Source organism: Thamnophis elegans, chromosome 3, assembly GCF_009769535.1.
Source record: "Thamnophis elegans isolate rThaEle1 chromosome 3, rThaEle1.pri, whole genome shotgun sequence".
Lineage (NCBI taxonomy): Eukaryota > Metazoa > Chordata > Lepidosauria > Squamata > Colubridae > Thamnophis > Thamnophis elegans.
This window is the reverse complement of record NC_045543.1, coordinates 46,457,903-46,529,991: the sequence shown is the minus strand read 5'-3', so window position 1 is coordinate 46,529,991 and position 72,089 is coordinate 46,457,903. Positions and strand designations below refer to the sequence as shown.

The 72,089-nt window shown below is 41.1% G+C and overlaps 2 protein-coding genes across 2 annotated transcripts; one reads left to right on the top strand and one right to left on the bottom strand.

Moving 5' to 3' along the window:
- The first annotated feature begins 10,236 nt into the window (after positions 1–10,236).
- On the top strand, positions 10,237–12,406 carry TOMM5 (translocase of outer mitochondrial membrane 5). The gene is made up of 2 exons (XM_032214434.1): positions 10,237–10,531; positions 12,002–12,406. The coding sequence occupies exons 1-2, from the start codon at positions 10,411–10,413 to the stop codon at positions 12,034–12,036; spliced, it is 156 nt and encodes a 51-aa protein (XP_032070325.1). The 5' UTR covers positions 10,237–10,410; the 3' UTR covers positions 12,037–12,406.
- A 9,263-nt stretch (positions 12,407–21,669) lies between these two features.
- On the bottom strand, positions 21,670–63,056 carry IGFBPL1 (insulin like growth factor binding protein like 1). Its single transcript, XM_032213802.1, is given in 6 exon segments — positions 21,670–21,819; positions 23,323–23,439; positions 24,431–24,540; positions 62,615–62,714; positions 62,716–62,753; positions 62,756–63,056. Coding segments are annotated over 6 exon segments (816 nt in total).
- Between the last annotated feature and the right edge of the window lie 9,033 nt (positions 63,057–72,089).

The following is a 72,089-nucleotide window of genomic DNA, read 5'->3' as shown; positions in this document are numbered from 1 at the left end:
AAATGTATAATTATGTCCCTCGGGAGCTGTCGCTGTTCCGCTATCAATGAGTTCTGGCGATAGATTTTCCGAATCTGCCAATCAAAGTTAAGTCCCGGGCTTCCCACCGCATAGCTGAAGGCTTCAGCAAAGGTCTGTTTCAAATTCTCTTGCTCCTTTTCACGGAATCCTCTGACTCTTATTGCAAATGCCTTCCTATTAAAATTTATCATCATGAGCTGTTCTTCATTGTCTCTAATTTTTTGTTGTAAAATTTGAATATTGGTAGTCAAATTAAAATTAGCCTTCTCCAAACTTTCCAATCTGTTCTCTATTTCAGCAGAGTAATCTGACAGGGCAGACACGGCTGCAAACGTATTCGCCTTCATTTGATTAACTTTAGACTTTAAATCATCATATAGTTCCAATACAAATTCCTTAATTTCTTGTTTAAAGGCATTAAACATTTTAAAGAAATATTCCTGTGTTAGAAATTCTCCAGTAGAGGGCATAGGAGACAAAGGCTGTGGTTCCAGTAAAAATTCTTTAAATTCTTTAGACACATTTGTAGCAAGACGCTTCTTTGACCTGGGTGCCATAATAAATAAACAAGTAAGCAGCGCTTTGCTCCCCTCTATTTCCAAAGAAGAAGAGTTTATTTTGTTAAGGAGCGGTCTGCAGGAAGGTAAAACCGGCTAAGTACATCCACTATCAATCATCCACGGAGAGAAATCGCCATTTTGAAGTCCATTTAGACAAAGAAGTCTCTAAGACAAATGGTGCTGGTATTTAAGATAGTAATAAAAGCATAAATCTCACAGGGGTGGGACCCGCCCGTATCAATTCTAGCTTGAAAAAACTTTGTTTTGTCCTGGGGGGGGCTAGCCTGTCTGGGGCTGCCAAAAAAAAAAGGCAGCTGAGAAGAACTGGCTGGAGATAAAAGCTCTGCTCCGGCTGGATCTAATCTCTGTCCACAGCCAAAAAAAGAAAAAGGCTGTGGCTTACGAATAGACCCTCGCCTACAGAGCTACTCCCTGCCCCTTTTTTTGCCAAAAAGGGGTGCTATCTATGATCTTATTTAGATATACAGACCAGATCTCTGAGGAGCTCGGTGGAGCCCTCCTCGGCAACAGGCCACGCCCCCAGGAAGTCTTGACGGGGATGAATCTTGTGGAGACTATCTGGGATGAGTTTGACCCTGTGACCCCCGAGGGCATGGACAGGATTATCCTACTGCAACGACTCAGGGGGTTGGGAGTGGGGGGCATCGTTTTGCGGTGGTTGTCCTCCTACCTGTCGGATCGGTCGCAGTTTGTGTTGACGGGAGGACAGGGATCGACCCCGAGGCGTGTTACTTGTGGGGTGCCCCCAGGGGTCGGTTCTCTCACCCCTCCTGTTCAACATATATATGAAACTGCTGGCTGAGATAATCCGTGGTTTTGGGGTATTGTATCATCAATATGCTGATGATACCCAACTTTTCATCTCTACCCCAAACCACCCAAATGATGCCCTCGAAGTGATGTCCTGATGCCTGGAGGCTGTGCGGATCTGGATGGGGAAGAACAGGCTCAAGCTCAATCCCTCCAAGACTGAGTGGCTGTCATCCCGATTTGTGCATCTTGTTCCATCTTTAATGATAGGAGGAGAAACTTTACCCCCCTCAGAGAGGGCCCGCAATCTGGGAGTCCTCCTGGATATGTGGCTTAGTTTAGAAGAACACCTGACGGCCGTGACCAGGGGGGCCTTTTACCAGGTTCGCCTGATACATCAGTTGTGCCCCTTTCTGGATCGGGATGCTCTGTGCACAGTCACTCATGCCCTCGTCCTTTCTCGCCTGAACTACTGGAATGTTCTCTACATGAGGCTGCCCTTGAAGAGCACCCAGAGGCTTCCAGAATGCGGCCGCACAGGTTATCATGGGGATATCTAGGTGCTCCCATGTTACACCCCTTTTAGGCTGCCTGCACTGGTTGCCGGTTGTCTTCCGGGTGCAATTCAAGGTACTAATTATGACCTTTAAAGCACTCCATGGCTTATGTCCAGGGTACCTGTGAGACCACCTACTGCCACCAGTAGCCTCCCACCATCCAGTGCGATCCCACAGAGTTGGCCTCCTCAGGGTGACATTGGCCAGACAGTGTTGGCTAGAGACCCCCAGGGGGAAAGCCTTCTCTGTGGGAGCGCCTTCCCTCTGGAATGAGCTGCCCCCGGAGCTTTGCTTAATCCCCGACCTCCGGTCCTTCCAACGCGCCCTAAATAGTTGGCTTTTCCAGCAAGCCGGCCTGGCCTGAATAGAATAAAATATAGGATTAATTTGATGGTTAATTTTAATTTAAGTTTTAAATTTTTATTGTAAATATCAATTGGGGTTTTTTTTGGATACTTTATTTAATGTCCCTTTTAATTTTTGTAATATGTGTTTTCCAGAGACGTGCAGTCAGGGAGGCAGGGGAGGCGGGGCCTCACCAGTGTCATGAGGAAAGAAAAGAATTTTTAAAATAATTAAAAAGGATAAGGTAGTTGCTGCCAGACTCCACAGTCACAGTGATTCTGAGTCTGCTTAGTGATAACTGTAGGGGGAGGCGAGAGAACTATGGGCCTCCTTTGCATAAGGAATTTTTCACCTTTTAACCCTTGCTCAGAGTTAAGCAAGGGTTAAAAGGCAAAAAGTTCCTTATGCAAAGGAGGCACATGATTCTCCCACCTCCTGATCTGGAAGCAGGAAATCATGCCTGTTGCTTTTTTATTTAATTTTTTACAATTTTATCATGGTGGGAGGACAAGAGGAGAGTTGAAAGAGTTTCCACAGCTGGAAAAGGTATGTGGATCGGACGGAGGGAGGGGGGAGGATTCAAAATTATTGTAATTTAATTTGTAATTTTTTATTGTGAGGAATTTGTGTGTGTGTGTGTGCGCGTGTTTCTTTCTTCACAGCAGTGGGGTCAGAGGAGGCAGGGGGGCGAGGCGGCAGAGCGCAGCAGCAGCAGGGACATTCTCGCCGCTGTGTCCCAACAGGCCAGGCATCTCGCGTTTATGTCTGCCATAAACGCAAGATGCCTGGCCTGTTGGACACAGCGGTGGCGGGGGGAGGAATGGGCTGGGTGGGCTGGCTGGCTGGGGAGGGGGGAGCCCTTTAGAGGCCTGCTGCCGCGTCCCGGCGCCGTCCACCATAGAGTGGGACTGGGTCCCGCTCTATGGCGAATGGCGCCGGGACTTTAAAGTCCGCTGCCCGGGCCCTGCCACCACTTTAGAGCCCTGCCGCCGCATCCTGGCGCCGTCTGCCATAGAGCGGATCCTGGTCCCGCTCTATGGCGGACGCAGCGCCGGGGCTTCGGCGGGGCTTTCGCGCTTGCCTCACCGGCCATGAAGCTCACCGCACGTCACTGGTGTTTTCTTTTATGTTGCATGCCGTCCTGAGTCCTTGGGAGAAGGGCAGCATATAAATCCAATAAACCTAAACCTAAACTTCACAACCTGAATGGTCAAACAATTTGCAGTTTCATAGAATGTTAAGAGGATGCATCGTGCCTGAAAAATAGCTTCATTTATGGAAATATAGGACTCCGAAAAGATAATCAAATATCACTTTGTCCAACCTCTTGTTGATACAAAAAAACCCCATTGTTAGTGCGCATTCTACCTCTTCAGTAAAAGAAACATATCATCTTTCAGGGCAGATTGTTCCATTCTCCGTTGATCCATACAGTTAGGAACATTTTTCCTAGTATTTTGTTTATTGCTGGAATCCATTAGTAGGTGGGCTGAGAAATACTTTCCCAGAACCTGCCTAGGAGCTACACCAAGCAAGATCCACCACAGATCAGGTTACCTCCAAGATTCCATATTTTCCAGATGCTCCAGGAAAATAAAAGCGTAATGGCATCCAGCAGTGTCCTTATAACACTTGCCAGATCCCAGCAAGCACTACCATTATTGTATAGTCTCAGAAACCAGACTGAGGAGGATCCAGATAATTAGCATCCTCAATGAAAGATTGAATTAAAACATAGTTCATTATCCCAGAAAGTCTGGATGAGGAACCTTATTTTAAACAAAGTGAAGAACATTTTGTATTCTCAGTGAAACAGGCTTCTACGATGTCCTATTTATTTACACAACTCTCTGGTAAAGAAGCATTTCTAATCTCCGGCACATGACTCAGTCATCTTCTCCTAACAATTCTTACCAGGTTTCAGCAAGTAATTTATTCACATCTAGGCTGGCATGATTAAATAAAGCTGGTAAGAAATAATAACACTAGCCATCCTTCAAAACAGGAGCAGTTGATCCAGAATCTGTCTTCAGGTGAGAACGGATATATGCCATTTTGCAAACTCATCCTCGTGGCTTGTAGAGGGCTTCTCCTCACAATTCTGATATCCAGTGAATATAACAGAGAATCTACCTTATGAAACAATTGTCTTGGAGGACATCTTGCTGGCAATGATGCTAAAATGAAGGAGAAATATTACATAAAATAAATAACCTGCTCCCTAAATATACTTTCTCAGGAAAACTGAATTACCATCAGTGGGCAATAATGAGCATACTTTGCTATGCCTATGTAACACCTCTACTTTGTGAGCTCCAGTGGCTTTTGGGTGTGATTCAAAGTATTGGTTATTACTTATATAAGCTGTACATGACCTAGGGTCTGATTACATAAGAGACTGCCTGGCTCCCAAAATATCTGCCTGGTTGATACAATCTGGAAAGGTTGGTGTACTCTGGATTCCTTCAATGAAACAAAATTTTCTTGAAGTTCCCTTGAAGTACAGCTTCTTTGTAACAATGCTTGTCATCTGGAATAAGATTCCCCCACAAGATTCCTCTTTCTACTTAAGCTTTTATTGCTCTAGACAGTTCAGTTTCTCTCAGAAATACAGTTCCTGAGAACAACCCACAACTCAATCATCTATCCAACGGCCATATCAATCAGAATGTCAGCAGGATCACTAGGTGTACAAGTTGAAAGACCTGAATGTTTATGATTCACCTGGGATCTATTAGTCTTCTTGGCAGCACCCTATTAATCAGTTCTTTGTCTTGCAGTGCTTCCAAAATGTAAAATATTTAAATGCTAACAAGTAATGATTTGACTACTTTTGCATTGCTAGCAGAAATCAAATGGAGCAAACAAAAAAACAAGTTTTTAAACGAACTGTTGTAAGTCAAGGACTACTTGTATAGAGTCACAGTATTTTAAAACACAATAATTCAAATAAAATCTCAGCTTTTAACAGTACTTCTACATCTGTAAGGCATACTTTTAAAAACACATTTCCCAAGCAATAACAAATAAAATGATAAGAACACCTTTGCATTATTTCATACCACTCTGTCTCGTTTCAGTTCTTCCAGTCTATAAGGATGTCAGTTTTGCAGGTGTTATAATAAATTCTGAGAGACAATTGGTTGCAGTGGTTAAAGGCATCTAGAAACTGGGATACCTGGGTTGTAATCCTGTCTTAAGCACAGCTGGGTGACTTGGGGCCAATCTTTCTCTCTCAGCACTAGAAATAAGGTAAGGACAAGCTATTTCTGAAAACCTTGCCAAAAACCCTGCATAATTTGTCCAAGCAACTGAGTTTGGACTGACCTAAAGGAAGTTCTGTCTGTCTGTCTATACCTATCTTTATCTAGCTATCTAGCAGTGGTGGGATTCAAATAATTTAACAACCAGTTCTCTGTCCTAATGACCAGGTGGGTAGGCGGGGCTTAGTGGTCATTTGACCATGTGGGCGTGGCCAATTCAACATTACTCAGGTCGATGGGCACTTTGCCTTAGCTGTTACAATGTAATAAGGGTTAACCGGAGAGGCAGTTTCTGTAAGCAGGGCAATAAAGATTAAGATAGAAACAACACCAGAATGTTTCCTTCCTGCCTTCCTTACAGGATTAGCCCTGTAAAGCGGAAAAAAACCAAAAGAAGATTTCTTCCAACAACCGGTTCTCTGAACCTCTTAGAAAGTTAACAACTGGTTCTCCCAAATAGGTGCGAACTGGCTGAATCCTACCACTGCTATCTAGATACCACTAGTTATCTAGCTATCTGCGCACCATAATTAACATGTAACCTATCTTAAGAGGACAAAGAATAAATTTTAAATTGTCCCAAAAATATCTATGAAAAAATGTACGTTTTTTTCTGAAAGGAAGATGACTTTTAATTTAAAAGTTGATTCTTGATTATAATAAATTGAAATAGAATTTAAGACAGCACAACCTCTATAGCAGGAGTGTCAAAGCCTGGCCCATGGGCCGGGTGCATCATGTGCTAGCCATGCCCTTGCCTGGATTGGCAAATGGGAAAAAAAGTCCTGATACATCACGTGATGAGGACATGATGATGTGAGTTTGACACCCCTGCTCTATAGGAAAGAGGAGCAACACACTGATAGAAATTCAGCACACTGATTGCTTTGTCAACCCAGACAGACCTGCTGGTTCTCCGAATCCAGTCCTGGGAACTTTTCTTTCCCTAAGTAATACATGCAGGTGGAAAATGTTGTGTTTTATCAATATGTATGCATATTCATCAGTAAAAAGTTATATTTCAGAAAATATCAGGACAAGGCACTCCAAAATAAAATAACGAAATAATCAAGGATTAATATTTCTTCACTGTAAAAGCATTATTTCTATTTATAAAAATAATTGATCCTGCATCTGCATGTACAGATTATTCCCTCCCTGCTTCCAGTAGAAACAACAAAAAGGAAGAGGGGAAAAAAAAGGAAGGTTAGGGTAACAGGTACCTGTCCTGGAAAGATACTGGTTAGAGATAAAATGATCAGAAAAGATATCTAGACAGGAAACACAACAAAAGATTGAAATGTTTCATATTTCCCAAATAATCCATGCTCTTCAGCAAGTATGTCTACAGCCACTTGCACCTCTCATTCTTTCTCTTCTCTTCAACATTTGCTTCTATTCTTCTCAGTTGATATAGGATAACATCTCCCTGCACGCAATTCACAAATAATTATTCTGGAGAAAATAACTTGAATTCTTTATGGAATTTGGCAATCATAATCATCATTCTATTTCTCTGTTGCTCTTCTTGTTGAAGCTCAGAAAAATTTAGAAAAGGATTTTGAAAACTGTGAAAGAAAAGCATTAATAGTAAAAGAAACTATTTGAAGGTCAATAAAAAATAGAATTAGGTTAATTTAAAATAAAACCACTTAGGAGGCATTTAGATTGACTGAACTGCAATTTTTACTTATACAGAACATTAGTAAAGATATCAAAAATAAAAATATAAAGTATAAAAATAGTATAGGTATGTCGAAGGAAAAAAATTAAAATCCATAATAGCAATAGCTTTATTACACCAATTGAACAAAATCACTGCAAAACTTGATAGAGAAAAACATGGTCATTTTTGCAATGTTTATATTTTTAGATGATATGGTGGACAGCTTTTAGACTTCCAAACTCGATCTTACAATGTTCAAAAAAAGTTGAGATACATTGCAAAACAGCTTGTCCAATCCTGTTAGAAACAAGTAGACAAATGTCTATAAAATCACGATTTCTGAAAATAGAAATTCAGCTCATGTTTCTCTTATCCCATTATAGTACATACAACTCTAAGATGGTAGAAAACAAGAGAAATTGATAGTCTTTGCAACTTCAATGCTAGATATAATTTATCATTCTAGATAACAAAGACAAATTATGGCTAATTAAGTCAAGTGTGGCTCCTTGTTTGAAAAATGTAATGTGCCCCAATTCTAGCCACAGAAAATGCCTAGAATAAGATAGACATTCTAGCTATTAATGAGGTTTTTCCAGTGATTATATTTGAAAGATTCTTCAGTTCACCTGGCCCATCAGACACTTTTATTTTTGGGTAAGTTTTTGGAAAGGAAAATAAAATTTCCAAAGATCCCACTTTTATTCTTATCCTAGTATCACCTCCTTTCATCTTAGTAGTAAATGTCATAGCTCTGTGAGCTGTCTGTAGAAGCTCTCTGCTCCTTCACTATCTTCTCCCAAAGGTCTAACTTTCTGGTTCTGCAGCACTTCTAATTTTTGCCAACTGAATGAGTGGGAATGAATTATACATAAACATTAATTGCCGATGTATGAACGTGCTTCCTAGATCTTCCTGCTTTCTCTATTTTAATGCCCACCTGATGTTCTCAGCAGTGACAAAGCACTTTTAGGACACTACACAAATTCTAGAGAGACCCTAAAGCAGGGAAAAGGCAAACCTTGAAGTTTGCACAGCCAGATGACCAACACGTTCACGTGTTGCATTCAACTCCCAAATCTCAACCTGGGAAAGCTAGAAAATAATTATATCTTCTCTATCAGCCATGTGCTTCTCCTTCCCATATTCCTGTAAAGCATAGAATCAAGGATAACCTGACTATTACATCAGAGCTAGGACCCAAATTCTGAGCTTTTCCTCATTAACTATTTATATAACCACTAGAATGGCCTAGCAACCCTTTTTATCTCTTGTCCTAATAGCTTTGTTTCTTCCCTGCTATTTTCTATGTCCCAAACCATGTAGCAGGGTAACAAGAGTTAGGAGAATCAAATCCTATGTTGATTGTTCTTTCAACTGCTCTAAGCAGGAGTTGGGTTTCATTAATGATTGCTTGTATTATAAAGCTCTTAGTCAAAGCCCACTGACTCTTCTACCAATCAGTTGCCCGATTCTTTTTTTAACAATATTTTTATTACATATATTTTAAGAGAATAAAGGCAATACAAACTTTGGAAAAAGAGTAAAGTTAATAATAAGTGAAAAAATGCAATTAAAAAATGATGAATCAGCTTCCAACCCATTATTTCTTTTTTAGCAGAAAGTCCAAAAGGTATTTCCAATCACTTCCAATAAATGTGGTTATTGTCCTTGTCCTAATCAAGAATCTCTGCTAATTATGTCATCTTAGCCAACTATCCCATTATATTTCAGTTTTTCCAGTTTTGTACATATAATAGTCTTGTAGCAGTTACTATATACAAAAACAGTCCCCCAACCCTAAGCTTATTCAACAGCATAAGTGGGTGAAGTTGAGGAAGAGAGCTACCATTTGATACAGCATTGGTGGGATTTAAAATGGTGAACAGTCCCGTCCCCCCAATTATAAGTTATTTCTTGAGGATCTTCGGCAAGGCAGCCCTACTGAGAAGCATTTTGCCAGCAATCTGGATCCAGAGATATTCCTTTCCTATTTGTAAATTGGATGGCAGGCAATGCCATATTATATGTAGAGAGCTGTGAGGCAGCTGATTTCAGAAGACGAAAAATATTGATGATGGTAAAGATGATTTTCTGTCATGGATGAACAGCCAGTGGTGCCAACATTTTACAGGCTTTAGATACTGTGAACTTTGGTTTGATAATGGGGTTCTTCCCAATCAAATAGTTTGTTGTTCTTTTGAGGGTAGCAAAACATCTTGGGATCAATTCCAAACAATGCCTGAGTAGTAGCTGTTACTCAAATGTTCCTTAATGTCTCATTATCATTGCAAGCATGCAGAATGAAGGCCATATTGTGTCACAAACCAGCCAGGTTGTTATATTGGAATATTCATAGGGGGTTGTGAAACCTATTCTGCAGGAAATTTGTGATCAAGATCACCAAGATGATGGAATTGTCTTTCAATTTGCTATCTGTCAAACTGGCTACATCTGTAGATGGATTGGGTATGTCTCATGTGTGCTTTATTCTACACCTAGAACTCTTTACCTTGTCCTGAAAATCATTTTCTTTTATTCTTGTAAACAGAAGAAAACAAAGACACGCTCTGGCACACGACGAGGATAGTATTTTTTCAGTCTCAACTCCCCAATCTATGTGTCAAATAGTTATTGCAATTTGCAGCATACTGTTGGATATAACATTAGAATGTTTGTTTTTTTCTCCTAGCAGAAGTATTATAAAAGTGTAGTTAGAGCACCTTTGTGCTTATTTTTTTTAATTGCAGATCGAAGCAGGAACCGAAATGTTGCAGCTTAGTAAGGCTGTAATAAATCCGCCCTCCCAATCTTAAATTTTTAAAGCCGCGTTACCTTTGTGCAGAGAACAGGGAAATTTTTTTTACAAGAGACAGGCAGCGGGTCTATTTTACATAATAAGGAAACTATAAATGCGGAAAAGACGAAATGTTAAAAATCAGAAGTGGGGGGGAAACCACTTGCGATTTTCTACCAGACTTTGTTTCATCTCGTATCACGCTTAAGATCAGAACCTTCCTTCGGCTCCGGAACTCAATAATTGAAAAGCGTTCTGTACCGGAAGTGTAGAAGGGGAAACAAGAATAGTCTTTCCCCTTGGGCGCCGACCGTAGCAAGAAATTTGTCCCTCAGTGACATCCGTAGGGAGGGCGGGGTTATTCCGAGAGAGCCCCTGGGTAGTTTTTCGGAGGCTTCTTTGGCTCAGTAGAGGAACGGCAGTCGAGACCATGTTCCGCCTTGAGGGTCTGGGGCCCAAGTTGGACCCGGAGGAACTGAAGCGCAAAATGCGCGAGGACGTTCTCTCTTCCATCCGCAACTTCCTCATCTACGTAGCCGTGCTGCGCATCAGTGAGTGCCTCCCGCGCGCACATGTGGGCGGCGGCGGCGACCACGTGCTGGGGATTTTTTCTCTTGCAAAGCCCGGGATTTAGCAGTGACCTTAATGTTGGGTGGGTGGGGGGCTTATACGGGGATTTTATAGGAGTGGCTCTATAGCATTTCATACCATTAGGAAATGCGGGGCGGAGTAGTGGCTAAGGGGTTTGAAGTAGATCCCGAAGGGGAATTGGATTCAAGGCAACTCTGGCTCATGGCAGGTCACTGGGGGACCTTTGACCAGGCATGCCTCGGTCTAGCCTTAGGGAGTTGTTTTCGGGGAAATGGGAAAGTGGTCCTATACTATTATATTATTATATTAATTTATTGGAGTCATTTTATTAGTTTTACTGTTTTAAATGGGGTTTTATACTTTGTAAGCCGCCTTGAGTCGTCCACAGGCGAATAGGCGGCAATATAAATTCAATTATAAATAAAAATGTTTGCTGGTTGGAGTTAAAGCAGATTATTTATTTAAATTTATTGGCTGCCTATTCGATGGGATGAGATTACTCGCACAAGGATCAACCGCTAATTTGTTTTAAATAAGTAAAGTTAGTATAAATATTTATGTGGCTGTCTATCTTAAACCAAACTCGGGGAATTGCAACCCAAGGATAAAAAAATGTAAAAAAATGTAAAATTAAAAAAACCCTCAGAACAATCATAACCAGGGGAACCTGGTGCCATTGCTAATTTTTTTGATGCAGCCCATAACACTCTCCTCCATTCCGATCTTCAATAGCAGATGCATTCATTCCAAGTTCAAATCCAGAGTGTCATTTACATGGCAGAAAAAAAGTAGAAAAGATAACTCTAATTTTAACAGATGTTAAATTTTTGCAGCTGAGATATAAGGACACTATTTCATTAAGCCAGAGGCTTGGACTGGTAGCAGTTCTTTGAACACTGCCACTTGTCCCCTGAGTTCCAACAGTAGATACCCAGAAAGTACAGTAGAGAAAAAAAAAATCTTCCAATGGGCCTGCTTACCATTTGGCACTTGAGAAATAATGCCTTTCTGTTTTGTTTTGCATTTTTAAAATATCTCTCTAGTATTTCACGATTTGTACACCTGAATTATATAACTTTAAAGTGAGGTATTGAATAAACACTGATGCCTTCAGAAAAATATAGGTGCTCAAGAAATGGAAAGCTCATTTTGTTTTCAGTGCAATTTTCTTAAATCTGCCTTTTCAAGATCAGATCAATTAGTGCACTACTACATACATACTACATAATGGAGAAACTAAGCAAAAAATATTTACTAAAAAATTTACCATGGTGTAGTTACACTTATATAGGACATTCATTGTCAGTTACCTATACTAGGAGAATACCATCACTTTCGTCCTCCTTTAGCTAAACTTATCATAAATCAGGAGTCGTGATCTAAATGTCTCATTTTGTTTGTTGAGAGCATTACTGTGTTTCTTTCCATAGCTCCATTTGTTTTAAAGAAGTTGGACAGCATATGATAGTAAGAGCTTCGAGGATTGCCTACATGAAAGACCATGGAATGCTTTTCTAAGAATGGACTATAGACATTACCTTAACAGATGGATCCTGAACATTTCCATATGAAGATTGTAGAGCTAAAAAAGTAAAATACTTTTTGTCACTTTTTCTTTCCATGTGTCAGACGTTTGTTCTTGCCTTCATGTTGGTGCAATCTTGTTCTTATTCAGAGCTTATAATCAGGCCTGATTTTGGAAAGCTGCTAAATATGTATTGGAATATAATTATATCTGAAGTGTTAATAGTGATATTGTTGTCACTATACAGTTTCTGTATGAAATCTTATGGATATATCCTGAAAGATTAAAATAAATGGAGTATATGTTCTAATGATAGTGTTCTGCAATATTTACAGTCAGATTAGTTAAAATTATTCTTTCATACTGCATCCTTTTTGTTAAATTCTGACACTTCAAGATGAGGAAAAAAAACATACAGCACTGTGCTTGAAGCTTTTCAAAAGATCAAAAACAGGTAATGCTAAATTGAGCCAAAAGCAGAGCTGTTTGTCTTGTTGTCTTCCTGTTTGTCTTGTTTGTGATGACACTCAGTTTTGCTAAGCAATCAAGCAAAAAAAAAGTCATGGAGTAGACAGAACAATTTGGTTATGATTAAAATGTGAACTCATCTAATGAAGTTGCTTGTCAGGTCAAAGAGCAAAGAAAGGAAGGATACCATACAATGATGAAGTCATCATTGCTGCTAAATGGGGAGATAGGAAGTAGTTTAGGCATGACTTCAGTGATGGGTTGCTGCCAGTTTGGACTGGTTTGAGCGAACCGCTAGTTGCGATCTGTGGGCACAATCCCATCCTATATCACTGTGTTTTTGACGCACACATGCATGGAAGGCATGTGCAAGTGAATTGCCGTGTTGACACTGCACGCATGTGAGGAAAACGCACGCGCACATTTCCAGTGCTGGGCGAACTGGTTGTTACAGTATGTGACGACCACCTCTGCATGACTTCCATATTAAAGACAAGAATTGTACCTACATGATGTACCTGCTCCCTAAAATTTTGAAATGAACCAAGATCATGGTTAACCAATTGATACGGGTCTCCCTTGAAAGCAATGAAGAAATTAGATGTAGCTTCAGAAGTTTCCTTTTTGCTTTTCAAATATTAAATTAATGGAGAGCTAGGTCAGCCAACTGGAAGATAGCAAACCTTAGTATCCAGATGCCATGTACAAAAAGGAGAAGATTCTCTTTCATATCCATGTCAGCTTCTTCCAGAAATGAGCGGTTGGCAGGGGCTTTCATTTTGTTCAAAAAGCAGTCCGGGTTATGTGTATGAGACAGTTTACTTTTCTTACTCTGATTTCTCTTAGTGATTTGATTTGATTTCTGATATTGGTTAGTGATCATTCAAAATTAAATCCTGTGAATATATCATGTGAGCATTTCCATAAATCAAAGCAGCCACCAGATGTCAATGGCTAAGTAGCAATCATTTTCCTAAGAAAAGTGGTGTGGTCATTTTTAAATAGGGATTTCATTTGTAATTTCATGAGTTTTTTTTTTAGTTTTAAAAATTAGATAAGAATTTTTGGGGAACAATCCCCCACGCCACCCCCCGAATACCTCTATGTTCCATCAAAATCTTTTTGGAAAATAAAAACTAGGTAGCTAAAGTTAATGGGTATGTTTGTGTTGAAATATAATCAAATTATAAAAGTAAACTCGGAAATGAGAAGATAGAATAGCAGGAGTTTGTCTTCTACTAAATGGGTGTAAGCATGCAGGAAACTGCAGGTTTCCATCTTTTCTATTACATTTCAAAACCTGTTGTAATATCTTTTTTACCTTGGGCAGAGAATACTGCTAAGATTAAAGGAATTATTCTATAATAAAACAAGCAACAAAGATGATAAGGATGAAGCAGTATGTTCTCAAATTTAATGCACTTTTAAAGATGTAAAACTATAAGACAGTTGAAAGACCTTGGAGTCTTTTAATTCAGGACCCATGCTCAAGCAGGACACCCTACAGCAGTGATGGCTAACCTTTTTGCAAAGGTGTGCCAAAATTGTGCCCGCCTGCTATTGTGTGCCTGTGCCCAGACCCACAATGAAATGCACCTCACCCACCTGCACATGTACCCCCCTGGCAGCTTTCCTGAAGCCTGGGGAGGGCGAAAATGGTCTCTCCTGGGTTCCTGGAAGGTGGAAACGAATTGTTTCTGAACTTCCAGTTGGCCTGTTGGGCCTGTTTTTGGGCCTCCCCAGGCTCTGGAAGCTTTTCTGAAACCCGGGGATGGCGGAAACAACCTCCCCCAGCCCTCTAGAAGGCCAAAAATCAGTGTGTGCTGGAGATGAGGGCTGGCGTGCCGGCAAATATGGCTCCATGTGCCATCTGTGGCACGCATGCCATAGATTCACCATCACGGCCCTACAGTTCTGGAGGGATGTGCATGTGTTTGTGTGTATGTATGCTATTGACACATGTTCTAGGTCCTATAGGACAGGAGTCCTATTCAGAATCCAGTCCAGAATTTGTAATGCTCAAGCTGACTGCCAGTGTATTGACTGAAATGTTTGGCTAACACTGGGGAGACAAGATTCAATTCAAACCAAGCCATAAAAACTCAATGGATGACTTTCAACCAGCTCTTTGCTCAATCTACCTTAGAGGGTTGTTGTGGTTGTGTAATGAAGTGAAGTTCCAGCATATGGATCTTGAAAGAAAGATGAATATAAATCTTATTAAATTTCATTCAAGTGGTTAAACTAATGCATTAAAATACAATATTATTTTTGATATTTCTCATTTAGTAGGCCATTTAGTTTTATAGACAAAAATGATGGAGAATTGATTGCTTAGTGTGAAGAGAGAGCTCCAATGAATATTTTCTCCATGTCTCAATGTTAAATAGCCCTTAATACAGTAATGTTTTGCCAGTTAATTTGTTGCTATAGTAAGTTGCAATGTTTTCTAGATGTACTAAAGCGTGCCAATAAAAACATTTTTTTAAAAAAACATGCTTTATTATGTCTTTGTTCCATACTAACTATATGTTCAATATTCATCAAACACTAAAAAGGGGGTACAAATATCACCATTACTCAAGGAAAGATTGAGACAGTGTCTTCTAGTCTTCAGAAAGTAAGAAAGCAATCACTAATCCATTGGTGTCTAGATTGTGTTCAATTCTGATCCCACTGGAGGATGTCTCCTAGACCAGATGTGGGAGAAGGGGAGAGAAAAAAAATAATGTGGCATTCACAAACAATATATATGCAGTTTTATAGAAAACAAATGTGGAGGTTTCCGTTTAGATTCAGAAGGCTGAATTACCCTTTAATTACAGGTAAATGGTTATAATTCAGTTTATTGTCTTAATTGTTCTTTTTCTACACAGTCTCCTTATGTAACCCACCCATTTTCTTTCTGTGTTCATAATCTTTTAAGGTGAAGAGGAAAAAAAAGTGTTAGATTTCAACTTTGACTGGCATTCACTGATCTTGCATATAAATATATTTAATAAATAAATAAATAAATTTAATAAATTGCTTTGTGTAGCAGCTTTTACAGCCAAAACTATTTGCACAATGTGTATGTAAATGAATGTGGATTGTTTGCAGAATGATGGTCTGGCAGTTATATGCCAGAAAAAGGACGTTGGTCTTACCTGAACGTCTATTTTCTGAGGGGAGGAGGGAATGGTCACATGTGGGTTTTATCACAGCCTGATTGGTCCAAGACTGAGAGGAAATCTATAAATACTGGTGCCTGTCCACTGCTAACCCAGATTCTCGAACATGAACGGTACAACTGAAACGACAAAAAAAAACAACACAACAAACCCCGGGAACGCCCGGGCCCTCCCCTTGGCCCCAAATGACAGAACTCAGGGCGGGTCGTGACCATTCCCTCCTCTCCTCAGAAAATAGACGTTCAGGTAAGACCAACGTCCTTTTTCCAGAGTGGGAGGAGGGAATGGTCACATGTGGAACATACCCAAGCTAAGGTCCCAGGGAGGGAAACGAGAACACTAGGGCCCAAGGGGAGCCTCAGCCGCCACCCGCTGCAGAACCCTACGACCGAAGGACGCGTCCGCAGACGCAAAGGCATCCAGACGATAGTGCCGGATGAAAGAAGTCGGAGAAGCCCAGGTGGCTGCACGGCAGATGTCCTCAAACGGGGCCCTCGTGGCCCACGCCGCCGTGGTTGCGGCACTCCTGGTAGAGTGAGCCGTGATACCCGACGGAGCCGGTCGCCCCGAGGCCACGTAGGCCTCTGAAATGGCCTGACGCAGCCAACGGCCAATGGTAGCCGAAGACACCCTCGAACCCAGCGACCCAGGCTGGAAGGAGACGAACAGGGCCTCTGACTTGCGGACGTCCCTGGTCCGCCAGAGGTAGATTCGCAGAGTGCGGCGGACATCCAACCGATGCCAGAGACGTTCCCTGTCATTGGCCGGGCCCGGACAGAAGTCAGGCAGGACGATCTCCTGGGCCCTGTGAAAAGGAGTATTCACTTTCGGGATGAAGGCCGGGTCAAGACGAAGGACCACCCTGTCCTGGTGAAAATGACAGGTCGTCCTTGGAGGACAGGGCGCCCAGCTCCGAGATATGCCGGACGGAAGTGATAGCCACCAGAAAAACCACCTTCAGCGACAAGAAGCGCAAGTGCACAGAACGGAGGGGCTCAAACGGAGCTCCCGTCAATGCCCTGAGGACCAGGGGAAGATCCCGCGTGGGAAATCTGTGAACGGGGGGAGGCCTAAGATTCACCGCCCCTTTAAAGAAAAGCTTGACCAGGGGTAACTGGGAAAGGGAAGAAGACCCCGCCCCCCCAAGACCGAAGACAGAGCCGCCACCTGGCGACGCAAGGTGTTCTGCGAGAGCCCGTCCTCAAGACCTTTCTGAAGGAAATCCAAGACGTTGGGAATGGTGGCCCTATCGGGAGGAATGCCCCTAGGAGAGCACCATCGGACGAAGGCCGTCCAGGTGGAGTTATAAATGCGGGTCGTCAAGGGACGCCGGGACGCCTCGATGGTGTGAATGACCCCGGAAGACAGATGAGCCCCCTCAGAAGCCGCCGTTCAAGAGCCACGCGGTCAGCTGGAGCCACTGAGGCTCCGGGTGAATCAGAGCCCCCTGCCGCAAGACCACTTCCCCCTGCGGAATCCTCCACGGGGGAACCACCGACAGCTGTACCAGGGCCGCGAACCAGGGCCTCCTGGGCCAAAACGGGGCCACCAGAATGACCAAGGCCCCTTCCGCCACTACCTTCCTGACGGTCCCCGGGATGAGAGGAATGGGGGGGAAGGCATAGAGAAGGCCCGGGGGCCACTGGCTCCTGAGGGCATCCGTGCTCTCCACCGAGCTGGACTGGAAACGGGTGAAGAACCGCGGGAGCTGGGAATGTGAAGATAGGCCTCCGTGAGGTCCACGGAGGCCAGGAAATCTCCCTTTCTGATACCTTGAAGGATAGATTTGAAAAATGACATTTTGAATCACCTGTACACCAGGAATCTGTTCAGGCGCTTGAGGTCTAGAATTGCTCTCCAGCCCCCCGTGCTCTTCGGGACCACGAAAAGATTGGAGTAGTGGCCCAGGCCCCGTTCCCCTGCGGGAACCGCCTCCACCGCTTGAATTTCGAGGAGGTGGGCAATCGCCTGAACCATCAGGCGGCGGCGCTCCCGATTCCGGGATGGAGGGAACGACCGGAAGAGGTTTGGAGGAGTGGAGAGAAATTCTAACCTGAGCCCGTGACGAACCGTGGCTCGGACCCAGGAGTCCGAAGTGATTTCGTCCCACCGTTCCGCGTAGACAGCGAGGCGGCCGCCGATGGGACGACTCGGGTTCAAGTCACTTCCCTCTGCGGTATGGACGGCCGCCTCCTCCACGAAAGGGCCGCCGAGACTGGCCCTGGAAATGACTCCTGTCTTGAAAGGACTGCCCGAAGAATTGCCTGTCAGAAGGGAAGGAAGAGAAGCGCTGGTTATAGCCGTAGCTAGGAGCCCTATACCGTTGCCTACGGAAGGGACGTGACTTGTTCTCGGCCTTCTTAGCCGTGGAGGGAAGGACCTTCTTCTTGTCCTTGTCCTCCACCAGAATGGGAGTAAGGGCCTCCCCGAAAAGATTGGGCCCTTTAAAGGGGGCAGCCGCCAAATCCCATTTCGCCTTGTTGTCCATCTGCCAGTGGCGCAACCACAGAAGCCTACGGGAGGTGACAGAGGTGGCCAGGGCACTGGAGGCAAACTTGACCATATCCAAGGTCGCATCAGCCGAGAACTGACAGGCTGCCAAGATCTTGACCAGATCCTGATGGATCCGGTCTTCCTGTATGGGGATGCGCTCCTGAAGCTTCTTAAGCCACATGACAGTGGCACGGTTAAAGTAAGAAGCCGAGGCCGCCGACTTAATCGCTGTGGCGTTGAAGTTCTTCCGCAAGGTAAGCTCTGCACGCTTATCCTCCGGTTTCATCTTGTCCGCCGCATCGCCTGATACCACCGGGGAGGAGGAAACCAGGGCGGCCACAGGGGTGTCAATTGTTGGGAGCTGAATGGCCTGAGCAAAGGTCTGCTCAATGTTATAATGCCGACGGTCAGTACTGCCAGGAGATGAAAAATTGGAGGGACGATGACTGATCCGTTAGCACCTCTAAAAACAAGGGAGGGGCAGGGATCTCCTCCTTGTTAGTGGCTGTGGCAGAAAACATGACCATGTCGGGATCCCTGGGGGGGGGCACTGAAGGATCCCCGGTTCCGACCTTGGTGGTCTGCCTCGCCTTATCCAAGAGAATTTTAAACATGGCGGGCCAATCTTTGGGAGGAACAGGGGCCCTTGGACGTACCCTCCAGGGGATCATCTACAGGGGATGGAGAACGTCCCCTCCTGGAGTAGGCCCGAGGCCTACCAGGGGAGCTAGAGGAAGATGCCGGGCTAAAACCCCTAAGGGAAGACCTGCCGGACATAGGCCCAAGGGGAGACCTGGATCTGTCCCTGGATGAAGGCCTGGTAGACTGGGCCTGCCTCTCTGCCCTGGCAAAAGTCTTCTCCAGTGCCCTATGACGCCTGGCCTCCTCCCTAGTGGAGGATCTAGAAGGGCGCCTAGTGGGTAGGGATCCCTGGGAGGGAGCCCCCACCCCACCACCTGATCCAAGGCCTCATCACTCCCAGTTGGGCCTGCCACCTGGCCCTGGGGAATCTCCGCTCCCTCGTCCATTCCCCACTCACGTGTCCGACGAAGGGAGCAGGAACCAGGCCTCTAAGGTCCCACTGGAAACCAGGGCCCGAAAGCCTGTGGGGGATCTGGGCTCAAGGCCTTGCGCTAGGCCTGCACTGATTACGTTGAAGAAAGAAAGGCCTCTCGCACGTGGCAGCCACCAAAAATGGCCGCTGGAACTCTGCACGCGGGAGAAATGCCGCTCCCAAATTCCCGTTGCTAAGCCGAGCTCCTGGAGCCGGCGCCGCGCTAATTTGAGTCGGGGAGAGCCACACGGCACCCATGCACGCTCTCCTCACCCCCGCTCTGTTCCCACGGCAATTTAACACGAGCCCGCAGCTCGGCAGTCGCCCGGAGCGATCAGCTGTGAAGCGGGCGGGCCGCGCGCTCCACGAGGCTCCGAAGATGCTCCTGCCTCCGCTGCTGCAAACGAGGCTGCTTCTAAGCAGCCGATAAGGAGCTGGCACCCCCGCACTCCCGGGATCGGGCTGAGGCTCCTGGCCTGCGGGGGGGAGAGAACTGCCCCACAGGGCCCTCCCCCAGCCGCCCGAGGCAGAGATCTGTCCCTTGGGGCCGCAGCAGGACAATTTGGAGTTTGTAAAAGAATTTAAAGGTGTCCAATTAGCCAAATAGAAACCAGATTGAAGAAAAACTCACCAAAAAACAAAACAAAACAAGGAATCCTACCTACACCAAACTACTCTAACAGAACTTGGACCAGACTGAGAGAGAATCTGGGTTAGCAGTGGACAGGCACCAGTATTTATAGATTTCCTCTCAGTCTTGGACCAATCAGGCTGTGATAAAACCCACATGTGACCATTCCCTCCTCCCACTCTGGAAAATGTGCATCAACTGCTGTACTTCTCAAGCACATGGACTAGCTCTTGGAAAAACGTAGAATAGTATCATTAATATTGTAGAGCATGGGTGCCCAACCTTAGCAACTGTGGATTTCAACTCCCAGAGTTACCTGGCCAGCCATGCTGACTAGGTGATTCTGGGAGTTGAAGTCCATAAGTCTTAAAGTTGCCAAGACTGAACAACCCTGGTATAGAGTCTCCATATAAGGAACTACAAACACAGTGAGATGAAGTTGCAATTGACTCACAAGCTGTTATTTTGGCCTATAATAGCATGTTTCTATGCAGTTAATGGATTAAAGGCACAAACAGTTATACTGCAATAATAAAAAAGGGGATAGGAGAAACATGTATGCTGCCAAGTCCCCGGTCCTGTTCTCACTACTATCTGGTGTGGGCATCAAGCATTTCATTGCTCCAATGGGTCTGTCATAGTTTTCTCTCCATCCTTTTTTGAGAAAGTTAGTAAACCTATCTGCCTTTACAGGTATTTCTCCATTGAAATCCATCCTGCATATTATGAAGTTGAGGATAACAATCCCTAATTACCACAAGATAAATCACTGCTGCAAAAGATTTCATTTCTGAGATGCTTCCATACTTTCAGAGATTCAGATTGAAGGGATGGCCATATAGTGGCAATTTCCAGCAACATTTTCATAGTTCTTACAATATCTTAACTTTACCTATAGTGAAATGTACATTGATTCTGCTTGACAGCACTAGGCTATGATACCAACTTGCCATTACTTACTTTTTTTAAAAAAATTAGAAATTCTATCTATCTATCTATCTATCTATCTATCTATCTATCTATCTATCTATCTATCTATCTATATCTATCTATCTATCTATCTATCTACCTACCTACCTACCTACCTACCTACCTACCTACCTACCTACCTACCTACCTACCATCTAAATGGCTGTGTGCATGTGTCTGTGTGTGTTGGAATGGTGTCTGTTACGCCTCAAGCAATTTCAACCCAACTTGGTACACAGATGACTTACTCTGGAGAAAAATACTGGTGGTGGTGGTAAGATACCCCTAACACCCCTGGGGGTGTGTGTTCTGTTAGGATACAGCCTGTTATGCCTTACAATGACTTCTACTGTACTGCCGTAAAATGGCTTCTATACAGCGCAGTGCAGTTGCCATGGTAATGGCTTCACAGTACTCCACAAGGATATTCCCTATGGTAAGGGAGGAAATCCAACATTAAAAATTATGTTTGGTCAAGATATTTTCCCCCTATAATTAAATACAAATATATTTATAAATATAAATATAAACCCAGCAATGCTGGGTTATCAGCTAGTGTAGGATAAAAGCCTTTCAGAGAATATCTCTGGTAAGGTGAGTTTTGGGGAACAACTGTGTAGCTTGTAAATGTTCCATGGAAATTAAGATCTATTTGCCTTTAGGTTGAAACAGACTTTTCCCCTTTTTTGTTCATTTTATTATGCCATCCTTGTCTGAAAAAAAAGCAGGAATTTATATTTATTTAAAAAGGCATTTCTATCAACACGAAAGGGATCAAGATTACCTTGCTACTTCATATCTTCTGATGCTGGGAAGTGATCCTTCTTATTTTTACTTTGATGTAGGACTTTAATAGTCCCCTCTGCCTGTGTTTCTCCCACCATATTTGTGGCATGACACTGGTAAACACCCTCGTCCTCTTTTGTCAGTGGATTAATCTAGGGGGAAAAACAAGCACACAAAACATACACTCTTTGGGGGTGTTTTTCCCCTCCTATAATTGCAGTGTGATTGTCTTTGCATACCTGTAATCCCTTTTTATATTGTTTTCAATAGAACCAGGGACTGAAAAACCCTGATAGCACCATTTAGTGAACATTTGGGTACAGCGGTTCCTTTGCTATTTAAGAACAATAATTCTTATGAAATGGTAAGCCTTCTCCTTGTATGCCAGGTATAAATACTGTTTTGATTAGTCCAGAAGAGACTAGATAATTTCCTGGCAATCAATTGAGAAAAAACAACCTTGTCTACTGTCCCAAGGTGCTTTTTTCAAGTGGCAACTGTACTTTCTGGTTTTTCTTTGAAGATGTTTCGCTTCTCCTCCAAGAAGCTGCTTCTTCAGACCTGAAAGGCTTTGAAAGGCTTTGAAACGGAGATGAGCACCGCCTCCTAGAGTCAGGAACGACTAGGACATAGGTGCGAGGGGAACCTTTAACTTTACCTAACAAATAGAATGAATAATGGTGCAGATCCTATGACACCCATACATGCTATAGTTTCCAAACTTACCTCTAGTATCCTTTTAGCAGCCCAAGATATTTCCAGATCCAACAAAGTCCCCCAGTTGGTAGAGCTAATACTTTCAGCTTATTTTTTAATAATTTGTTGAGAGTTAAGAAGAAACTTCAAAAGGCAAAATAGGTCTTTTAGGTTATGCCCAGGTCTAAGCATCCATTTTATGTCTTAATATTCCTGAAGCCTACTCCCAGTTTTATTGTTTTACACTTCTAAGAAGGCATCCTTCACTATAAAATCCCAATCCTACAAAGGCTGAAAAATTTAGCACTGCTCATTTGCAAGTTACACCCACTGTGGCTCTCAGAGGACAATCTCTCCCTCCCTCCCTCTGTACTTCTGTGTCTTTCCTCCAGGATTATAGACATCCTTTGGCTAAATTTCAAAGCCTGTCTAGTTGCAATCAAATCAGTCTCTGGCAAGAACAACCTATCTCCTGAACGTCTGTTGAAAAGGATAGGATCATGATGATAGGAATAAATGGGATGATGCTTCCATGAAAGAAAAGAAAGGAAATGAAGAAAATGAAATAAAGAGAAGAAACCATATTGGAGAGGCTACTAGAATGATAGCAAACCCCACCTTTCTCACTCACTCCATGTTTCCCCACCCATCTTTTATTCTCATATTCACTCTACTCTTGCTTTTTTCATGGTTCATCCTTTACTTTCTTTGTTATGTTTACACTTTTCATTTCTTCATTTTTGTTGTTGTTGTAAGCTGCCTAGAGTAGCCCGACGGAGAAATAGGTGATTAATACATTTGACAAATAAATAAATTTGGCTTTTATACCACAAATCGCACTCACGGATGACATACAATCCTGATGGACCATTCACCAAAGAAATGAGATCCTACACATAAAAATTGTTCCATGTCACAGTAGTTGTCCCCTTACAAATTGCCCCTTCTGATATACTTACCAAAACCCAACCTGTGCTCTCATGCTTAGAAGGGCCACCTCGAACCTGAACAGCCATGTTAACTCTGTCTCCAGGCAATTCTTCTAAGAGCCTAACTCCCTTTGGGGACTCAGTGACCTGTGGGATTTAACCAAGGCAGCACATTCAAAAGAGATTCATTGGCTTAAAATTATGTATATGGTTTTATTTAAACATTTGTGTATCACAATTTTTATTTAAAAAAATCTTGAGGCTTTGTTTAATGGAGAATATTTTGAAGTTCAGAGTTGAAATGAAAGGTCCTTGGAGCTCTCTGAGCTTAGTTATTTTCTTGCTTTTTAAAATATTATGCCTCATCATAACCTTGCATTTCAATACCCTAAAACACTTTATTTGCTATAGCTGTCATACTCCTTTTCCTAGCCTATCGTTACTCAAGACTCCCTTTCCTGGCATATTCATAGGCTTAACCATCTAATGTATGATGAACAGTTGGAGGCCCCTGGACCGGTTTTGGCATCCTCAGAACTTCTGGTATTGGCTGCCAAAAATCAAGAGCATCATGGAGAACACAAGGCATTTATTGTGCAAGTCCTAAAATAGCCACAATGCAAAGATTTATTTAAAAATAATAAAGAAGCCTTGCCATACACATCTTGTATTATTATCTCATCCTCTGCAATCCTTCAGCCACCCACAAAATGGTACTGACTGCTGATCCAACAAAAAGGGTGAGAATCTACCTTTGTTATGAGAGTCTCTTCTAACACTGTATATTCAAGAATAAACAGAGCTCACTGAATTTAAAATATATTTTATCTTCAGGATCTCAATGCTTTTGTCATCTCCAGCTAATTAAGGGTAAAGAAAAACTGTTAATTATAATACATCCAATTAAGGAGCTACTCTGCACTCCTGCAGGATTTTAATGGAACCTTTAAGATCTATTCTATGAATACCTCTATATCCCGTAGATTGATCTTTTTTTGGGGGGGGTTCTAGAAGATCCAGGATCACCTGAATATAAATCACAACCTACTCCCATAAGTAATATATTGCTTTTGAGTGCAGAAGTATGATGTAGCTGCCCAATTCAGCCAACTGGCATTTAGAAGGACCCTTAACCTACTTTCTTCCAAGCGATGATTGGTGTTGGAACTGCTTTCACCTCACAGGATAGATAGACCTGGGCTCCAGTTACATTGTGAATCCTTTTCGGTGGCACAATTATAGCAGGAGCTGTAAGAAACATAGACATATAGCATTTTAGAATTACAGGCAGTCCTGTAAGATACCCCTAACACCCCTGGGGGTGTGTGTTCTGTTCTGACTTGCAACAGTTCATTTAGTGACCGCACTGAAAAAAGTGACTTATGACCATTTTTCACAATTGCAACCTTTGCAGCATCCCTGTGATCATGTGATCAAAATTCAGACGCTTGACAACTGGTTCCTTTTTATGACCGTTGCTGTGTCCCAAGGTCATGTGATTCTCACAAGCAAAGCCAAGATAGGCTCTCTTAATAACCGGGTTCTAACTTATCAACTGCAGTGATTCACTTAAGTGAAGCAAGAAAGATTGTAAAACGGGGCAAAACTCACTTCACAAACTTCTCTCTTTACAACAGAAGGCTTGAGGCTCAATTGTGGTTGTAAGTTGAGGACTACCTGTACTGTGTCTCTGTTTGGAAATAAATAGATATATTTGAAAGTTGCACTTTTTAGTCTTGTGAGTTTTTCATGGAATAGATAATAAAAATAGTTCTCTTAGTGGATAGTTGTTAGTTTAATTCTTTGCACTAATATCACTACTTTAAGATAAATTAAAGTGCTTTAAAGTTATATTTCATTTGTTAGCATGGAAATATGATGCTTAACGATTTGTGAAGAACAATCTGGAGCCCTGCAAAGAATTTGGATTCTTGAGTGGCATATAAATTACTACTATATATCTTTTTCATTGTCCCTTCTTCTGAGGTAATTGTAGAGATGCCTCAGGAAACACAAAGACACTTTTTAAGAAAAAAAGCTGCAGTTGTCCAGGATGTGGTGCTGTTGCTCTTTCATAGAATTCAATGGTGCTTCTTCATGAAGACTTTCTTAACTATTCAGAGGCCTCCTTGTGCAAGAAAATTTCAGGGTCTGAAAAAAAACAGACTCTTAAAAAATGTGAATGAACGTGATTACAGATGTACAAAGTAAGAATCCCAGAAGCACCCGATCTGCACCATTATGCACCATTTGAGTTTTAGGGAATTGAATTATGCTCTGATCTGATCCTGGTAAGAAAAAAAAATCTTTGAAATGGAACATTCAGTCTGCTAGTAAAACAGTCCACAATCCATTAAATGCAGAAACAGACAATCTGGGATTTTCAGATGTTGCTGAATTCAACTCCCAAGAGCTCTAACCAGTATAGCTAATGCTGGGACTTCTGGGAATTGTAGTTAAATAACTTCCAAATTCCTAACACTAAATCATGATTCAAAGTAAGTAAGCTGAAACTTATCAAGGTTTCTAACATCTTAAATGATTTGGTAAAAAATTATCTTTAAAATATTATTTAATATTAATATTTTAAAATACATAGTTTAAAATAATGTTAGTTTTGATAAAGATTTAAGAAAACAATGCTTCTGTTGCATCTCTCTCTCTCTCTCTCCCTCCCCCCTCTCTCATCTATCTTAATCCAATCCAATCAGAGGTGGGTTACTGTGGGTATGGCCCAGTACGGCCATACTGGTAATGGCCGGGAGCAGCTGAGAGCCTACTGGTATGGTGGCTTGTTTGGTTCACCCGCCTACCCGCGCTCTATAGCTGTTTTTATGGCAAACAGCAACATGTGCATGCGCGCATAATGTGTGGTGCCTGTGCGAGCCCCAACAAGCAGCTGGTTGTTGCAGGGGTGGTGGATTGCACATGTGCGTCAAGCACAAGTCAGGTGTGTGCGTGAACAGAACACACGAGCGCGTGATCAGCGTACTGGTTGTGACAGTAAACGCAATCCACCACTGATTTCAATCCAATCCATCAATGTTTGCATGTTACTAAGTATTATCTTAGTAAAAATGTAATTCTAAATTTCTAATATTAACAGATTAGTGATTTTAAAATTATGAACGCATACATTCCTTATTCAACCATGTTCTATTTAACTGGGTGACCTTTGGGCCAATGAGTGTTTTTGAATCTACTATTGAAATAATTAAATGCAAGAAAAGACGATTCCCAGATATTCTGCTATGTACCCCAAAGAAAAAATGGAATGGAATGAACAACTGTTTTATAGTAATTTTTAATTCTATGCATCCAAAGGATTTTTAATAATTTTAATATCAGGATTTTTCAACATTATCTTCTGAAGGCGGAGTGAGGTGGGGGAGTTCCAAAGCCAACATGTGCATGGTTTTCTATATTAGAAAGAATCATAACTTCATGCTTTTGTTTATTCTCAAGTCTCTTGGTTCTGGGACACCCAGGACCGGTTGTCAACAACTGTTCTTTATGTCTTATTTGGTAGAAGTGAAAATGGAATAAATATACATCCCGGGAGTAGTGACTGCTCTTTCAAACTAGCAAGGCAACTCAAAGGTTCACGTGTCTTAATCTTTCTATAGTTCCCCTTTTGATTTCACACAGAGTTCTCTCTTAGCTGTATCTATGGCAACACTTCAGAATGATGGCAAGCCTTCTGGGATGGAAGGAGGAAGCCTGTAAAATTAAGCCAATTTCCTTTCAGCTTCCCCAATTCACAAGGAATATGCAGACAGCCTGGATTCCCATGCCATTAGCACTACTTCCCTTGCAGATGGCAATTATCACCCTGGAGGGTTTTTTTTTTCCGGTGTGTGTGTGTGTGTGTGTGTGTGTGTACTTCTGGATCAGCCTCTGAGAACACAATACAAAATCCCCCTCTCTATTAGGCTGTTTGGAACTGACATAGCAAGATGTGTTCCACACCTGGCATGCTGGGAGACTCTCAAATAGAAGATGCCTGCAGCTAAAGCAACAGGGAAGACAGGAATGAGTGGCTGGCACCTGTCTCTTGTCACAATGTTCTTTGAAAATGATGAGAAAGCGAGGGAGCGAAAGGCCATCTGTTAGAAGAACTCCCATCTGTAACATTTCAAATGAGAAATTAATGTTTGCAGTAATTTTATTTAACTGGCTCTGTAAAAAAGGTGAAATGTCCAATCTACTAATTTCCTTTGGATGCCAGCATTACAGGTAGCCGTTTAATTATTGCTTTGTTTAGCAGTTACAATGATGATGGAAAAATAACTTGGCAGCCAAACTTCGCATTTACAACTTTCACATGTCTGTAAAGCAAAGGAAAACGGAAATAAGATCATGAAATTGTGATGTTTCACTTAGTAACGTATTTGCTTAACAACCAAGTAGCTGGTCCCAGTTATGGTCATTATTAAATTAAACAAGGAGTACCTATGTATATATCTGCTGAGACTTTTCTGAATGAAGATGAATAGGGAGCATAACTGTTTACATGTACTTTAATACAGGGTTGTCTGTTAGAAGCTTTGTACCTTTCAAGGATTTTGGTGATGAATAGTCGTAGCAGATTAATAGTAGACTTTATTCTTTATAGCAGTTGGCTGTAACTTTTATTTTACAATTATCCCATATGTATTAGATTTTCCAAGTTTAATGGACAGCACTGTTATAAACACATTAAGTCCCCTGCCAATGTTTTTGATGGGCAAAAAAGAAAGAAAGATGTAAACTAGATTGGCAGATGGTCTGCAATTGTATGACATTCGACAATAGATTTATAAACAAATCTCATTATCTAGAATCAGGTAAAAAATGGGACATGGATACTGGAGTAGAAAGATTCAGAAACATTTTTCTCTTAATAGAATAATGGAGTTATAGAGCTGCAAGGGACCTTAGAGGTCTTCTAGTCCAATCCCCTGTTCAAGCAGGAAACCCTATACCATTTCAGACAAAAGGCTGTCTGATTGCTTCTTAAAAACTACCAGTGATGGAGCATTCACAATTTCTGGAAGCAAGTCATTCCACTGATTAAGGTACTTGTTCTAACTGTCAGGAAATTTCTCCTTATTTCTAGGTCGGTTCTCTCCTTGATTAGTTTCCATCCATTGCTTCTTGTTCTGCCTTCAGGTGCTTTGGAGAATAGCTTGATTCCCTCTTCTCTTGTTTTATAGCTTTGAGAAATCATGTATTCACCAGTTATATATCAGGAGTTCTTTGTGACAGATAAAATTGATTTCCATCTGCATGGTCATAGAGCACGATAAAAATCAACACTATTAGGATCAGCAATATTGTTTTTGCATCTTTTAGCCTATAGGAAATTTCAAATATACACCATGATACAATCAGTAGTTTTTAAGATGTCATAAAACTTGCTACATTTGCTTTGGCAGACTTAATCCCACTTCCTTCTAAACCAGTGTTTCTCAATCTTGGCAACTTCATTTAAGATGTGTAAATTTCAGCTCCTACAATACCCCACCCAGCTAAGCTAAGTTTGAGAAACACTGTTCTAGACAGATGAACTATGTCATATTAGACAGGAGATGAAAAAAGATGAGATAAAAAAGCAGAATCTGTTCTTGTCATTAATATTACTATGTGTTTCTTATGTATGGAATTTAGAGAGGGGCATAATTTTTTAAACAAAGAGCAGTAGATATTTATCAAGAATGTGTAAGAAAAAAATGTTGAAAAAAGCATTGCTGCTTTTGCTTCAGTGAGATTATTTTATGGTTTTCCATAGTAAAATGATTTTTCTGTTCATTGTTTTAAGTATTACATGTGCTCTCCTCCATCAAAAAAGAACAGAAAGGGTACCTATTTCAAAATACTAAAACACTGGGATTTCATGTAAATAATTTTCATTTTCAATTAGTTTTTCAAGGACACATAGATAACAATAAAGTTTTCTTACAGCTTTGGTAGAAGATTCTATCTTTTTAATTAAGAATTACTAAAAAGAATTAGTAAACTGCTTTGGTCTTTGAACCAGTCTTAACTCCTGTAAGCTGTTTGGATTAGTTTCTTTAATTTTCCTGATATTTTCAGAAGTGATTTCCTATTGCCTCCTTCCTATGACTCGTAGAGAGTGACTGGCCCAAAGGTAGCTTTGTGCCTAAGGCACAACTAGAATTCACAATCTCCTAGTTCAGGGGTGAAATCCTTCCAGTTCGACCGTACTAGCAGAGACCATCGGCATCAGTTCTCCGAACCAGTGGCAAAAATCCCTGGTGGCCCCGCCTGGTCGCTCTGTCACTCAGCTCTGCCGGCCGCTCGACCCGCCTACCCTATCCGAACGTTTCTCCCTCCATTCACAGCAGAGCTGCTGCAGCCTGAAAGGGAAGGGGCTGAGGGGGACCATAAAGGGAGCAGCAGCTCGGCTGTGAATGGACTCCTACATTTTTTCCTACTGGGTTCTGTGGGCGAGGCCTGGTGGTGGTGGTGTCCTGTGACTGTATGGCCCTGAGTGACATTGAGTTGGCCATGCCCACTAAGTCACAGGACCCCATCACCAAGCCATGGCCACAGAACTAGTAGTAAAAACATTTGAATTTCACCCGTCCTAGTTCTTAGCATGGTGCTTTAACCACTATTATCAAACTGGCTTTCTAATAAACTATACAGCATGTACAATAAAGAGCTAACTGAGATGCAGACATGAAGTCTCAAATAGATAAAAAATATAGCTTTTTCATATAAAATTCAAATTCATAAAAAGTATAGCTTAGAGGAAATAGTACTTGCTCATGGCTATTTTCTCTAAGCTATGTCTTGTAGAAATAATAACAACAACAATAACAACAACATTGTATATTTTAAGAAGGTACTTGGTTGATACCTAGAACACTGGCAGCAACCCGTATCAACCATTAGCAACCATTAGTTAATGGTTATTTGTGATGCAATTTTGAATGTTTAGTTGACTGAGTTTCTTGTTTAATGAATAAAGTATAACAACAACAACAACAACAACAACAACAACACAGCAACATACATAAATTCATGGAAACTTCAATGAACCTCTGGAAAATGAAGTTCATAGCTAATGAAGAAGTACTAGGTGAAGTTGAAATTAAACGAGGCATTTTCCAGGGCGATTCCCTTTCACCCCTACTTTTTATACTCTCAATGCAACCACTGACAATCATTTTGAAGAAGATGAACTATGGATATGAACTTGCAAAGAGAGGACTGAAAATTTCGCACTTGGTGTACATGGATGATTTGAAGCTGTTTGGTAAAACAAAAGCAGAACTGAATTTATTAATTGAAAGCACAAAAGAATTTAGCCTAGACATTAGTATGCAGTTTGGAATTGACAAATGTGCAACAATGGCAACCAAAGGTCATAGAAGATGATGGAATAGAACTTGAGAATGAAGAAATGATAAAGGCAGTAAAACCAGAAAAAGGCTACAAGTACTTGGAGATTTTAGAGGCCTCTGACTTAATGCATAATAAAGTCAAGGAATTAACTTCAGCCAAGTACATTTGACGAATTCACAAGATATTAAAGTCCAAACTGAGTGGAGGAAACATCATAAAAGCCATAAATACCTGGGCTATACCTGTGATTCGATACTCTGCAGGAATAATTGACTGGACCCAGATGGAGTTGGACAATTTGGAGAGAAAAACAAGGAAGCTTATGACAATGAATCATGCTTTGCACCCTAAAAGTGAAGTTGACCGATTATATCTACCAAGAGCAGAGGGTGGTCGAGGACTCCTACAAGTAAAACCGACTGTGGAAGAAGAAAAACACAGCTTGAATGATTACATCTAGAAAAGTGAAGAACCAATGATTATGGAAGTAAATAAAGGAGGCCTTTTAAAGACAACTAAGTCAAAAACTGAATATAAGAAAGAAGTAATTAAGAAGTGAGCTGAAAATTGGAAAAACAAAGCTATGCATAGCCAATACTTGAAAAGTATTGAAGGCAAAGCTGACCAACAGCTAACTTGGAACTGGTTAAGATCAGGAGCACTGAAAAAAGTAACAGAAGGCTTTATTTTGGCAGCTCAAGAACAAGCCTTAGCCACAAACTACATGAAGGCAAAAATCCAACATGTCACCGCCAACAACAAATGTTGCCTCTGTAATGAGAAAGATGAGACAGTCGACCACTTGATCAATGGGTGCAGCAAAATATCACAAACTGACTACCTACAATGTCATGACCGCATTGCTAAGATCATTCACTGGAAATTGTGCCAAAAGTTTGGATTTGAGTACAGCAAAAAACCACTGGGAACATCAGGTTCAGAAGGTTTTAGAGAATGAGAAAGTCAAGATCTTGTGAGACTTCAGAATTCAGACTGACAGGCACTTGGCCCACAACACCCCTGACATAACAATAGTTGAAAAGAAAAAAGTATGGTTCATTGGTATTGCAATACCTGGAGATGCACGAATTGAAGATAAACAGCAAGAAAAAATTACAAAGTACCGGGACTTGCAAATTGAAGTTGAGTGACGGTGGAAAAAGAAATTGTTTGTTGTCCCAATTGTAATTGGAGCCCTTGGAGCAATACCTAAAGGGCTACCTCGCTATTTGGAAATTTTAAATTTATCAGACTTGAATATTCTGATTCTACAAAAAACCACCCTACTTGGAACAGCTTATATCCTTCGACATTACCTTAACAGTTCCTAGGTCCTTGGTTAGGACTCGAGCTGTTGAGCTACCAACCAGCCCCAAAGGCTGTGAATCTCACCAAAGATTAACCAAATTATTATTATTAATAATAATAATAATGATGATGATGATGATGATGATGATGAACATAAGCCTGAAAAAGTCACCGGAAATCAGATGGTCAAGATCTTGTGGGATTTTCGCTTTCGTTATGGTTAACAGCAGGTACATTAAAGAAAGAAACAGAGTCACTAATCCTGGCTGCGCAAGAACAAGCTATCCGCACAAATGCCATTAAGGCCAAAATCGAAAAATCCTCTGATGATGCCAAATGCAGACTTTGCAAAGAAGCTTATGAAACTGTTGATCACATACTCAGCTGCTGTAAAAAAATTGCGCAGACTGATTATAAATTGCGGCACAATTCGGTAGCACAAATGATCCATTGGAATTTGTGCAAAAATTATAATATTAAAACAGCAACAAACTGGTGGGAACATCAACCTGAAAAAGTCACTGAAAATCAGATGGTCAAGATCTTGTGGGATTTCCGTATACAAACGGACAAAATACTGGCGCATAATACACCAGACATCACACTGGTTGAGAAAAATAAGGTCATAATCATAGACATCGCAATACCAGGTGATAGCAGGGTCGCTGAGAAGGAACATGAAAAAATTGCAAAATACCAGGAGTTAAAAATTGAAATTCAACGACTATGGCACAAACCAGCAGTGGTAATTCCAGTGGTAATTGGCACACTGGGTGCTATTCCAAAAGCACTGGAATTACATTTAAAACAGTTAAAAATTGACAAAATCATCATCAGTCAAGTGCAAAAAGTCGCACTGCTTGGATCTGCACGCATATTACGAAAATACGTTACAACATCCTAGGCCCCTGGGTGGGGCCCGACTAGTAACTAATGCCAAATCCGGCTAAACAACTGGCCGCTGTGATACAATTGTATAATAATGATAATAATAGGCATCTTTGATCAATACTACCATAAACTCCTTTAAATAAAGACAAGCCTTGGTTATAATAAATAATGGGCTAGATTTTTGTATTTTAATAAAAAGAATTGTGTCTGGATTTGCCCAGTCTGTAACCTGGCATATAAGTTTATCCACCACAAAATCCAATTACAAGGATGATTTTTCCATACTGCCATTGTATCCATTTCCTTTGTTCACTACCTTTCTCATACTTCCTGACCCCAGAATGCATTTCCACAGGAGCCAAAATAAGTGGGATTTCCCAGACACCATTTATTCATCCACAGAGCTAAGCTTCACAGATGTCAATGCAATTCAGCCTAAGAAGAATTTCCCGCAGATGCTTCACAAAGGCTGGGTAAAGCCTAAATTGAAGCAGCTAGAAGGAGCACTCAACTTAAGAGAAGAACTGCAAATCAGCATCTTTTTCTGAATCTCAACCATTGATTAAAGATCCCCGCCAAAAAACAAGAACAACCCTGCTTTCCTTGCTAGGTCTTGGATCCTACAAAATTTATTTAAAAAATGATGACAACCAAAAAGCATATCTGAGTGGATGTGCAGCTCTTTACTTCTGGTTTTACCCATCCTGATTCAGACTCCAAAATATTTTTAGTATTGTTAGTACTGAAAGGGTCACTGAGTCACTTTCATATGAACTGAGCCGATGGACAAAAAGCCCCATTGTGAACCATAAGAGATTCTAGGAGAGACCTACTTCATGCGCTGCAGTCAACATTCAGGCAGGAAAGAAGTGTTTCTCTTCCCTCCATGCAAAATTAGCCCAATGCTTGTTTCTTTAAGAGGAAGCAACTGAGGTGGATGAACTTCAGTTCATACAAGCCATTCAAATATGGTAATCTCTATATGATTTACAGAATTAACCAATTGTCCAAGATCACGTAGATCAACTTAATCTAAGATATGGATTAGCCAAACACTTTTTTTTTAGTTAAATGAGTTGCTTTTGGCGAAGAAAACAGCTGAGGTAAATATTCATTTGGTCACAGTTGTGTATCCCAGGGCCAAAATATGATTTTGGCACAGTCTGCTAACTGAACTCAGGCAATGTGGTTTATAAACACATTGGTTTATTCCTCAGAGTATTGTTAAGCATCTCCACCAGCTGTGGTTTGTTCAGCAAACCCTGGTTATCATTATGTGTAAATAAGGACAGTCCTGAGAAGGAAGTAAATGGCAAAGGTTACAAAGCTCCTATAGAGGCCAGAATGAGCCTCTGCACGGTTCCTGCCCTCCCTTAAATATATGCAGTCTATCAAATTAGACTTTTTTAAAAATTGCAGTCATAACATTAAAGGGTAATCAAATAATGTGACCCTTGTATTTCTCAGAATTTGTATCACACAAGAACCTGTTGCATTGAAATTCTGTAAATTGTAATTCCAACAGATTTTGAGGAGGAACTTTAAATAAATTATTTTAAATTTATTATTACTTTTAAACATTTGTCTAACTCACTGGATGTGATCTTCCCATAATTTGGAGGATGGCACCATCAATCTGCCAATGACACCCAATTATGTATCATGAACTTGGACCATGTGTCCTGCTGAAAGATGAAGGCTGTAAACTGACAAGAATCAATAGATTACAGCGGGTACAAATCCAAGAAACTTTTTTCTTGCAACTTTGACCAATCATTTCCAGAAATTGTACTCACTAACAGAGAATAGGGAATATTGTTAAATATGATATTTCTTTCAGAATCATCATACATTTTGCAGCTGGTAGCCAATCAAGTGCAACTGTTATATAATAGCATTTTATATAAAAGCCCTTTTTAATCATTATTTTTCATAAGGAATCTTTTCATTTAGTAACAGCTGATTGGCACCTTTTATTTTTTGTAATTAAGAAAGTAAGGAATGGACAATAATATCTCATTACCTTCTGACCAATCTGTTTGTTTGACAGAGTAATAAATTAATGCTACATAAGTAACCTTAGTTGTTTAATTTTTTTTTTTACAATTTTCACTCCACTTGTAATAGCTACTAACTACATGGTCACAAAGAGGCTCAATAAATAAACTGAGGTTAGATCAGAAATAGTTAATGAAGCACATGTGGAAGGAGGGGAAGGAGGAAGGAAGGAAACATTATACCCTGCACCAAATTGGAGATCTTTGCTGAAAATAGTAGGAAAACAGATGTCCACAATGGAAAATTGGAGGAAATTTTCCTGGCTGGTGTGAATGAGCATGGTGGCCATCTGCTCTTCTGGGATCTGTTGTGCGCATGCGTGCCGGTCACGCATGACTGGCACACATGTGTGCGACGGAACTCGGAAGACCAGCTGGCCACCATGCGCATTTGCACTAGCTAGCTGCTCTCTTCTGGGTTCTGGTGCTCTGGCACATGCATGCATACTCAAATTTTGGCACTCAGTGACAAAAAGGTTAGCCATCACTGTAATAGCCTTTCCTATTCTAAGTGCTGAATTGTCTAAGAGTGGCAGCTGGATGAAAGTGAGAAATGACAGAATAGCAGGAGTACCCCAGAAAGTAGTACACTCAGGCAGTCCTTGTTTAATTAGCAACCACAATTGGGGCTGGCAAATCAGTTGTTAAGCAAAGCGGTTGCTAAGTGAAACCATGGCTGTGCTTGTGATCTTACTTCAGCTTTCCTTTGCTTTACAGACCTGCAAAGGTGATAAATGTGTGGATTGCTCACAAAGTTTTCATCACTGTTGTAACTCCAGTAGCTAAATGAGGCAGTCACTAAGTGAGGACTACCTGTAAAAGTAGTTTTAAAAAAAGATGGTAGCTGCAATCATGAAATCCCATCCCCTTTTATATGTATCATGATTGGTGGGCTTTGGCTGCCATATTGACTTTTTACATCTCCCTCTCCCAGAGATAGCCCTGTAGATGGAACAGCGTTAATGGAAGCTATGTACTAACCCATTTACCAGTAAGTTTGTTCTTGCAAATCATTTATTTTAACAAAATATCCTATGCTAACCCCTCCCCTCCCCCAAAATCTGGTCCCTGTTAAAGGCTGTAGCCAAAAAAAGTGTAATGGGATAGGTTTTACAATTGAGTGGCACAAGGCATTCTATAACAAAGGAACACTATACAATGGTTACTGTCATCAGCAGCTGGCATATAGCAATATTTTAGATTCCCCGGGAAGAATTACCAACCCCACCTACCTCACAAACTGTTTTTCATGACATCTATACCGATTACTCTTTGAAATAATGCAGACTTCTGGGGCAACATCTGCAGCATGACAGTTTCATAGCACAAATGTAAGCAAACAAGCCATTCTTAATTCTTTTCAAACCATACAATATGACAACCCAGCATGTGTCAGACTCTTTTCTGTTATTTTATGCAATTCCTGAGTCCATTATACTGTCAATCTCCCTGTCTATGGAATATTGTTATGATTCGAGTTTCTTAAAGTTTAACTCTTCACTAACCTACTCCACAATTCCTACTCCACAAACAAGTGTTTTACTTTATTGCTTTAATCAATTTTCTAGCCATGTAAGAACTCAAATCTCAAATTCTCCCAAGGTGGCTTACAGCATACAAACCAGGCAATGTTTTAAAAACAAGGATTTCAAATGCAACCTGTTAATGTAAAATACATTTTAAACCACCCATTAGTAGTTTATCTTCAATTAAACATGAAGGAAAAGTTAGTTGTTAGTATAGCTTTATATCTCTTGGAAGGGAAGGGGTAAGAGCTCTTGGGGGGCAGCCAACAAATAAGATTTTGAAACTGGCTTTAAAAATGAAAAAAGGGGGTTCATATGGGCTGTTGGTTTTAAACCAACCATATCCAATTAACATACCCATAAATGCAAATTCAACAATATTCAGCTGTTATTCTGAATATTTAATTAGGGCCAAGTGCCTACATATGCAGGGGGAGCTCTTCGGTTTTAATGATAAAAGTCTCTATAAAAAGAATATAAAAAATGTCAGTCATGATAAGTAATATAAACATATAGAGTACTCCCAGTAGGTAACATTACATAGTGGAGTAAGACAAACTATAGTCCCAGACAAAGGTTGCATTTGTGGATCATTGTGAGGAAAATTGGAGTATTAGGTATGTTTACTAGCTTGAGTTACAGATAAAAGTGTCAGGAAATGATAACAACAACAGCTCCCTGCACATTTTGAATTCTTTCTTCCAAACTGAATCCAAAGCACCGCAAACCTTCAGCATTTTCTTTCTTTGGATAATAATAAAGAGTACTAAAATACCCCAAATATGTCGTATGAGAATTTCACGGCTGCATTGATTTATACAATTGCTCTGAGCTTGCAGTGTTGTCATGAAAGAGAAGCACATATAGGGTATTGTTCTGTAGTTCCACAGAATTATGCTCTTCTCCTTTCCTTTTTGTGTCGGGGAATACACAGCACATGGTTTAAGCTCTACTATACTAGCAGAGTAAGTGCTATGCTGGCAAAGTGGGGACGTAAAGCTCAGCTTTATATAATGGTGAAATGTAGCCTTAGCAGCAGAAAGCAACTACAACTGGCTCTGAACTATTTTAAGACACAGCTGAAATACCAGTGATACTTTTTTTGTGTGTATAAAAAGTTTTTATTTTTAGACAAAGAAGACATAAAACAGAACATAAAACCATCTTCCATTACATACAGTGTGTCGATTGGTTACAAGGTTTTTGTGCATTCTTTCTACAGTCATCACTTGATTATAATATAATATCAAAATGAATATGTTTATATACATTATCATTATACCTCATTTGTTTGACTATCAATATTATTCCTTCATTTTAAATGAGATATACTAAATCTTGGGTTTATTTATATTATAACAATTAATTACATCATCTTCAATCTATCCAATAATAATATATCTTTGTTATATTCAGTATCATTCTATTATTCTTGTATTGATAACATTCTCTAGTATCTTTCATTTCCATATATTTTTATCTAACCATTGATAAAATAAATCCCATATCTTATAAAATTGTTTATCTTCTTATTCTCTAATTTCAAATGTCAATTTACTCATTTCAGCACATTCCATTATTTTATGAATAACTTCCTCCTGCGTTGGTATTTTCTCATTTTTTTCCAACCAGTTATAAATTTTAGTCCAATATTCCTAAATTTAGAATAAAAATTTATTATGGCATTTAATTACATCATCCTAAAACTATCCAGTAATATTACCTCTTTATATTGTATTCTACATGAAATTGTTTAACTTTGGATACAAAACTTTTATGCATCCTCCGCATAGTCCTCACTTACAATTTATATAAAATTTCATATTATTAATCATTCATATATATATATATATATATATATATGTATGTATGTATGTATGTATGTGTATGTATATGTATATATGTGTGTGTGTGTGTGTTTTCTGAGGTTTTCGCGGGTGTTAGTATATAGGTCTCTAGTTATTCGGGTTTTCTCCTGCGTAAAATTGGAGATGTCTTGGCGACGTTTCGACGAAGTCTCATTCGTCATCTTCAGGCTACTTCAGGCTTGGTGCTTCCAGGAGCAATGTGAGATCTCGGCTGTTTCTTCCTTTTAACTGCCAGTGGGCGTTTGAACTGATTGGGTGGGAGCTTGGCTGTGTCCTGATTGGGTGGAGGTGTGTCCTGATTGAGTGGAGGTGTGTTCTGATTGTTTGGGGGTTTGTGTTTCATATAAGGATAGGCGGGGTTTAAAGAGGCTAATTGTGCATTTGCAGTCTGGCTTCTGGTCCTCGGTCGTGCCTCCTCATCAGTTTGTGTTTTTGTCTGTTTTCTTTGTGGATGTTTGGTGGTGATATTCTGTGTGGCTCTTGTGAGTGTGGGCCTGGTGTCATTCATCATGTTCGGGACTCGTTTATCAATAAGGGCAGGCTTCCAAATGGCTGGCAGGCGGGAGGTATGAACAGGTGGGACGATATACACATACACACACAAACACACACACACACACACACATATATTTAGTGTCACAACCCCTGGTATGCCCCAATTATGGGAGGAAGCTAACTGCTTCCATATCTGTCAATCGGCTCGTCACTAGAGTCCATCACGACAGAAACCCAATATTTTACTGTTGCCTTTTGTAATTAATATATATATATATATATATATATATATATATATATATATATATGCATTATTATCATTGTTAATCATTTATTTGACTATAACTATTATTACTTCATTTTATGTATAATATTCTAAGTTTAAATTTAAATTAGTTTTTATTATAGCATTTCATTACATCATCCTGTATCTTTCCAATAGTAGTGCAATCTTAAATCTCCTACCATTTGTAGTATTTGTCTTCTAATTGCTTTCTTGGTAGATCTTATATGGACATCTCTTGGCAACTTGCTTTCCATTGCATATTTTGTAAAGACTCGAGACCCCTCGTCTGTTCCTCCATCAACTTTCCTTTGGTTCACCGATGCTTCTGCCAAAATGTATATCATTACTTCTGCCAAATTTTCCACCTTTTATTCTATATTCTGGAATCTGAGATAAAATTTTAATCTGTCAATCTCCCCTTCCAATATTCCACTCTTGACTTTTCCATCCACGCTCAATCTGCTCTCAATATCGCCAATTTTCTTTTCTTTTTGTTATTTTTCTTCAATTTTTTGAAATCTGTCCTCGTATTTCATCATCATTTGATAAGTATTCTCAATTTTTTCATCTATTTTTTCTGTTCTTTGTTCAATATTCTCAATTCTCTTTTCAATGTTCTCTGTTCTTACTTGTATTTTTTGAATCTCTTGCATAATCATCTGTAATGTCACCTCCTTTTCTTTTCCGTGCTGCAACATTCCTCCAGATAGTAAACACTGCCACTATATAGAATAAAGCTTTTTTATTAAATTACAAACAAATTCACTGCAATCTTCTCTCTTTCAAGTCAAGGCTTTCTTTTCACTCCAGTCCAGCTAGTGATAGTACCCCAGAGGAGCACCTGTATAAACAATCCGAGCTCATTCCACTATCATTTTCAATAAACAAACTCAAAGACTTTGAAATTTAGATCAAATGTTCAAAGAAAGAAAAGAAAAACAATGTTTCCAAGCCTCCAGCCTCTAAGTGGCAGTGTTACTTCTTTTCTTCTACTTTTACTCCCCTCTTTATATTCCAGGCTTAAGGAGAAAAAGAGAAGTAACAGAGAAAGTGATAGAGCATTGAAAAAAGAAAAAAAAGTCATAATCGATAGGTATTAAAAAAGGAAAAATAGAAGAAGAAAGAAAAAAACCCAGTCTGGTGTAAAAAGTAAAAAGCGTTTGTAAAAATTCCATCAATAAAAATATTAAAAAGAAAAAAAATGACACACTAAGTTTGAGTCAGGCTTAATCTTGCCACTTAACTTCTTCTGTCTTCAATTTTAACTTTACTTTTGATCTTTTTGGGTGTCCTCTTCTCTAACAATAAAATTTATCTCACCAATTCGATACACTTTGCTTCCATTCTGGAGCTGTCCCAACTTTCAGCAGCTTCAATGGCTGCTTCTCTGTGGCCGGAAAAAAGGGCTTCTCCTGGATCTACTGGGGACTTTGCAGGATCCCTGGGATCGGCAGGATGTGCCCTTCTCTATCACCATCTCTATGGGACAAATGGACAGTCCAGTGGCAGATATTGAGGGCAATCCTGGAGCTCCAAGATCACACATCGTATCATCGTGATGTCAGCCCTGCCTCCTTCCCATACCAATGATACTTAATTTTGGTGATAATTTATGTATGATAAAAAGTATGATAAAGTATTAAAACTTTGAGAAACCATGCCTTGATTCTCTATTTTACTTATCTCTATTTATTTACTATCCAACCCATCCCTCCATCTGATTTATATAGTTACCCATTTCAACAAGTGACTGTGGGTGGTGAACAGACTTAAAATAAAATCAATTTAAAACATTTCAAAAGGTAAAATACAGTGGCTAAGCAGCATCACTAGCAAAACCAAAAAGTGGGTTCCTGTATATTGTCAAGGCCCCAGGCCTGGGCACAGAACCAACAAACAGTCAGCAGCGACAGGGCCATTCAGATCTCTGGAGGAAGAATGTCCCACAAGGTAGGCACTGTGGCAGAACAGGCATGTTTTCTGGGCCCTGCCAACTGGCATTCTTTGGCAGATATGACCTGAAACATGCCCATCTGGTCTGACTGGATTGGATGGGTAAAAACAATTGGGGAGAAATAGTTAATCAAGTAACCTGGTTCCTAAACCATGAAGGGCTTTAAAGGTGAGAATCAGCACACTGAATTGCATTGGAAAGCACCCTGGCAAACAAAACAGCTCACAGAGTAGCAGTGTTACAGACCCTGAGTTAGTAGAGCCATTTGCTACACTTGCTGCTACATTCTGCACCAACTGAATCTTCCAAATGCTCCTCAAGAGTAGCTCACTGTAGAGTTCATCATAGTAGCAATAGCAATAGCACTTAAACTCATATACCGCTTCATGGTGCTTTACATCTCTCTCTAAGCGGTTTACAGAGTTAGCATATTTCTCCCAACAATTTGGGCCCTCATTTTACAGACCTTGGAAGGATGGAAGGCCAAGTCAACTTTGAGCTGGCGAGGATCGAACTGCTGGCAGTTGGCAGAATTAATCTGCAATGCTGCATTCTAACTACTGCACCACCACAGCTCACGGTAGTCCAGATGAGTGATCACAACGGCATGAATACAGGGTGCAGGGTTCTCCAATCCAGAAAAGGATCTCCAAACTTCAGTGTTGCAATGATGTTAGCAATATTCAAGAGTTGAATCAATTTAGTTCAGGCTTAGCTGCAAATTAACTGAAATTGCAGTGAAGCCAATAGTTTCTTTAAAAAAAAACTGAGCTTCTGGGCAGTCTCATTTTCCTCTGAAGGGAATTCCTCATTCCAACTCCTGACTCCTAACTCAACAAAATCATTCTCTTTCCCTTGTTCAGTTTCAGTTTAGAACATATCTCCAGGAATGTTGTTTGAAAATAATAATAATGAGTTTTGGTGCTTTGTAGCATGCTGGTCCCTCCTGAAGAGTGGGGCGGAAAAGACAAAACTCCTGCAAATTTGGCTGGGCTACTATGGATGAAGGAAAAGTGGCTGTAAACAGTCTGGCGAGATTGGAAGTTGTCATAAATCACTAGCAGAGAAATTCCCTTTAAGCGTGATGTCAATTTTTCAATCAGAGAACCTAACTCAAAGCAATTTGTTTTAAAGACCCTCAGGTGTGTTGAAAAATCTTCTTTAATTTGCTACCTGAGCTCACAAAACAACATAGGTCAAACACAGCTTCAGTTCAGAAATGGTCTCTGATGGCTGTGTAGCTATCACAGTCACTGACCATCCCTTATGTGGGAGCGATGAGTAATAAGTGTAAGACAGATGTAAAAAGGTCCCAAAGTCTAAATTTTTCATAGATGGGCTATAAAACTCTGGATGACTAGAAGATGACACCAAAAATCATACAGTTACCTACTCACCATAATTTTCTGCTCACTGGTGATATTCGGTACAGATTAAGATTTCTCTTTTTTCCACTTGCCATAAAACAAAGGTAAAAACAAAAATGACATATATAATATTTTAAACAATGCTAGTTTTGTACAGTTACAGTATATCACAGAAATGAGCATAACCCCTCACATCCATCATAAATATGAGTCAATTGTCAAGCACCTGAATTTTGATCACGTGACCATGGGGATGCTGCAACTGTCATAACGGTCGTAAATCACTTTTTTCAGTGCTGTTGTAACTTTGAACAGTCACTAAATGAACTGTAAGTCGAGGACTACTGTAGTCTTGTGACGCTAAAGACCATAGCCCTAGACAAAAAACACAATCAGCACCAAAAAGAGCCAAAAGTCAGAAGTGACGGAGGCAGAGGTGGTATTCAGCAGGTTCTGACCAGTTCTGGAGAAACGGTAGCAGAATTTTTGACTAGTTCAGAGAACCGGTAAATAACACCTCTGACCAGCCCTGCCCCCATCTATTCTCTGCCTCCCGAGTCCCAGCTGATCGGGAGGGAAAGGGGATTTTACAGTATCCTTCCCCTGCCACAGTCAACAAGCCACGCCCACAGAACCGGTAGTAAAAAAAATGGATCCCACCACTGCTAAAAACCCTTCATCTTATACAGGTGAAAAGGAAAAATGCATTTTTCCAGGAAGCCAGCCAGGAAGCAAAATCCCCTCAAAATAAGGAAATCTCCTAAATCACAATACTATTTTAGACCCTCATAAAAGTCTACTCCTAGGAAGACCTGAAGTTACTTTTTAGCCATACAGAAAGGATTTAAAATACCCAGGGCTAGCTGGAGATGGCAAAACCAAGGGAAACCGATTTTCTGTTTATGTGTAGACATGAACATAAACATATTTATGTGTAAACAAAGATGAACATTATGTGTTTATGTGTAAACAGTGAATTCCTATTGCAAACTGACAAACAAAGGATGACAGTTGGAAACTTCTTATACTTAACTACAGTAGCGTGGCAAGATATTGTGATAACAGTCAGAATCATGTATAGGAAGATGAGAATATCAATCACAGAGGGCTGGATTAGAATCAAGATTGTGAGCAGGCACTGTAAGATCTTAAGACTGTCACAGCAATATCAAACTGGTTCAGCAGAAGACTGGGCAGACTGAAACTAAGATTCTGTAATCAAGTAAGCAGAGACCAATCAATGGTGGTTATATTGTCCATCAAGACAGAGTATGTATCTACTTTATAGCACAAATACTTTTGGATATATGAACCAAAACCAACTGTTCTGTATGAAGATGAGTAAGAAAGCATTCAACTCCCTCAAATTAAGAATGTTACATCCAAGCCCAAAAGCCCCTCACCCAAAAACCAGGTACCAAGTACCACTATATGTTAGGTGCTCAAGAACAGAGAGACCTACTGAACTGAACCGGTCTATCAACAGACAGTTGTGGATTGGTACTCAAGACATTGAGAAGGGGTCCAAGGCCAATGGCACTGATTCTTTAAGCCTTTATAATCTACTGAATACAAAATTGCTGTGAGATATAGGTTAAATGTTTATTTTGCACTCCCTTTCTGGTTATTGCTCTGCAGACTCTTGCCTAAGAGATTACTAATCTAGGGTCATTTCCTTCTGCCCTCCTGGCCTTTGATTTTTCCTCTGCATGGCATAGTCAAGTAAATACCAGTGGTGGGATTCAAAAATTTTCACTACTGGTTCAATGGGCGTGGCTAGGTGGAGGGCATGGGATTGAGTGGGCATGGGCAACGTGATGTCACTCATGCCCACTCAGTCACATTCCCCCCACCTAGTCATGCCGACAAGAAAACGTAGGAAATTTTTTAGGATTTTTCCCTATATACCCCCTCCCTCCCTTCACTAGTCATCCGTTTCCCTGCTTTCCCCCTGCCCACCGCCTCTTTGGTTGCTTACCTTCCATGGTGGCTGGTCCAGTCCAGAAGGCAAGCCGACCAAAGTTTTTGGTGGCCTCCAGCCAGTCGCCGCTGCTGGGAAGTGTCTGGCTGGCAAAGAAGCCTCCCAGCCGCTTCTTTGCATACTGGCTCTCAAAGAAGCCAGTGGCTGGCTGCAGGCCGCTGAAAAATCCTACGGTTGGCAAAAAAGTGTCTTCTGTCACCACCATCTTCTTTGTGCATGCGCATTCCATTGCCTTGCAAGTCCAAGCAGTCCAAGCACATGCTCTTTGAGAGCTGGTATGCAAAGAGGAAGCGCAAGCAAGTGGTGACCAGATGGGTGAGGTGAGCAACCGGGGACCGGTTAAGGGACATGGCTAGGCAGTCATCACTACCAGTTCTCTGAAGTGGACAAAATTTCTGCCACTGCTTCAGGCAATGGGTACGAACCGACTGAATACCACCTCTGAAACACAAGGTTTGACTATCTATCTACCGGTAGTATCTGCTCTTTTATAAAATCTGTCTAACTAATCATAGCTCATTCCTGCTTTCAGATGGACTCATACAAATAATAGAATACAGCCTCCACCACTATCTACCTAGTACTGGCAATGCTACTTTCTCCTGGATGTTTTTCAACTATCAGGTCTACAAACTTGGTATTCCTTGGTATTCACCTATCGAAATACTAATTAGCCCAATTCTTCTTAGCCCAGACAGAATTGGTTAGATGAACAGCCACTTGTTGAGTCCATTCAATGAACCCTGCCTAAAAGAGCAACAAAATCTGGTTTAATTTAATGTGCAAATACAGCCATTGTATGACGCATCTAGCTGCATTAACTAGATAGTGAAGCAATACTCATTATTTTCCCTTATTTTTTGAAAACAAGGCATGCATAAGTCTGAAGTGGGTGAACAAAATTTTGTTTCCTTGCAAAAATATGCTTCTTGCAAACATAGTTGTTCCTGTGAAATTATGTGAGAACTAGTTATTGCCAAAGAGGGTTACTACAAATGAAGGATTATGCTCTCTCACTCTAAGAGATGAACAATTTTGCACCAATATGTTGAGAAATCTCTAGAGCCTAGCACTTTATTTTTAGACTTCATTTGTTAGAAAAAGGTTTAGTTGTTATTTAAGTTATCTACTTAAATAACACAGAGAGAGAGAGAAGAGAGAGAGAGAGAGAGAGAGAGAGAGAGAGACAGAGACAGAGACAGAGACAGACAGACATGTGGTTGCTCTTTTATAAGTGGAAACACTTTACATTCAACTTGTAGTTAAATTCACTGTCCTTCTACCTCAGATTTCTAGAAAAAAACAGACCCTACAAACATCTCTATTTTTTCAATAAATTTGTTTCTCAAAAGATCTAAAAGACATCTACTTCTTTTCCATTTTTACTTAGTTAAGCCTCCTGTTTTTGGACCTCTATATGTGTTGGGAAAATACAGATTGATTATATTTTCCAAACTTTGCTAAACTTCTTTAGGCTAGTTACCTGTAGTATCCTTATGCTTCTTCCTCCAAATACTACCAGGATCACCTTATCTACCTTTGTTCATGCAAACATGGATTTATTTATTTATTTATTAAGAAAATGTACCTGGCTGCCCATGTTACTCATGGTGAGTCCAGGTGGTGTTGGTTTTTTAAGAAGTAAAATATTAAATACCCAACCCAATAAACCTCTACCCCACCTCCCCCCAGCAACAACAATCAAATCTTATGCAACAGGTTACACGTCAAGATTATGCAGCAAGTAATTTTCTTGATCAACAGACTTTCTGAGTTCTGCAACATGTTTTTCCCCCAATAGTAAATAAAGGTCTTCTCTTGGACCACTCTGCTCTTTCTATTAAGGGCAATCTGCTTATTCTATTCCACAGAAGTTTTGTGGCTTCTGCTAGAGAGAAGAGCTTTGTGTGGTGCCACAAAACCTTGAAGGGATAACTCAAGGTATCCCCAAATAAAGAAGTGTGGTTCAGTGAAAAACTGGGGAGATAAATGAGGTGGGAAGGAAGAGCATCATGATGTTTGATGGAGCTGAAGGCGATCAAAAAGGTTAACAAAGAAGAACAAGATACAATATGGAAGGCGAAAATGTAAACTTCCAGAACATTACAACCAGTAAAAGGGCAGACAAGGACACACATAACAAATATATGGCTTCAGTTTTCCAAAAATCACATGGATTCTCAGATTGCATACACCAAAGTTTACATGATGCTGACAAGAAGCAGGCAGACTTGATTTTCCTTGCAGCATAGTGTCCAAGCCTGAGAAACGTCAAGACACTTTATCTACAAAATATTTATATGTTGGAGGTCCAACAGATGACCTTTCACACTTTGAACATCTCTGCTGGATACAGATCATTTCCTTTTATCATCACAGTCCACACAGAACAGGTCCTAAGTCAGGGAGAAATCAGTTACGATCCTTTTCAAACCAGAATTGTCACAATCTGAGAGATCTTATAAGTTCACATCAGAAGGCAGGATAATAAAATCCAGAAACAGATGAAAGTAATTCCTCCTACCCCAAAGAGAGTGGCTTCCAGCTCTTTCTATTGCATGGGCGTGAGAAACAAACACAAGAATGTGGACAGGAATTTTATTATAAACAGATTAAACAGAAACTATCCATCTTTTATGTAACAGTTGTAGAATTATTTCCTATCTCCATGATGGCGAACCTATAACACACGTGCCACAGGTGGCACACAGAGCCATTTCTTAGGGAATGTGACGCATTGCCCTGTCAGCGCCAGCACGCATGCACACGCTGCCAAGCTGATTTCAGTCTTCATTATCACCCTCTGGAGGGTTCCCTGAAGACTCCGGAGGGCAAAAAACAACAACGTGCAAACCAGAGGTTTGGGAATGGACTTTTGGTTTGCATGTTTGGCCATTTTTCTGTCTCCAGAGGCTTCAGGAGGCTTCCCTGAAGCCTCTGGAGGGAGAAAAACAGCTAAACGACATTGCAGAGCTTTCGTTAGCATTTCTGACCTCAGCATGCTGGTACCTGGCTAATTGGCATTTGGTGAAGAGAAAGAGTGATAATTAGCGTGGCTGGGTTTGAAAACTGTCACTCATTTCAAGAAAGGGTGAACGGTTCCTTGAACTCAGCTCTTCTATCACCCTCTCCCCTTAATCAGAATGACATTTGCAGGTATAGTCTATTCTTTTAGCTCTGTTTTTCGATGAACCATTTGGGACAAACAGTAACAATAATCAGTGTGTTATTATGGCTAAAATCCCTGAATGTTTTGTGCCTAAAGAAGGAGCCAATTTCAGACTTACAGAATAAAAAAAGGCATTTACTAAACCATTATCCACAGCTGGAGTAAGTAATTTGGCAGGCAGGAACTACACCAGGAGTGATAAAAACCCAGCATGCATGCATTGTATCTTAGATGTGCTATTTTTTTTTCCTTTTCTTCTTCCTTTTGGTTTGGGAAAGGATGGAAAACTGCCAGCCATTTTTAGAAACATTGCAATTAATTGTGGTGCAGTTGGCTAAGGTTTTCACAGCTGCAAAAAGAGACTTGGGAGCTACATGGAGTTCTAGGCTGCAGGTTGCCTGTTCATTAAAGAAAATATTGTAGCAATATTTTGCCAACTTTATAAACAACAAAGGGAGGACTTGCTGCCCCCCCCCCTCCTGCAGTTTAGCCTGGCACTATGTTCTTCGGAGTTTTCCTCTTCTCCTTGACCCTTCTCTTATCCCTCACTTCTGAATAAAATAGTATCCCTGGCACAGATAAGCAGAATCAGGTGTAGGAGCCCAGTCTGTTTTTCTCTGATATAGGCAGAGGCATTGTGTGAGCAGAGTGTTCATTAGCATCTCCCTGGATAATGCAGCCTGGGAAGAACACTTTTTCCCCCTGTCCAAAGGCTGGACTTGGCCTTTGTCCCTCAAAATATAGGCAAAGTTGGAAGAAGGAAATGAATGCAGCCTGGATACAGAATTCATGTGATTTAGTTTGCACAGAAGTGAACTTAATGAGATACTGTTGGTATAATGCAATGTCAAGCTGATATCCATTTTATAATTTCTTAAAAGTTTTTTTTCCTTGCCCCCCCAGACTTTCTGTGTGTGTGTGTGTGTGTGTGTGTGTGTGTGTGTGGTGTGACTTTTCTCGATGAAATTTTTGAGTTTATAAAATTATAATTGAAGGAGCTACTTTTTCATATTACTGTAAATGATTTTCCACTTCTCTGCACGTTATTATAGAACAGGATTAATAAATGTTCTTCATGTATTAAATAATTGCGCCATCTCAAAGTGACACCTCTCCTTGGACAGCAACTTCTTGTGAGATTTTGGGCTGCCACACCTTGATTTTAGGGTAAATAGGAACAACAGAGTGAGTCCAATTTCTGCAGCACTTCTAATACTGCAGGATGAGGATGTACTGGCATGAAATTTGAGAAGGGACAGTAACAAGAATATAGGTAGTCCTTGACTTACCACAGTTCATTTAGTGACTGTTCAAAGTTACAACAGCATTGAAAAAAGTGATTTATAACCATTTTTCACCATTGGTAGAACCACCATGATCATGTGATCAAAATTCACATGCTTGGCAACTGGTTCATACTTATGACCAATTGCTGTGTCCCAAAGTCATATAATCCCCTTTTGCAACCTTTTCTCTGTTCTCTGTGTGCTGCGGGAGACTCCATGCATGGGTTATAACTACTGCCTATTAGCCCAGAGACTGTGTTCAAACAATTTGGACACGCTTCCTTGGCTTGACTGGAGTCAATTTCTTAACAAAGGTGTAGGTTGAAGAATATCGTTGTGAAATCATCAACATCCGATGTGGACACTGGACCAGGTTCCCTAGGGAGGGAATGGACTCTCCCGCAGCGCACAGAGAACTACCGTTCAGGTAAGACCAACCGTCTTTCTCTTGTGCACTGCTTGGGGACTCCAAGCATCTGATATACCCAAGCATAGAAGTTCAAGGGCGGGCAATAGACTGGTCCAGAGTCCCATTCGCAGAGAGAACCCGCTGAAGCATCCGTTGTCCAAATGCCGCCTCAGCTGAGGCAAAAGAACCCAATCTATAATGCTTAATGAAGGGCAATGGTGAGGCCCAGGTTGCAGCCCTGCAAATGTCCTCCATGGATGCCTGCGTTGCCCAGGTGGTCATGGTGGCAGCACTGCGCGTTGAATGGGCAGTGATGCAGTGTGGTAAGGGTCTTGAGTGCTGTTCATAAGCCAGGGCTATGCAAGCCCTCAACTATCTACTGATCGTGGATGGCCTTCTTGCCCATTGTGGCAGCTGAAAGGAGACAAATAAATTCGACGGAAAGCTGTTCCTTTTATATATCGATGAGCTGGCCGTCTTACATCAAGCTTACGCCATTTCTTTTCTGCCAGGTGAACCGCTTGGGACAAAAGTTCAGCAGGATGATCTCCTGTGTCCTATGAAACCATGTTCACTTTCAGAAGGAAGGACAGGTCAAGCCTGAGGATGATTCTGTCCGGCCTCACTATGCACAAGTTACACGCACCGACAGCGCAGCCATTTCTGAAATTCTCGTGGCTGATGTTATTGCGAGAGAAAATAAATGATGATGAACATTATTTAGGGATGAGATCCTACTTTAAAAAGAAAATTCTGAAAGCAACTTGCTGAGTGTCAAATGCATTGATGCTTTCATGTAGTCATTCAAAATTTTATAATTGCTTGGTAATTTTCCATACATAAAAAAGAACCAGCTCTTTAAGGGCTCTCATGTTTTAATTTATATTAAAGGTTTACAAAATGAACTTAAATATATTCATCATTTACAGAAGCAACTGTTGGAGCATTGAATTTTGTTGGCTTAATCCAATAATCCAATAATATTTCAATAATATTTCAATAATCAAAATTTTGTAATTTTACACAGCTTTGCAAAACCTCTAAAGTTCTCAAACAAAAGCTTATGAAGTATAAATCCCATCTTTAGATTTGTATGTGCATGTGTGAATATATATCTATATTCAATTTATGACACCTAGAGCATTCCTGAATTAATTTTGAGTGACAAAATGATTAATTGTGCCTTCTAATTTTAAGCAGCTGCCTAAGAAAATTCATGATTAAAAGGTTTGGTCATTTTTGTATTCCTTAATTCAAGACTCCTCAGACATGGATTAAATCATATCATATTTCATCATTCTTATGCTGCAAATTACATGCCCTTAACATGTAATTAATTGTAATAACTGAAATTTCATAATTTACATAACAAACAACAAAATCAACAAACTTGGCTGGTTTCAAAAGTCTATTGTTTTCTAGCAAGTAGTATGTTTTAAACTTAATATAACCTAATAATTCTCCCAGCTCAAAGGCTTGTTATAGAAAATAAGTTCAGACAAATGTGTTTATGAAATATAACTCTGCAATTCCAGAACTGATTGGCTGGATGGCTTAGGTACAAAGATTTTGGAAAAGTCCCACCACTTCAAAAGGTTTTCATTTCTTTGACTGGTTCCTGATGTGTTTTTGCTCATTAGGTCATCATTAAATCTGCTTACAGACGCTTCAGGTTTTCAGGCAAATGCAGATGACAAAGCCAGGACAAGAGTAGAAAGCATGAGATCCAACAATTTCAAAAGCGAGAGAATACACCTGGGAGCAGAAGCAGACCCTGTAAAATTAATCTGGAGAAAGCTTTGATCCCTTCATTGAAGTGTTGTCAGGCATCTCTCTCTCTCTCTCTTTAAAAAGAGCTTTTCTTACTGGATTGCTAGGAAGAATTTTCCTGCCTTCCCCTACAAAGATGGTCGAAAAGGAAAACAGGTACAGCTATCGCAACAAAAGCCTTACAAACCTTACAAATAAAATTACAGAGCATTTGCTGGAGAATTTTGATAGAGGCTTTCTGTAACAGGTATTTTATTGTAATCTATCTATCTATCTATCTATCATCTATCTATCTATCTATCTATCTATCTATCTATCTATCTATCTATCTATCTATCTATCTCTCTCTCTCTCTCGCTCTCTCTCTCTCTCCCTCTCTCTATCTATCTATCTATCTATCTATCAACATGTACAAGATAACAGGTATAAGTATAAACATGGATGTGAACAAGGAAATAAGTACAAATAAATGGGACATTGGACAGGGATGGTAGCACGCTAGTGCATTTATGCACGCCCCCTTATGGACCTCTTAGGAATGGGTGAGGTCCCCCACAGTAGACAATTTTAAGGTTGAAGCTGTAGGTTTCGGTATGCAACAACGGAGTCGGTAGAGCATTCCAGCATTGACCACTGTTGCTGAATTTTAATTTTCTGCAATTAAGTTTTTGAAGCGTTTACCTTCGACTTGTAATCTATTGTTTGAGTTTGTATCTATTGTTTTGGGGAAGTATTACACTAGGGTGGCTACTACAAACTGTTAAAACCCCACCTCCCCCTCTAGTATTCTTTACATCCCCCACCTATCTTTTAATCTGTTTATTACTGTACTTCATTATTGGTTTCACTGTTTTATTATTCTTATGTTTACATCTTTTTCCTCTTACTGTTGTAAACCACCTAGCCCCACCGCGAGATAGTGGCAAATAAATTTAACAATAATATATTCTTACATCCTGCCCACAATACCCTTGCACCCATCTAATGTCAACATCTGTCTATCCCATATTCTTGGAAAGGACTTAATAGGTGGACAAAAATGCCAATCCAGTCTGAACATCTGGCTGACAAACCAAATTTTGAATAAACACCTGAAAGTCTTCACACTCAGCTAAGACAGCCTAATATAACTTTGCATGAATTCTCCTGGAAAATAACTGTTATTGCCATTGAATCCACACTTCTAAGGCACGCCGACTACTGGTTAATTGTTCTCAGTGTTAGGAACTTTCCTCCTTAATTCTAGGTTCCTTCTCTCCTCATGAGCTTTCCATCCATTATTTCTTGTCTTGCTTTTAGCCAAATAGGTTGACACTCTCCAATATGAAGCATTGTCTTTGTTGTTTTTTTCTGCACTCTTTCCAGAGTCCTCTACATCTTATTAAGGCTTTATAAAGTGATACTAATATGTACTTCACATGATCTTGATTCTGTCAGTCTGTTAATGCAACCTAGGATTGCATTGGCTTTTGGCTTCTACTCATATTTAAGTGATGGTCCACGGACTCCAAGTCCCTCTCATAGTTACTGCTATTTGAGTCAGTTTAATCTATCTCTACTAATCTCTACAAAAGATATTGTGCAAATCAGCGGCAGATTATGGGAAATGTGCACTGCATGCTGCTGAGACCATCAAGAACAGTCACCTGAAGGAAGCATGATGACATCATTAATCACTGTTTCTGAAGAGGGGAGAAAAGGATGGTGCTCATTAGTTCCTGCCCTACTCATCCAGAATACTGCCACAAATGTTTCAGCTGAAAGATGGAATAGCTCAGGTGGTCCTCATTACACCAGCTCATTTAGTATACGTTCAAGTTACAACACCGCCTGAAAAATGTGGCTTATGACTAGTTTTCACACAGATCCACTTGTAGCATGGTTACCTCCAAAATTCAGATGCATTGCAACCGATTCTATTTATGATGGTTTGCAGTGTTCTGAGTTATCTTTTTGCGATCTTCCAAAAGCAAAGTCAATGGGGGAGCTAGATTCATTTAACAACCGTGTGACTAACTTAACAACTCCCGTGATTCACTTGACACTGTGGCAAGGAAGATTTTAAAATGGGGCAAATCTCACTTAAATATCTCCCTTACCACACCTAATGTTGTGCTCAATTGAGGTCATAAGTCAGGACTACCTATAATGCTCCAGGTTTCATTTCAAGCCACCGTTGGAATCACTCAAGAAAAACTTTTGGATCCTGCTATATTTTTCTGGGTTTGAAACAGAACTATTTCTTGATCCATGTACTCACTTACTGAATCAATAATTCTATAATTCATTATTCAGTTTTTGCTCTGCACTGATGCTGACATCTTTCCTTTAGAATTTCCGCTTCTCTATTTTTTGTACTTTATGACCACTGCATATCGTAGTTCTAGCTATGGTCCCATCAGAATGTAAATATAGCTCGGCTCCTTTAGTAGATATAAATAAATAAACTGATGCTCATCTTCACCACTAGTGCTTAGGATTTCAAAAGAGAGACTGGTAACCATGCCATGCGCCAGTGTCTGTGCTATTATAGAAACAGTTCATAATAAGGGAAAAAATACGTATCATCAAGAAGCTCATAAATCATTAGGAAATGATTTCATTGCTTACTAATTCCTGTAAAGACCTATATTACATGTGAAACATATGTTACATATTAATATGTTCATTTCACACTATGTCAGTTTCCAAGATGAATGGAGCATGAGGAAAGAGCTTGGACAATAAAATTTTTGATATTTGCATATACATGTTCTCAGAATAAAAAAAAAGCTTGGAAAATACTCATAGGAAAAAGGGAGAGGCTTCAAGGACATCATCTCAAGAATGCTAATGTCATTACTCTCAAATGCTCATGCTTGGATAAAATACCTAAAAACAAACATTGTACAGTACAAGCATAATTACACACTTAACTACTTTCACACTGCATTTAAATAGGAAAGTGAGGGTCAAATTCACGCTCCACCCCAAGGCAGACACAGGAAACAGATGAAAAGCATTTTGCTTCCCCCCTCCTTTTCTCTTTTCTCCTTCAGGATTTCCCTCCCAACCTGTTTTGATCCTCACAGGAAAGTCACTCTTTGCTTAGTCTTACTTTTTTTCCAGTCTCAGTATCCCCATTATTTCAACATTGTTGAATTATGCTTCCTTCACAGGCTTCTTGTCAGGATTATGACTAATAGAGAGATAAAGTTTCTTCAGTGGTCTAAGCGGCAGGCTGATAGTCCAATTTACTTGCTATGGAGGATTCAGTATAAGAAGAATGGTCTCTGACACCTGCACACCTGTTCCATCCTGGATACAGGTGTGGGTGCTTTAATGAGTCTCGACAAGTGCTCTGTTTATGCTCTTGCACTTGCTAAATCTTGCAATCAAATCCAAAACATTGCATATAAATATAAAACTGTTCCCAGTGTTTGCTCTGCTCTGATGACTCGCAATCAGTCTTACCCTGAAGTGATGTCATTGAAAGGTGTTTGCTAGCATTGTTCTGTTGAATGGTTTTCTGCTCCCTTCATTTTGTGCTAGGAATACAGAAGATACTGATTTAAGCTGTATTAATATTGCATCAGAACACAGTGAGGCCATAGTACTACTAAGCTGCTCTTCATACAAATGCTAAATACAACATTTATAGTATAAAGCTAACTACAATCAGTTGCAAAGCTCCAGGATAGTCTTTGAACTATGTTAAGGCCCATTTAGAAAAGAATGTGCAGAAGTAATGAATGTCTTGTCGATCTGAAAGGATGGCAGTTCAGCGGTTCGAATCCCTAACAGAGTGAGCTCCCGTTACTTGTCCCAGCTTCTGCCAACCTAGCAGTTCGAAAGCATGTAAAAAATGCAAGTAGAAAAATAGGAACCACCTTGGTGAGAAGACAACAGCGTTGTTGTGCCTTCAGCATTGAGTCATGCCGGCCACATGACCACGGAGACGTCTTTGGACAGTGCCTGGCTCTTTGGCTTTGAAACGGCGATGAGCACTACCCCCTATAGTCGGGAACGACTAACAGATATGTGAGGGGAACCTTTATCTTTACCTTAATCTTAATGAATGTCTGCTTTAAAAACATTTTTTAAAAACCCTCACTTTTCATTGTTCCACCTGCCTTCTAAGCTAATTATATTCTATTTGGGAAACTTTGACTTAATTCTTGTTTTTATATTTTACTTTTGAATTTATGAATTTCATTTTAAGGTTTTTAATGATTGTTTGAAAGAAAACCTTAGGTAAATAGTAGAGTTGTCCAATATTTCAGATTTTAAGACAAAAGAGTTTGGGGACACACAGGGGCACTAACGAAATATACTTTTTGCCCGGATTATATCACAACTACAGAAAATAGCTCCAGGCTGCCAGAAAAAGATGCAGCAGCTTTGAAGACTTGTGGACAAGGACAATGTGAATTATTCTGTTTGTTCTGAAGCATTTCTTTTGTCTTCAAGTCCAAAGTACTATACAATCATCTAAAAGCCTCTAAAAGCCAGTACAATTAGTCCTTGACTTACAGCAGTTCTTTTAGTACCATTCAAAGTTACAACATCACTGAAAAAGTGACTTATGACCATTTTTCACACTAACACCATAACAGCATTCCCACAGACATGTGATCAAAATTCAAATGCTTGGCAACCGACTCATCTTTATGATGGTTACCATGTCCTGTTGTCACATGATGCCCTTTTGCGACCTTCTGACAAGCAAAATCAATGGGGAATCCAGATTCACTTAATAACCATGTTACTAATTTAACAAGTGCAGTGGTTCACTGAACAACTGTGGCAAGAAAAGTTATAGAATGGAGCGAAACTCACTTAACAAGTGGCGCAGTGGTTAATGCAGCACTGCAGGCTACTGCTAGATCAGCAGTTCAGCGGTTCAAATCTCACCGGCTCAGGGTTGACTCAGCCTTCCATCCTTCCGAGGTGGGTAAAATGAGGACCCAGATTGTTGGGGGCAATATGCTGACTCTCTGTAAACCGCTTAGAGAGGGCTGAAAGCCCTATGAAGCGGTATACTGCTATTGCTATTAACAAATGTCTCATTTAGCCACAGAACTTTTGGGCTCAATTGTGGCTGTAAGTCAAAGACTACCTGTATTTTGAGCAATGAGCTTTTTCCTTGGTTTCATTTTTTGAGAGAGGCTTTTAATATGTCAAAAGATAATTAACAAAAGTTCAGATATGGACAGGCTCATACAAATAATATTGATAATGTTTGAAATTATTAATTTCCAAGTTGAGGAAGCCACTTTGTCATCTAGCATTGGGTGTGTATCAGACTGCTATACAGCAGGTTCTGACCAGTTCTGGAGGATCGGTAGTGGAAATTTTGAGTAGTTTGGAGAACTAGTAAATACCACCTCTGAATGGCCCCGCCCCCATCTATTCTCTGCCTCTTGAGTCCCAGCTGATTGGGAGGGAATGGAGATTTTACAGTATCCTTCCCTTGCCACACCCACCAAGCCACGTTTAAGAACCGGTAGTAAAAATTTTTGAATCCCAACACTGGTGTTTTTGTTTGAAAGGAAATACAGACTCAACACAAAGCAGAAGCAAATGGCCCACAATTCCTTAGGTATTTATGAAGGCAATCCTAATTCTCCCCCTATATACCTTCAATCTGAACACATCTCAAGGGACCTGGTTTTAAAATTATCCCTGAGAAAAAAATCTGCCTGGTGTATTGCACCCAGCTGGTTCAGCATTGAAGAAAGAGGGAAACAGAATTCTTGATGATTTTGCCTTTTGCTTGGAGTATTATTATGATTCCGGCTTTGTTCACTTACTTTTGCCATTGCAGCAAACACCCATTACTTTAGCTATTCTGACTGCCAAAATGTGGATCCTGTATTCCTTCTGCATTCAGAGCTAACCCTGATTCTGAAAAGGAAAGCGAAGCAATGGGTTCTAGCAGAGGGATAAAACCATCTTGTAGTAATTGCACAGATTTGCACAGGGGTGGGGAGGGAAGTGACCTGACAAATCCACACAATAGGTACCGGAGATGAATATATGCATTAGCAATTTATTTCTATCACTTCTGAATGGTGGAAGGGACAATAAAACTTTTGTAAAGGCTCGAGCTGTAGCAGTTCAGGAGCCAGGGCACGAATTAAATGCTGTCCCCACCCTCGAACCCTTTGGATAGCTAGAAGGAATAATCAGGGGCTGTTCTGTGTATGTTCTTAGCAATAATGTCTGCAGAAGTGAAGATGACTTGGAATTGGTTTTAAATTGCTTGCAAGGACTGGGAAGAAAAAAGTTCACACGGAATTGCTTTATGTCTACCTAGGCAGAATCCCAACTTGTGACTCACAGTAACTTCTACAGCAGGGGTGTGAAACTCAACGCCTGCAGGCCGGATCCGGCCCACAGGGTGCTTAGATCTGGCCCATGGGGCTGCCCTGGAAACAACAAAGGACTGGTCCGCGTGCCTCCGCCAATGAAAATGGAGCTGGGGATGGGGCTGCACATCCTCCCCTCTGGCTTAGTTTTCTCTGGCAGAGGGCTAGCAAAAGAAGCTAAAAGGAAACAAAAAAAAGGAGAAATGTTTCCCCTTTTGCATTTGAGCAACCAAGAAGGGACAGGAAAGGAGAAAGACAAAAAAGAAGGGGGAGGAGGAGGAAAGAGGGGAAGGAAGAACAAAGGAGAATGAAGAAGGAAAGAAAAAAGGAAGGGAAGGAAGATTATAATGAGAAGGTAGAGTGGGTCTGAAGGAAGTCCTGCCTTAGCACTTGGCCACCACAGGTGCCCCCAACACGAGTGATGTCGAGCTGCCCCCCAGGTCAAACACAACCCTGATGTGGCCCTTAATGAAAAGGAGTTAGAAACACCTCTTCTACAGCCATCCTAACCTTTCCTGTCCTGCTGTAATAGTAATCCACATAGCTGTGTTATTACTTTGACACTGACTGACTTAGAAGACGCCACTAGCCATTACTGGGAAATATGCCTCTTATGTAAGATACAGACTTTATTCAGAAATAGTATATTTATAAAGATCCTTGTGTGAACTGATCCTCCTTGGCATAATCTCTGAAAGCAAGATAGACCAAGCACAGCTTCAGTTCGTTAATAGCCTTTGACAGTTTTTACACTGTGGAAAACAGAATGGCAAGCATCTCTTAATAAGGCAGATGTATAGCCAGACGCCAGGTAGAATGGAGCCCTGAGAATGCAGGAATATCAGATAACAATTAATAGTTGCAAGGAGTTCATTTTCTTTGTCTCTCTGCTACTGGTGATCCAGATTTTTTGCAGTTCCAAAATAGCTCTACAACAATGCTCTTTAGAGAAGAATGATGGCGTTGCAGAAAATATATTGTTCATGTATTATGGCAACAACAAAAAGGGATCAATTGACCCAGCTTACTAAAACCATGACAGATTCAGCTTAAAACTGTTTCTGAGTTTTTCTGCAAAACAGCACTAATACATAGGTTCTGCAGGTTCCAGCAGAAAATTGAGCCATCTTAAGGAAGTACAAACCACACTTCTAATCACTATTGTCCTTTAGCTGTGAAGCAGAATAGAGATTTTATTCGTAACAGGAACGGAGAGAAGAAAGAAGGTGGGGTATATAATTCCTCCTTTGGTGCTAGTAACTGGTTTCTCCATAGGATGAGAGGATTGGCATCAAGGGAGCTGTGCTTTACTGGTTTTTTTCCTGTTTCTCTTCCATGAATGAGAAAAGGATGGAGGCAAGGATGTGTCAATCTCACTAGATAGCTCAGACCAGGAAGTCAACTCCATAGGAAGGTTAGAACTACTTTTCCTGAAATTGGCTGCAATAACAGACTCTTGTAAGTCTGATTGCGGTGTTCTTCTTTTCCTTCCTCTAGATCAGGAGAGTCAAGCTGGCGGCTCATGCACTGGATGCATCACGCACAGGCCATGCCCACCCCAGCTCCATGAATATAAAAAAATGTGAAATGTCATGTGATAATGTGAGTTTGACATCCAAGTTCTAGGTCCTTGAATAAAGAAAACTTCTGCCTGAGCTTGTTCTGAAAGTTATAACTCCATGATGGCGAACCTGTGGCAAGCAGAGCCATCTCTCCAGGCACGCGAGCCGTTGCCCGTTGCTCTTTCGGGTTCTGGTGCACCGGTCATCTGGTCTTCACATGCACGGGAGTACCGGAAACCAGAAGAGCAGTTGCCCGATGCGCATGTGCTCACTGGAAAGACGATCTTCCAGTTTCCGGCATGTGCATCGGCACCAACCCCCTGGTCTTCTGGTTTCTAGTGAGCATGCGCTCGTGAAGACCAGCTGGCCAGTGCACATGCCAGAAACTGGAAGATCATCTTCCCAGTGAGCACATGCACATCGGGTGGCTGCTGTTCCAGTTTCTGGCATGTACACACATTTATGCTCCCATTTCGGCACTCAATGCTTAAAAGGTTTACCAACACTGTTATAACTTGTTCTAAACTTTAAAAATGTTCCATTCTCTTTTGCCCAAGTAACGTTTCCTGAATATCTCCTTCCTTACTCTGTATGGTATGAAACCAATTCCTGCCTTCTCTTCCCATTGTTGTTAAATATTCTGCCTGATTTGTGGGAAGATGAACATGAGACACAACTTCCTAAAGAAAGTGGGCAGGAACTGTGTATTCCCAAAAGAATCTTGTAAGTCTACTTAGTCTACCCCAAACCACTGGTTAGAAGATCTGATTGGGATATTGACTGACTGTGTTCATTGTTTCTGTGAACAGGGCAAGTTGTTTAAAAAGGAAGGATAAAAACTGAATAAATAAGTAAGACTACCTGGCAACTCTTTTACCTAAGCTACAATTGGAAGAACATTTCATTCCCCCCCCGCTCCTGATTTTATTTTTATATTAATTAGATAAAACAAACGAAAAGCAACATTTAATGAAAAGGGAAAAGAATGCATATACATACATAAAATGATGTATGATTTTATACTAAAGCAAAGGTTAAAATGAAAATATTTTGAACAGATTTTGTTAAGTTTGAAAAAAGGCTAAACAAAATTAGCATAAAAACACTATAGGAAAAAGCGTTCTAGCACCCCACCCTCTGCTACTTAAACATTTTATAATATTTTGGACTTCTGTGATTATTGGTCATTTCTGTTTGGATTATTTTTTTAAAAATCCTTCCTTCCTTCCTTCCTTCCTTCCTTCCTTCCTTCCTTCCTTCCTTCCTTCCTTCCTTCCTATAAAATCAAAGGGGATTGTGAAATCTATTCATCCACAGAAATGTATATACAAAACTCATGGAAATGTAACCTGTAACCATAAGTGACAGTGAAATGAGCAGATTTCAAACTAATCTCAGACTGGTTGAGTCAGCAAGAGGATTAAGGGGTGTGAAAAGCACCGCTGGTGATACAAAAAGAGATCTGTCATTTCCCCCCCCCCCCCCCCCCCCCCCCCCCCCCGACACAGTAGTCTGAACATTATAAAGCTGGCTGGCTCTTGGGAGGGAGCAGCTTATAGGAAACACAGGCCCTTTTGAAAGAGTCCTGTCTCAAGTAAGATTCCCACTTCTCCCAGTCCTTTCTTAAGCAAGATTGAATGAAGTTAGCAGGGTGGGGAAAAGCTTGGCTTTTGTTTAAAGAGAAGTGCTACAAATCATGAATACAGTGACTTTATTCACTTTATTCGCTTCAACCCTCCAGTTGGGCAACATTACATTAAATAGCATAGGGAATATCCAAAATATGGGACACTTATTTATAACACAGTAATGTGTTACACTGCACAAATAAAACTAAAAAAGAAAGAAAGAAAAAAATGCAATATATTCTTGAAATGCTTATATATCTGCATCTATATCTACACACACACCTCACACACACACACACACACCACACCACACACACACACACAATTAAAAGGAGCCAGCCTGATTACAAATAGAAAGAGAAGCAGCTGTTAAGCACAGCCTGGTTCCCAAAGGGGGCCATTAAATGTTACCCCACTGATTATATCTGTGTAAATTAGTGCCCTTGGGTTAAGATATAATGAAGTACTTACTAACAGAGAAATGTGTTCCCCTCTCCTTTGCCCATTCTTTTATTACCATCTAAATAGACAGCTGAGAAGATGCATGTAATAATACAATAGGCAACAGTAGTCCCATTTAAACAATTATTTATTATGTTTGTTGGAATAACACACACACACACACACACACGTGTATCAGCTTTATAAGATAGGATAGATGAAGAATTCAAGGCCACATGAGTCTGAAATTACTATTATTGGAACAGTATCTTGCAAGTCTAAATATTGTCCCAGTATCTCACTTTATCTTCCTGTGAATTAGAGACGAAATTGTCTGAGATGTTTTCTCAAATTAGTTTCCTGGCCCAGGCTCAGGATCCCCTTGTCTGACCTTGGCAGTAGTTCTTCCACCTGTCCCTATGCCCATTACATACAACCATTCCCTCTTCCTTTCCCACCTTTTTATTTTTGTGACAAACATGTGAGTTAAGCTGAAAGAGAATCAGTTGGCTGAGGGACCTGTAGAGGTGGAAGGAGATGTGAATCTAGGTCTTTTTAATCCAAGCCCAACATACCACATAAAATCCCAGGGTAGTTAGTTACACTCTTTCTGTAATACCCAGTCTGGCTGTGTTTATAGAAAGTTGTAGGAAAAGTTTGCGCCTAGATGTTGTAGTGGTATAAGAGGGTGACTTCTGAGCTAGTGTAATGTAATGCCTGTGGAACCCAAATGTGTGGCTGAACCTGTTGTGGAAGTATAACCAAGAACATGACTTAATTTAACTAAAATATAAGTATTGCATGAAACCAGGGAGTCCAGGATTACAAGTGTGCCTGCATTCAGGTTGTTGGGAGTGTCAATAGCCATATGAGGTCTGTATTCATGTTCATGGACCATTTAATGATCCAAATTCTAAATCCTCCAACTTGAATTCATTGATATTTCCTTCCCTAAGCCTACTGGATGCTACCCTTTTGAAGAGACCATATACACTGGGGAAAGGTACAAAGCACCGAAGGCAACATAGGAATAGGATGGAAGAACAGTTGTCAGGATAGGCAGTTCCTGAGAAGTTTAATGACATACTTTTAGAATTCTTCTTGATTTCTTTTCCTCATTGTATTTCATTTATTGTCTGTATTTTGCATACTGTTGCTTTACCTGAATGAAACAGTATAATTATGTATGTTCCCCCTCTCTCTATATAGTGTGTGTGTGTGTGTGTACACACACTCAAGAGGTATGCTATAGTTGCAGGCTACTATAAAGTGACAAAAGTCTTAATAGATACAATAGCATATAAAGTCTTAAAAATAGTGCCTAAGACTACGGTTATTGCAAACATCTCTGTTACTGCAAAAAAATAAAATAAAGCTGTTCACGTTTTTACCTTGACTGTTTGTGTGTGTTTTGTGTGAGTGTGGTGCGTGTGAGTGTGTGAATATAAAGAACAACTCATTGTTCCAATTTAGACCGACTCGCATTTCTCTCTCCGATTAAACACCAAAAGAATGCAAGGTTTGGAAAGTTGGGGCAGTCAGGAACGAGAGAAATACCCCGGGTGTTCTGTGCCGACCGCTGTCGGCTCCCCCCGCCCCTTCCCCGCGACGCGCGGCTCACCAAGTTTGCACTCGCCGTCGTGGGCCTTCCGGACGCGCTCGCGGCCGTCGAGGATCGCGCGCCATCTGTGCAGGTGCAGAGCGCACACGCTACTGTAGGAACCGGCCGTCGGAACCGCAGACGGCGCTGTCCTCCTTGCGACGCAATGCCCGGTTCCCTCTTCGACGTCGGGTTCGGGCGCTTCTGCCTGGCGTTGGCTCACGCACACCACCCGGGCCACAACGGCGCCCCGCGCCCCGCCACAGCGTTCCCCTCCGCGCCGAGGCAACGCTCCGCAGCAGCCGCACTCGTCTCGGGCGGTCAGTTCCGGCACGGCACATTGCACGAACGCGCAGAGGTCCGGCTTGCACGGAGCGCAAGCCGAACCGCTGGCGCCCCTCGACGCCAGAGCCCAGCAGAGGGCCACCAGCGGTAGCCACGGAACCCGACCTCCGACGGTCATGCTGTGAGATCCCAGAGGAACAGGAAGGCGGCTGCGAAGACTCGCGTCGAAGCAACCATCTGAGGGGACGGCGGCGGAGAGCGACGAGGAAAGCCGCCCCCCACCCCAGACGACACGCCTCCTCCCTTCCAGGCGCCCGGCCGAACCCGCATAGAGAAGCTTCTCTAGCGCCGAACTTCTTGGCGCGGGTTAGACGTAACGGAGCTCTGAGGCGTTTGGGGAGAATGGTTAGACGGAAAACCGGGAGTGTCTATAGGGATTCTCAGTCATCCAGGTCACGGCTGTCCCAAAGGTGCTCTTTTCAAGAGGCCCCCCTGGATTTATTGTCTTTCTTTGAAGACGTTTCACTTCTCATCCAAGAAGCTTCTTAAGCTCTTGTCTGGATGGTGGGGAATGGAAGGATTAATACTCCTTGCAGACAACTGGTCACTTGTGTTCTTTTTAGAAAGTCCTTAAGGAGACTTGAAGGTTTATCTGTGTCATCAGGGTCACCTGAGCAGTGCAAATGGGCTGGAGCCTTCTTGGAACTGTTGAAAAGGACTGTGTTGTAGATTAGAGATAGATGATGTCTATCTCTTCTCATCTGTTGTGAGAGGGCTGTTGAATTTTATGTAGATGGTGTCTTTGACCCCTTTTTCAGGTGGTCCTTTCTGTCCCAGTGGTCCTCTCTGTCAGTGGACAGAGGGGAAGGGATAAGATATCATCTATCTCCAGTCTACAACACAATCCTTTCAACAGTTCCAAGAAGGCTCCACACCCATCCATTCCCCACCATCCAACCAGAGCTGAAGAAGTTTGTTGGATGAGAAGCGAAACATCTTCAAAATTAGACCAGGAAGTCCAGTTGCCTCTTGAAAAAGGACCTTTGGGACATAAGGGGGGGGGGGGAGAAGCAGTACAGCTTCCTGGAGGCTGTGGTGTGAAAGAAATGAAGGATTTGAGACGTCTGAATCTTCCTCCTTTTTAAACAGGCACATTGAAGTGAAAGTACACCGCTAACTTCAGAAGAAGTGTCATTTGGGGTTTTGAAACAAAACTAAAGACAGGTAGTCCTCAGCTTACGATCACAATTGAGCCCAAAATTTATGTGGCTAAATGAGACATTTGTTAAGTTACTTTGCCCCATTTTACGACTTTTCTTGCCGCAATTGTTAAGTGAATCATTGCAGTTGTTAAGTTAGAAATATGGTCGTTAAGTGAATCTGGCTTCCCCAATTGACTTTGCTTATCAACAGGTTGCAAAAGGTGACCACATGACCTCAGGATGCTGGAACCGTCATAAGTATGAGTCCGTTGCCAAGCATCTGAATTTTAATCATGGGGGTGCTGCAATGGTCATAAGCGAAACACAGTTGTAAGCCAACCTTTTTCAATGCTGTTTGTAACTTCAAATGGTCACTAAACAAACATTGGTTGCACTTATGGGTGATCTCTGATGGGAGCAGGATGGAGGTAGTGCATCTGTCCTTGATCCTATGACTTTCGATACCTTTGACAATGGTCTCCTTTTGGATTCATTTAGGGAGTTGGGGATGGCACGGTTTTATGTTGGTTCCCTTCCTTTCTCAATGTTAATAAGGACTGAGGGGTTCAGCTCACAGCCCTTCCTTTGTGGGGTGCCACAGGAGTTGGTGCTCTCTCGGCTCCTTTTAAACATATACATAAAACTGCTGGGCGGGATAATCGGTCAACACAGGATGAAGTATTACCAGTGTGCTGTTGTACCCAGTTACACATCTGTCCCAGGCAAAGTGATGCCATCAACACTCTTTTGCAGTGCCTGGAGGCTGTGGGGGCCTAGATGTGAGACAACAGATTTCAGCTGAACCCTGCAAGACAGAGTAGCTGTGGATGGGTCCCTCTGTACCCAGAGACGTTCTTGGCCTTGGCTGGGATTGCGCTACCCCAGCAGACCTGGTATGTAAACTGGGGGTCCTCTTGGACTCACAGCTCAACAAGCAGGTGGCAGCCATGGCCAGGAGGACCTTTGCACCATTCCATGTTGTGCGCTAGTTATGCTCTTTCTTGGATAGGGAGGCTTTCTGCTTGGTCACTCATGCCCTGGTCATCTCTTGTTTGGACTATTGCGTTCTTCATGGGCCTAGCGGGAAGCTTTAGCTGGTGCAGAAAGTGGCTGTGTGAGCTATATTGGGTACACGGAGCTATATTGGGTACACACTCTGTTACACAAGTTGCATTGGTGTCAGTGTGCCTCCATCTCCAATTCTCAAGGTGTTGCACTTGTGAACCATAAAGCCCTACATGGCAAGAGGCAGAGGCATCTCCAGAGCCAGCTTCTTCCCATTACACCAGAGGTCCCCAAACTTGGCAACTTTAAGACTTGTGGACTTCAATTTCCAGAATTCTCCAGCCAGCTGGAGTTGCCAAGTTTGAAGATCTCTGCATTACACCATCCCACCCCATCCGGTCAGGCATGGAAGGTATGTGGCAGACACCTTCATTTAAGGATTTCAACTATCAAGGTTTAGAAAAAAGAGCATTCTCTGCTGTTGCCCCTGCCTTGTGGAGTATCCTCTCACGGGAAGTGAGGCAGGACCCCCACTTTGCTGGTCTTCTGAAAAGGAGTTAAAACATGGCTCTGTGGCCTTGCATGGGGAACCCAAAGGATCATCCAATCGGTGGGGCTGATTGGCGCCATTAGTTTAATTATTCTTGGGGGACGTGGTGGCTCAGTGGCTAAGACGCTGAGCTTGTCAATACGAAAGGTCGACAATTCTGCGTTTGAATCCCTAGCGCCACGTAATGCTCCAGTTACTTATCCCAGTTTCTGTCAATCTAGCAGTTTGAAAGCATGTAAAAATGCAAGTAGAAAAATAGGAACCACCTTGGTGGGAAGGTAACAGTATTCCGTGCATCTTTGGCATTTACTCATGCCGGCCACATGACCACGGAGACATCTTCAAGTCCTACCATAAAGCCAATCACTCTTTCTCAGCTCTAAGAAGGAGGAAGTGGTAAACCACTTCCAAAATCTTGCCCCCAAACTACAAGGACTTGTCTGGCAATTGCCAAGAGTAAAAAACTGATTCAAAGGCACAACAAAAAATACAATTTGGGATCAGTGTATCTAATGAAGAAAACTGTTTGACTTGCAGAAGAAAGCAGGCATGGAAGCATCCGAATAATTAGCTTCAAGTAATTAGCTTAATTACTAGACATAACCTGGTCTCGGTTTATTCAGGTCAATTTGGAGTCAAGATTTCTGGATTAAAATATGCTTTTTCATTTTAACTATGTGCCCAGTTCTCACATAACAATATGACAGTTTTTGCCTTAGTCTTGAAAGGTGAGACCTTCACCCTTCTATTCTACTCGGCTCATTCATTTCCTCAGTATCTCTGCTTAATCCCTGCTCTGTGCGATGGATGGATTACAAAGAAAGCTTTCCAGAGCTGCATTGTGATGAGCATAATGGCTAGCAAGATTCCCACACTGGTTATCGTTGGGCTGGGTTTAAATTTTTTCAGCCTAATGCTTTTAATATGGGAGGCTGTTGCATTCAGCCATTACTTTCTGCCAGATTTTTCTTTAGTTAGGTTGTGGGCAATTGATCAAGGGATTTGAAGAATGTTGAAAGGAAGAAGCCTAAAATCAATCTAAAGCAGCAATACTGACTTTAGGGGCAGAAAGATCCTCTGTTTGCCAGTTTTGAAGTCAATGGTTATATTCATCTAAAGGGACAGGAAATGTAAAGCCATTAGGTTCAGAAACTAAACCAACTAATTGCCCAGTGGCAAGATCAGGAAATAGAGCCAAATCAGATGTGGTTTTTATGAAAAATCTGGTAAGAAAGATAAGCCAGCTATTATTACCAGAAGTGCTCTAGAGAATTAAGGGAGAGCCTTAGTGGGATTACATACATACATACATACATACATACACATGCATGCATATATGTGTTAGTCGTTCCTGACTCTAAGCCGAAGAGCCAGCGTTGTCTGAAGATGTCTCCGTGGTCATGTGGCTGGCATGACTCAACGCCGAAGGAACATGGGATATGTTACTTTCCCACCAAAGGTGGTCCCTAGTTTTCTACTTGCATTTTTTACATGCTTTCGAACTGCTGAGTTGGCAGAAGCTGGGGCAAGAAACAGGAGCTCACTCTGTTATGGGGTGCTAGGGCTTTAAACCACCAAACTGCCAACTTTTCTGATCGACAAGCTCAGCGTCTTAGCCACTGAGCCGCAGTGTACCCATATATTGCACAAGTCCAAATATTTATATATTGATCTATTATGAAATGTCAAGAGTCTACAAAAACATTAATCTGGACCTGGGCAACACCTTGGGGGGGGGGGAGTGAAATTTATATGCCTTTAATATTTTCAAAAATTATAGCTGTAATAAATTTTTTTAAATGACTTAACTTTTTTTGTAAACTGAGTTCTGTTTATTAGTCTTTATCTTCTAATAGGTCAATGGTTCAATAGACTCCAACTCATGTAATTTAGGTCTTTGTAATGCCTAATGACCTCTAGGAGCCCTTAATTCCAAAATGCAAACAATAGAGGAATCTTCAAAAACAGAAGGAAAGAGAAGGGTGGAAACTTTTTTGTAGCTCTCAAACTTTGCCTTACCTTCTCTCCTGCCTTGGAGTCTGTGTCTCTCAGAGTTTATGGCTATTCTGAGCAATGCTACTGTCAGGATCTTATTTTAGTAAGTCATCCATCAGGAAGAAGTTAATACCAGATGAAAGGGCAGCTTTGCGGGTGCCTCAATCTTAAATAGCCCACTAGAATAAGAAGGGAAAGAAAGGTTTCTCCAAGTCTCTACTTGCATTCTGAGAAATCATCAGAAAGATACAGATACAGATTAACAGAGTAGGAAGGGACCTTGTAGATCATCTAGTCCAACCCCCTGCCCAGCAGAACCTACACCATTTTTGACAATGGCAGTCCAGTCTCTTCTTGAAAGTTTCCAGTGATGAAGCTCAAGAAAGGAAGGAAGAACTCTGCGAAGTCATTGATTTAGGATCACAATTGAGCCCAAACTTTCCACTGTTAAACAAGATGGTTGTTAGCTCAGTTTCGCCCCATTTTACGACATTTCTTACCACAGTTGTTAAGCGAGTCACTTCAATTGTTAAATTAGTAACAAGGTGAATCTGACTTCCTCATTGAGTTTGCTTGTCGGAAGGTCACAAAATGTTGAGTTTTTGATAAGAGAACCGAAGTGGCACCAGGAAAGAATTGGTAAGGGGAAACCCTCAAGAATTGTCGGCATGCCTTCCATTCTTTCAGGGAACTGTTCCCTGCTCCCCCATAGCCCCAAACCCCTATATGGTAAAGCAGATTTACATTTGAATAAATACAATCATTACTGATTAGCAACTATTAGTGAAGATTGGGTTTGCCTATCTTTTTATTGTCCTTGTTCCTATCCCCTTAATGGCAGCTTGGCACAAAAAGGCACTAAATAAATCTTTTCTCTAACTCCTTTATTTTCTTGCTTTGAGAAACTTTATTAGGGCCAACTTGCTGTTAAAAAGAAGGGCAGAGCTAATTGCAACCTTGGGAAACATTTTTAACAATTAGAACTTACTTGACTGCGGAAAGAAAAAGGAAGAAGATGTAAGCAGGATGTAAACAGTTACTTTAGTGTGGTCAGAAGGGATCTGCAGTCCGACGTTTCCCAGATGATGCTTTTTATCATCTCAAAATTTAATGGTCGACAACAGCTCCCTATACTGGAGGCATTTATCCCTGATTTCTATAAACTGAAGAAGAAAAAAAGCTTAGTGCTGTCTAAAATAATGGAGGCATGCCATCAATGCTCTTTTGAAACTGCAGTGTTTAAATAGAGTCATTATTTTGCACTGAATATACACTGATGCTCAGCTTCGCTACTTAATGGCAAGAAGCATGCATAGCCTCTCTCAGTCAATAATGATGATGGTTTCCCCCTGCAATTAACATAGAAATGGCACCTCTGATTTTTTTCCCCGTTCTCACTAGCCATCAATCACCTTAACTGCTCCATAATGTCCCTTGGAATCTGTATTGTTAAGATAGCCATTATGAGTACAGTTAACTTTTAGCTTTATTTACTGAGATTACAGTCCAGGCACATTATTAGAGGAAGTGAACCCTAGTAAGTATAATGGGGTCCCATTTGACTAAAACTTTCAATTACTTTTCTGATTTTTTTAACTGCTGGAAAAAAATGGGACACAACACAATTCTACAAAACAAATATAAATCAAAATGCTTCAGAAATACATTCAGGAGAAATGAGACAAAAAAGCAGAGATGAAATTCAGCAGGTTCTGACAGGTTCTGGAGAACCGGTAACGGAAATTTTGAGTAGCTCGGAGAACCGGCAAATACCACCTCTGGCTGGGCCCAGAGTGGAGTGGGAATGGAGATTTTGCAATATCCTTCCCCTGGAGTGGGAGGGAATGGAGATTTTGCAGTATCCTTCCCCTGCCACGCCCACCAAGCCATGCCCACACAACCTGTAGTAAAAAAAAAAATGAATTTCACCATTGCAAAAATGGTATGGCACATTAGGGTATAGAAGTCACCATTCCATTTTGGGTACTAGTTCCATCACTAGGTTTTTCTATTTATAATTTATTGTTGGGATGCTTGCTTATGCCTCAAGGGAAAGTCTAAAAAACTGCCCTGGAAGAAGGCTTCAGCAAGTTACTTCCATCTGATTGCCAAGAAAACTATATGAATGTGTGGTTTTTGCTCACCTCAAAAAAGAGATTTTGTTTTGTATTTGTTTTACAAAAGAGGAGGATAAACAGGAACACCAATTTTGATCCAATGGGTGTGTGTGATGAACTGACATCCTGCAGCCTGAAAGTTGCTGATTACAGATAGTCCTTGACTTATAGAACAATTATTCATTTAGCGACTCTTCAGTCACTAAAAAAAATGGGTGATGATGATTCCTCACAGTTATGACTGTTGCAGCATCCCAATGATCACATGATCAAAGTTTGGGTGCTTGGTATGTATTTATGATGGTTTTTGTGTCCCAGTGACATTTATGACCTCCCCAGCTGGCTTCTGACAAGCAAAATTAATGAGGGAAACTAGTTAATAATCACAATTCACTTAATAACAGCAGTGTGGGTGCACCTCGCTTCACCCACGTAACACCTATCCTCCGCGAGCTGCGCTGGCTACCTGTTGATCTCCGGATACGCTTCAAGGTGCTACTTGCCACCTATAAAGCCCTTCATGGTAGTGGATCTGGGTACTTGAGAGACCGCCTACTGCCAATTACCTCCACACGACGCATTAGATCTCATCGTTTAGGCCTCCACCGAGTTCCATCCGCTGGCCAATGCCGACTGGCCACCACGCGGAGGAGAGCCTTCTCGGTGGTAGCCCCGACCCAATGGAACGATCTCCCCGTGGAGCTTCGTACCCTCACCACCCTCCAGACCTTCCGCACAGCCCTTAGAATCTGGCTATCCCGTCAGGCCTGGGGCTAAAGATTGTAACCCGCCCGAATGGTATGAATGTTGCGTTTTTAATCATGTATTGTCTTATATGTAAAAGTCTGTTTTCCCCCCCTTCCTTCGGATTGTGAGCCGCCCTGAGTCCCCCCAGGGAAAAGGGCGGCATACAAATAAACAATCTAAATCTAAATCTGATTCACTTAACAACTATGGCAAAAAATGTCATAAAATCAAGCATGACTCCCTTAACTGCTTGCTTAGCAATGGAAATTCTGATCCCAATTGTGGTCACAAGTCAAGGACCTGTATGTCACAAAACCACATTTAATGAATGGGAAGCTCTAATTTGTGCTTTCAATTGAGGTGGTTGTTTCTTTGTATTTGGAACTCTGTTTGTCACTGAATGCATTAATTGTGTTGGATGTCAGGGCTTAGGGTATTGTGTAGTTCTGAAAAGTATGTTGCCCTCACTTGACCCTCTGACAAATAAGAACAAGAGGTCACTGCAGAATGAATGAATGACCATTACTTTATATTGGGTTGGCTAAGAATTGTCTGCCATCTAGTGGGAAGTAGTTATATGACATTTGTAGCTTTTCCTCTTATTTCTGGTTTTATGGATTTGGATTCAATGGTTTTACAGAGAAAATGTTTGATGGTTGAGCTGTATAATACTTTTATTTATTGTTTTCTTCCATGGGTAAGAACTATTGGCTAAATACTTTACATATGTGTGAATGTGGTGTTGACTCTTAGAGATCACATTGATTTTCTCTCAAGACAAGCTCTTCCCAATCTGTTCCTTTATGGCTTCCAATGATGAAATCATAGCTGCTGTAAAGTTTCTCTCCTTCCCTCTCGCCTTCCCCCTCCCCCTCCCCCTCTCCCTCCATCCATCATCCATCCATCCATCTATCCACCCACCCACCCACCTCTTGTTCTTTTCACTTGTTGCAACATTATAGACTTATCAAAAAAGCTTCACTTAATGATAATTTGATCCAGGTGATTTCTGTCTGAAGTGAGAACTCGGGATTGATTTGGTCGTTGGTGATCTGTTTGTTTGTCTGTTTTTCTTGCTATACGTTGCGTTCTCAGGAGTCTCCTCCAATGCTAAAGTTCAAAAGCCCAATTTGTTTCCTATCTGGTTCAACTTTTTCTTTCACAGAGTTTCTCCCCTTCTGATTTAGCATGCACCCCCCACATCTGCTGCGTTGCGTCGTCCACCAGTTTTGGGTCTAGTGCCATCAACGTGAGGATGATAGCCAGCTCTTGGACAAGTGATGTAGCTGGAGTCCTAACCCAGGGCTTGGAGGCTGTGCAGTTCTGGATGAGGAGGAATAGTCTCAGACTCAAGGCTGAGAAATGGCTATTTCATCTACTTGGCACCCCAGTCCCTGAGTCTGGAAGTACTCCATTGTTGACTGTAAGTGAGGTTAAACTTCCCCATTTAAGACTTATGTGCAATTTGGTGTTCTTCCTGGACTCTCAGCTCCAGCAGATGGAAGCTGTGGCTGAGAGGTACATCCAGTGTCCCACTTGAGCCCCTTGCTGGACCTGGAGGCACTTTGGACCATCACCTCACAATTGGATTACTG

Excerpts from the sequence above, each read along its gene's own strand:
- TOMM5 (XM_032214434.1), top strand. The coding sequence starts at position 10,411 with ATGTTCCGCCTTGAGGGTCTGGGGCCCAAGTTGGACCCGGAGGAACTG. Across the intron at positions 10,532-12,001 it reads CGTAGCCGTGCTGCGCATCA|CTCCATTTGTTTTAAAGAAG; the intron begins GTGAGTGCCTCC and ends TTCTTTCCATAG.